General features: G+C 38.1%; 1 protein-coding gene and 3 non-coding genes across 6 annotated transcripts; 2 read left to right on the top strand and 2 right to left on the bottom strand.

The window, feature by feature from the left end:
• Nucleotides 1–13,160: 13,160 nt before the first annotated feature.
• Nucleotides 13,161–13,268, bottom strand: LOC112804246 (small nucleolar RNA R71). Its single transcript, XR_003202862.1, has one exon. It is a non-coding gene; the product is annotated as a small nucleolar RNA R71 (small nucleolar RNA).
• A 9,327-nt stretch (nt 13,269–22,595) lies between these two features.
• LOC112804537 (small nucleolar RNA R71) lies at nt 22,596–22,703 on the bottom strand. Its single transcript, XR_003203149.1, has one exon. It is a non-coding gene; the product is annotated as a small nucleolar RNA R71 (small nucleolar RNA).
• Nucleotides 22,704–34,008: 11,305 nt separating this feature from the next.
• LOC112801602 (uncharacterized) lies at nt 34,009–40,846 on the top strand. Of its 3 annotated transcripts, XM_025844424.3 has the most exons (11): nt 34,009–34,541; nt 34,649–35,067; nt 35,166–35,260; nt 35,413–35,520; nt 35,870–35,952; nt 36,190–36,323; nt 36,618–36,673; nt 37,479–37,571; nt 39,360–39,451; nt 40,163–40,269; nt 40,547–40,846. In XM_025844424.3, exons 2-11 carry the CDS (start codon nt 34,840–34,842, stop codon nt 40,559–40,561), a joined length of 1,011 nt encoding a protein of 336 aa, XP_025700209.1. In that variant the 5' UTR covers nt 34,009–34,541; nt 34,649–34,839; the 3' UTR covers nt 40,562–40,846. The 3 variants fall into 3 exon arrangements, with proteins under 3 accessions (XP_025700209.1, XP_025700210.1, XP_025700211.1); XM_025844425.3 differs by lacking the exon at nt 37,479–37,571; XM_025844426.3 differs by lacking the exons at nt 37,479–37,571; nt 39,360–39,451; nt 40,163–40,269; nt 40,547–40,846 and adding an exon at nt 36,941–37,321.
• Nucleotides 40,847–68,203: 27,357 nt separating this feature from the next.
• LOC112804804 (small nucleolar RNA R71) lies at nt 68,204–68,311 on the top strand. Its single transcript, XR_003203422.1, has one exon. It is a non-coding gene; the product is annotated as a small nucleolar RNA R71 (small nucleolar RNA).
• The last annotated feature ends 3,778 nt before the right edge of the window (nt 68,312–72,089 follow it).

Here is a 72,089-nt window from a genome sequence, read left to right on the forward strand (position 1 = left end):
AAAGTGATATGGATTTGAAGAGAAGAAAGAGAGGATCATTTTAATCGGTTTAGAATTTGGTTCGGTGTTTTGGTAAGTGAAAGAACCGAGCTTGAAAGCTAGTTGTTCATGGAGGTTTTCACCATTTTCTCTCTTTGAGTTTGGTTTGGAGAAGAAGAAATGAGCAGCTGGTGGTGGCAATTAGTGAGGGGGCGTGGCTTAAGGTGCTTAGACACCTAAGCTACTGCCAAAAATATCTCAGAAAGGATAATTACTAAAGCTAAATATATTAGAACATAAATGACAACACATTTAGAGATGAACATATGAGCTACTAGTATAAATGACACTAGTAACATAATAATCATGAGAATAAAAAATATATGATGAAGCATTAGCATAGCTACATTGATCATAAAGTGCCGGCTTTAACCTGCTGGCAAGATATGAAAATTCGGAAGTCCTATCCTAGTTACTCCTATAAGAATGGAAATTAATCCCACTTAGTTAACCTTTGCATAAGCAAGGGAAAGTCAAGTGAACCAATTGGTTGGATTTCCCAAGTTCTAGCCAAATCCTAAGGAAAGACCAGAGTTAGTGGAATTCAAGTTAATTAGCCGACATAACAATCAATCATGAATAGTTGATAACTCAAGAGCTTTCAGTTAATCAATTAAAGCCAATAATATAAAAAAAGCTAAATAAGAATCTTAGATCTGAAATACCTCAAATAACATATATTCAAAGCAATAAAATCTAACATGGACAATATTCATAAGCCAATTGGGCAACATAAATCAAATACAAATAAAAGCATTAAAGTATCCCAAAGTAGAAGAGAAGTCAAAATAAAGGAATATTGAACCTGATGTGAAAATGAGATAAATCTCTAATTTCTAAAAATCCTAATCCTAATCCTAAATCCTAAGAGAGAGGAGAGAGCCTCTCTCTCTAAAAATTACATCTAAAACTTAAAATTGTGAATTATGAATGCATAATTATGAATGGATGCATTCCCCCACTTTATAGCCTCTAATCTGTATTCTCTGGGCCGAAAACTGGGTCAGAAACAGCCCAGAAATCACAGATTGTGAAATCTGGTCCGTACAGGTCGCGGCAAAGTGACGCGGAGGCGTTATCCACGCGTCAGCGTGGATTGAAGTTTCGCAGATGCGATGCGTCCACGTGAAGCGTATGTTCGCGTCACCTATCTATACGGCCACTATAGCGAATTATATATCAAATCGAAGCCCTGGACATTAGCTTTCCAACGCGAGTGGAACCGCATCAATTGGACCTCTGTAGCTCAAGTTATGACCATTTGAGTGCGAAGAGGTCAGGCTGGACAGCTTAGCAGTTTCTTCAACTTCTTGTATTCCTTCCACTTTTGCATGCTTCATTTTCATCCTCTAAGCCATTCCTGTCCTGTAATTCCTGAAATCACTTAACACACATATCAAGGCATCTAATGGTAATAAGAGAGGATTAAATAAAAGGAAATAAAAGTCAAGGAAGCATGTTTTCAATCAAAGCACATAATTAGGAAGGCAAATACAAAACCATGCAAATAGTATGAATAAATGGGTAAAGAATAGATAAAAACCACTCAATTGAGCACAAGATAAACCATAAAATAGTGGTTTATCAACCTCTCCACACTTAAACATTAGCATGTCCTCATGCTAAGCTCAAGAGAACTAAAAGAGTGAAGGAGAATGGTAGAATGTATGAAATGCAACCTATCTATATGAATGCAACTAATGCAAAAATGATTCTACCTACTTGGTGAAAAGTAAATAAATCTTTCGAGAACGAGTATGAACTGGATTTCACTAATTCAAATTACAAAATACAATACAAATAACTTGCAAGAAGAAGATAGCTCATGAAAGCAGGGAACATAGAATTGAGCATTGAACCCTTACTGGTAGTGTATATGCACTCTAATTTCTCAAGTGTCTTGGGTCAATCACTCTAATCTTCTCTAATCATGTTTTCTAAACTTTGTTCTTCAGCTAACCAATCAACAAATGTTTAGTATACCAATGCAAACATCATGAGGTCTTTTCAAGGTTGTAATGGGGCCAAGGCAAGGGTGAGGATATATGTATGGCTAAGTGAGCTATAAATTGAATCATTGAATAGCCTAAACTCTCACATAAACACACACACACACTCTATATAACTCTAAATTCCTGCCTAACTACCCATTATTCCCACTTTTGTATCACATACTCATGTACCAAACTTTTGATATTTCTTTACTTTTATCACATGTGCATTGATCTTTCTATTAAAGCTTAATATTGGGGTAATTTTGTCCCCTTATTTATTGATATATATATATATATATATATATATATATATATATATATATATATATATATATATATATATTCATGCATTTTTATGTTGGTGTTGAAAATTTATTTGGTCATTGTGGATTGTTGCAAAATTGTTTGGCAATTATATTTTTATTTTCTTCACCTGCACCAATAGATTCTAAGCCCGGTTATTATATTATTAAGAGTAAATACCCTTTTTGGCCCCTGTTCTTCTTGAAAATTGACAAATCGCCTCGCAACGTTTAAAAAATGACACATCGGCCCCTGTCTATTTCTTCCGTGAGACACATCGACCCTTCCGTTAGAGAAATCGGCCCCATCTATTTCTTCCGTTAGACACATCAACCCGTGTCTATTGGCCACAAAAGGGTCGATGTGTCTAATGGAAGAAATGGATAGGGGCCGATTTGTCATTTTTTAAATGTTAGGGGGCGGCTTGTCAATTTTCAAAAAGGACAAGAGCAGGAAAAGGTATTTACTCTATTATTAAACTTAGGGTAAAGTATATTTTTTGTCCCTGAAGTTTACTAAAAATTTCAAAAATACCCCTAAGTTTTAATTTGTTTCAATTTTATCCTTAATGTTTTCAATTTGCATCAATTTTATTCTTATCTTCAAATTTTTTGGTCAAACTATGGTCAACATTATTTTTTTCCGATAACACCCTCCAAACCCTCTTCTCTTTCATCATTATCCCCAAACTCACTCAGGAATAGCCCCATCCCTCACTCCCTCTCCGACGGTCTCCTCCGTCGTCGTGTAGTCTACCTCCAGAACAACTCCCTCTCCAGCCACCTTTCTCCGCCGCTCCTCAATCTCACCAACCTCTAGGGACTCAACCTCGCCAACCTGCAGCTACTCAACCTCGCTCACAACCTCCTCTTCTCCAGCGACATTTTCCGGCAACATTTCAATGAACTTCTCCAAATTTTAACACCAGCTCATCAACTTGTCCTATAATGACTTTTTTAGTGGGATTTCGGTCACCATCGTAGCTCTAAAGAAGATCGAGCATTTCTGGCTTAACTCCAACAATTTCCATGGGACCTTATCTTCAACACTTGTAAACTGAAAGATACAAAATTTCCAATGAGAAGAGAAGGTTGTTGATTCCCAACATGATTCCAACAAAGATAGATAAAGGTAAAATCTTTTTTTTTGAAATCTTTGAGAGCATGTTTGAAGATATGGTACCCACAAAGAGGAGAAAATAATTGAGAATCAGAAAGGACATGTACCTCTTGTTTGTTATGGAGTTTTGATCTATTGTTGCATGGAGCTGGTTGTTGATGTTGATGTTGCCAATTTTTTATTTTGCTTCTTCTTCTTCTTAAATGTTGATGGATTTGATTTCAAGTGCTTCATAGTTCTTGTTGGTTGGAGCCATGGTTAGGGATCGGTGGTGGAATGATGGGTCTTGTAATGGAGTTTTCTTCATGGAAGAGAGAAAGAGGATTTGATATACATCACTTGCGGTGGCCGGAATTGGGGCGCAAATGGCGGCGGGAGTGTTGGGTAGTTGTTGTTCTTGATGATGGTGAAAGAGAATAGGGTTTGGGGGGTGTTATTGGAAAAAATAATGTTGACCATAGTTTGACAAAAAAATTTGAAGATAAGGATAAAATTGATGCAAATCGAAAACATTAAGGATAAAATTGAAACAAATTAAAACTTAGGGATATTTTTGAAACTTTTAATAAACTTCAGGGACAAAAAATATACTTTACCCTTAAACTTATCCTCTATTTTAACTAGAGCAGGTCAAATAATAATATAATAATACTAAAGCAGGTAAAATAATAATAATATAATAATATTATATTATCATTTCTTTTCTCTTGAGATTCGAGTCCAGCTCGTTAAACTGAGTCTAACCACAGAATTTAGAATTTTGAAATTCCTAGCTGAAGTGGCTCAAAAGTTAGGTTTTTCACGATTAAGTCGATGAGTTTAGCTCATTAGAGGTGCGTGCTTGTTGATGATGCAGTGTTGATGCAGATTGAGTTGTTTGATGATGCAGTGAAGGTGCTTGGAGGTGCATGCTTCATTGAACTTATGAAAAAATTCTGTTTCTTTAAAAAAAAGTCCTGTTTTTCTGAGAACTAGGCCGTTACACTCCACCTCCTAGTTTCAATGACAATAGCAGTGATGAGAGTGTGGCTAAAAGGGAGAAGGATAAGAAAAAGAAACATAAGATTGTGTCACCGATAAGTGCATATCATATACATTTTTTCATTGCATTTTCTTAGCTTCTTATTTATATTTTATTAAGTTTTTGTATGTTTTAGTGCAAAATTCACCTTTTGGATGCTACTTTGAGTTTTTGTATTTTTTTTCTATGATTTTAGGGGATTTTTAGGCGAAATTGGCAAAATTGGCAAAGTCTTGTTCAGACACAAAGAAAGGATAGCAGATGCTGTCAATTCCTGACCTTCGTGCATTCTAATGAGCATATCTTGAGCTACAGAGGTCCAATTGACGCGCTCTCAATGACATTAGAACGCTAACTTCTAGAACTTTCCATCAATACATAATAATCTATACTTTTTTTCCAAAATGACTGTCCAAAATGGGCATTGAACGTCCACATCTGGAGTTTAATGCCCAAGAGGGATCAACCTCCCAAGCTGAACGCCTAAAACTGGCGTTCAATGCCAGCCAGGGAATAAAATCCAGTGAATTCACCCCCTCTTCAGCATTCAACCCCCAGATTCCAAGTTGAACGCCAGGCATTAGCCCAAACATGCACCAATTGGGCCCAAAAGTGGATTTTTGCACACCTTAGCTTATCTTATCTTATCCTTGTAACTTTTAAATTTAAATTAACATCTTTTAGGTTTAGTCTTAGAGGATTTTACTATAAATAAGGGACTTTCTTCTTCCTGAGGATCTTGCCTCTCAGGAGAGGAGAAGCATAGGCACATTACTTTACACCTTCTTCTCTGTTTTCTTTGTAAAGCATGAGTAACTAAGCATCTTGGTTAAGGTTAGGAGCTCTGCTTATTCCCATAGATTAATAATATTACATTTTCTATTTTAACATATGTTTGATTCCATTCTATGATGTATTATCGTTCTTCATCTAAATGAATCTGGGGTCGAACGAAAGTATGACCCCTTGTTCTACATGAGTTCTTACGAGTCCTGACCCGGATAGTATTGAGCTAAAGCTTGAGAATACATCACCACAACCAACAATTTATCTGGGCTAATTGAGGATATGTGACATATATTCCAGTTAGTTATGGGTGATAAGGTTTCTGTGGCGCTAAGGCTAGAATATTGAGCATCATTCTCCAATCCGAAAGATCTGACCTTGTCTGTGGCACTTTAAGTAGGATCAATGGAGTATGGATTGCGTGAGCTTCATCTTCATTCATATTGAATGACCATTGACAATGGCATTTGATATGGATTAGAGGAGATTAACTTGCTGAGAGGACAAGAGTTAATCACTTACAGTTTTGCCAAAGAATGAATAATTCATTGTTGAAGTAGTCAGTAAGAAGTATTAATTTGAAAAGATAAAGCATCTGCAAAGCCTTAACTGATTTCTCATTATTATTTTTACATTAATTCCTTACTACTTTCATTATTATTTTATTTTATACGCATACAACAACAACCTCAATCTTTTTATTCGCCCGACTAAGATCTGCAGGATAACCACTGCTTGCTCAATCCAATAATCCTTGTGGGATCGACCCTCACTCACCTGAGGTATTACTTGGACGACCTGGTGCACCTGCCGGTGAAGTTGTGCGAGTTCAATTTCGCGCAGCAAGTTTTTGGCGCTATTGCCAGGGATTGTTCGAGACTAACAAACTATCGGTTATCTTGCTGCTTAGTTAAGGTACTTTTTACTATTTTTTCTTTCAATTGTGTTTCTTGTTAAAATTTTCGAACCATCCTTATTTATTTTCTTAAAATTTTTCAAAAAATTAATCTTAGTCATCTTTTTCACTTTTTCGAATTTTGTGTCAAAATTTTAAGTTTGGTGTTTCTTAGTGGTTTTGGTCAATTGTTTTCTTACTCCTGATTTTCGAAAATTGTTCTTGTTTGCTTTCTTAAACTTTTTCAATCTTTTTTTACCTTTTCTTTCTTTCCTTGTGTTCGAATTTTTTTTTCTGTGTTTTCTCTTGGTTGATTTGAAATTTTTAAAGTTTGGTGTCTTTCAGTGTTTCTCTCTATCTTTTTTTGAAATTAGTGTCATTTGATTTCAAAATTTTTAAGTTTGGTGTTATCTTTTTATTTCCTTTTGAATTTTAAATTTTTTTTCTAACCCTTCCTTTGGATTTTCAAAATTTTTGAATCTTTTTTCTATGGTTTTAAAATTTTATGTTTGGTGTCCGTTAGTTATCTTTTTGTTTAATTTAATTTATTTGTTTATCTTTTTATCTTTTATCTTTATCTTATCTTCTTCCTTATTTTCCAAATTTTGTTAACTTATTTTTATTTTAAAATTCAAAAATTTAAAAGTTTAGTATTTTGTTAGTGTCTCTTTCTTTCAAAATTTAAATTTCAAAATCTTATCTTGACTATTTCTTCTCTAATTTTCGAAAATTTTCTTTTTAATTTCAAATCTTGTTAGTTAATTGGTTGCTTTATCTTCTTTAGTTTTAAAAGTTTGGTGTCCCGTTAGTGATTTTCTTTTCGGTTTAATTAATTCTCCTTTGTAATTTTCAAATCTTTTTCTTTCTTGATTTTCAAATCGTTATCTTATTTATCTTTTCTTTGATTTTCAAAATTTATTTTAAATATTCTTTTATTTAATGTCAAATTTTAAGTTTGGTGTTTCCATAGTTTCTTTCTTTCTTTTTGAATTTCAAAAATTTTTAAACCTTTTTCTTTCTAATTTTTTTTCAAAATTTCTAGTTGACTTTTTTTAATTAGTATTCTAATTTCTTATTTATTTTCAAAATTAAAAAAAAGTTTATTTCCTTTTGGATATCTCACCGAGAACTCTCTAGATTTTCACATAGAGACTCCCTATTTTCTTTGTCTCTTGTTTGCGGAGGAACATTAAAATTACTATGGATCGGAATGAGGGTGCTCAACCTAGAAGATTCTGGGGTCATATACAGCTCCCTCCCCCGACTTCTATGGAAGGAGCATTAGTATACCCCCTATTGGAATAGATAATTTTGAGCTCAACCCAAAATTGATCACATTAGAGAAGAAAAACTGTCAATTTCATGGACACCCCAGGAAGACCCCACCAAATTTATCTCTGACTTCTTGCAAATCTGTGACACTGTATAGACTATGGAGTGGATCCTTACGTCTACAGGCTACTGCTCTTTCCGTTTGCTGTGAGGGATCAGGCCAAAGACTGGTTGGATGATCAACCTAAGGAGAGCCTGAACACCTGGAGTAAGGTAGCGAATAAGTTCCTGAACAGATATTTTCCCCCAAAAGGTTGACTAAACTACGAAAGGATATTCAAACCCTTAAACAAGAGGGGGGCGAGTCTCTCTACGATGCTTGGGGGAGAAACAAGTTAATGCTCAGAAAATGTCCTGTTGAGATGTTCACCCACTGGGTCAAGCTGGATATCTTCTATGATAGACTCCTAGATATATCCCAAATGTCCCTAGATCATTATGCAGGCGGCTCCTTACCCATGATGAAAACACCTGAAGAAGCTCAGGAGCTCATTGAAACAGTGGCTAGCAATCAACACTTGTACACAGTAGTGAGGACTAAGGCAAGACGGGAGCCTAAGGAGGAATCTGCCACAGATATAATCCTAGCTTAAAATAAAGCAATGGTTTAGCAGCTGGACCTTCTGCCAAGACAGTTACAATGCATACAAGAATTCACAATGAGACAACACAGCATGGTAGAGAAGAACCAAGCCTCCCTCAAGAGCTTGAAAACTGAAATGAGCCAGACAAATTAGAGAATGTCCAAGCAGATAACTGAGGAATACCTAGCCATTAAACTGAGGAGTGGTAAAACCTTAGCCTATCAACCTTCAAGTAGTGCAACGCTAGAAGGAGAAGAGACAGTGCCTCAAAAAACAGATCCTGAAGTTAAATGCCTATGGGGGGAAGAGCTGAAGTTGAACACCCAAGAGGGAGCAGAGCTGAAGTTGAATGCCCGGGAGGGGGCAGAGCTGAAGTTGAATGCCTTGGAGGGGACAGAGTTGAAGTTGAACACCCAAGAGAGGGCAGAGGGGAAGTTGAACGCCTGAAAGAGAGTAGAATGAACATTGAACACCCAGAGAGGGGGACAATAGATATTAATTCAAAAGATGTTCCCCCTAGGCACTCTGACAACCCCTTTTCAGTCACTCTGGACACTCATCCTACATTACCCAAGGCCCCAGAGTACAGAGCCAAGTTGCTATACCCTCAGAAACTTCAGAGAGCTCCTAACACTCTTCCTAGAGACACAGAGATGAATCCAAGAGAAAAGTGTAAGGCCCTCATCAGGAACAAGGAGGTTGAGCCTAAGGTGGTATACACTGTTGAGGAACTAAATGAAAAAAAGGCTCAAGAAGAGGCTGGAAGTACAATATTTCACGCTCTTCTAATGGGAATAAAGTCTGTAGTACCACACCCTCAGAAGCGCCAAAAGGAGACCAAGGACAAGCACTATTTATAATCTTTGGAAAGCTCTAAGAAGTTGCAAATCAATTTTCCTTTTGTTGAGGTTTCTGAGCAATGACCTCTCTCTGCTGCACTCATGAAGAGCTTACCCCTTAAAAAAGAAGAAAAGTTAGAAGTGCAAGAGGAAGAAAAAGAGGTCCCTGTACCAAATGAAACCCCAATGACAAGGGAGGAAAATAACTATGGGAACTACCACTCCAATAAAATAGGGAATGGCTTATAGGGTAAGTTCCTTGAACAACCAATTCAAGAAGTTTTTATGAAGGGTACACTCTACTGATCACACAACACCCAAGTCCAGAATTCATGGTGGTGAAGATAATCAAGGAAAGAACTAAAAAAGCGATTGTGACCAAGGAGCAAAAGATGATATCCATGAAAAAGAGAAGGTCAGTGATGAGCGGATAATTTATATGCTTTTTGGCATTGTTTTTACATAGTTTTTAGTATGAATTAGTTATTTTTTAGTATATCTTTATTAGTTTTTAAGCAAAATTCACATTTCTGGACTTTACTATGAGTTTTTGTATTTTTCTATGATTTCATGTATTTTCTGGCTGAAATTGTGGGATCTGAGCAAAAATCTGATTCAAAGGCTGACAAAGGTCTACTGATGCTGTTGGATTCTGACCTCCCTGCACTCAAAATGGAATATTTGGAGCTGCAGAAGTCCAAATGGTGCGCTCTTAACTGCGTTGGAAAGTAGACATCCAGGACGTTTTAGAAATAAATAATAATTCATATTTTGCCCGAGTTTAGACGACGCAAACTGGCGTTTAACGCCAGCTTTCTGTCCTATTCTGGCGTTAAATGCCAGAAACAAGTTGCAAAGCAAAGTTAAATGCCAGAAACAAGTTACAAACTAGCGTTTAACTCTAAGGAAGACCTCTACATGTGAAAGCTTCAATTCTCAGCCCAAGCACACACCAAGTGGGCCCGGAAGTGGATTTCTGCATCATTTACTTGTTTTTGTAACCCTAGTAACTAGTTTAGTATAAATAGAACTTTTTACTAGTGTATTAGATATCTTTGGATTATCTTTTGATCCTTTGATCACGTTTTGGAGGCTGGCCTCTCGGCCATGCCTGGACCTTCATCACTTATGTATTTTCAAACGGTGGAGTTTCTACACACCATAGATTAAGGTGTGGAGCTCTGCAGTTCCTCGAGTATTAATGCAAAGTACTACTGTTTTCTATTCAATTCATGCTTATTCTTATTATAAGATGTCCATTCGCACACAAGAACATGATGAATGTGATGATTATGACACTCATCACCATTCTCACTTATGAATGCGTGATTGACAACCACTTCCGTTCTACATGAAATCAAGCTTGAATGTATATCTCTTAGGTTTCTAATCAACGATTCACATCGACTCCCCTCTGACAATGGGGCATCTGAATCCGAGATCAGAGTCTTCGTGGTATAAGCTAGAATCAATTGGCAGCATTCTGGAGATCCGGAAAGTCTAAACCTTGTCTGTGGTATTCCAAGTAGGATATGGGATGGGATGACTATGACGAGCTTCAAAGCGTGGTGACAGACGCAAAAGGATAGTAAATCCTATTCCTACACAATCGAGAACCACAGCTGATTAGCCATACGATATCTGTGCATGGTATTTTTCATCCGAGACGAGAAATTCGACAGTTGATTAGCCGTACAGAAACCGTAGAGGACCATTTTCACTGAGAGGATGGGAAGTAGCCATTGAAAACGGTGACACCCAGCATACAGCTTGCCATAGAAAGAAGTATGAAGGATCGGATGAAAGCAGTAGGAAAGCAGAGATTCAAAAGGGATAAAGCATCTCCATACGCTTATCTAAAATTCCCACCAATGAATTGCATTAGTATCCCTATCTTTATTTTATGTTTTATTTATCTTTTAATTATTAAAACTCCATAACTATTTGAACTCGCCTGACTGAGATTTACAAGGTGACCATAGCTTGCTTCAAGCCGACAATCTTCGTGGGATCGACCCTTACTCACGTAAGGTTTATTACTTGGACGACCTGGTGCACTTACTGGTTAGTTGTGCGAAATTGTGAAAATGAGTTGAGATTACAATTGTGTGTACCAAGTTGTTGGCACCATTGAGATCACAATTTCGTGCACCAAGTTTTTGGCGCCATTGCCGGGGATTGTTCGAGTTTGGACAACTGACGGTTCATCTTGTTGCTCAGATTAGGTAATTTTCTTTTCGTTTCAACCTTTATTTTATTTTCAAAAAGTTTTCAAAAATCTTTCAAAATTTTTCTTCTTTTTTGTTTTTCCAAAATAATTTCTGAAAAATCCAAAAAAAATTATAAAATCATAAAAACAAAAATATTGTGTTTTTTGTTTGAGTCTAGTGTCAATTGCTTGTTTTTAAAATTTGTGTATTTTTCGAAAAATTCATGCATTGCATTCTTTATGATCTTCAAGTTGTTCTTGACAAGTCTTCTTGTTTGATCTTCATATTTTCTTGTTTTGTGTCTTTTTGCTATTTTTCATATGCATCTTTGAATTCATAGTGTCTAAACATGAAATATCTCTAAGTTTGATGTCTTGCATGTTTTTCTTTTCTTGAAAATTTTTCAAAAATAAGTATTGATGTTCATCTTGATTTTCAAAGTGTTCTTGGTGTTCATCTTGACATTCGTAATGTTCTTGTATGCATCATTTGTTTTAATCCAAAATTTTTATGTGTTGAGTCATTTTGTGTTTTTCTCTCTCCTTATCAAAAATTCAAAATCAAAAAATATCTTTCCCTTATTTTATTCATAAATTTCAAAATCTTTGGGTTGACTTAGTCAAAATTTTTTAAAATTAGTTATTTCTTGTTAGTCAAGTCAAGATTTCAATTTTAAAAATCTTATCTTTTCAAAACTTTTTCAAAAATCAAATCTTTTTCATTTTTTTATTATTTTCGAAAATTTTTGAAAATTGATTTTCAAAATCTTTTTCTTATTTTTATTTCATAATTTTCGAAAACTTTACTAACAATTAATGTGATTGATTCAAAAATTTGAAGTATGTTACTTTCTTGTTAAGAAAAGATCAATCTTTAAATTCTAGAATCATATCTTTTGGTTTCTTGTTAGTCAAGTAATCAATGTTAATTTTAAAAATCAAATCTTTTTAATTTCCTTTTCAAATCTTTTTTCAAAATAAATTTCAAATCATTTCTTTTTCAAAATGAATTTCAAAAATCTTTTCTAACTTCCTATCTTTTCAAAATTTATTTTCAAATCTTTTTCAACTAACTAATTGATTTTTTTGTTTGTTTTACTATTTCTTATCTTTTTCAAAACCACCTAACTACTTTTCTCTCTCTAATTTTCGAAAATTCCTCACCCTTTTTCAAATTTTTTTAATTAACTAATTGTTTTACTTTTAATTTTATTTCTTCTCCTAATTTTCGAAACTAACATCATAAATAAAATAAAAATAAAAATATTTCTCATCTCTCTTCTTTTAATATTCAGATTCTCTCTCTCTCATCTCCTTCTATTTATTTATTCATTTACTAACACTTCTATTCATCTTAAAATTTGAACCCTCTCTTCCTCTTTGTGTTTGAAGTTTTCTCTTCTCCTTATCCTATTCTTTTCTTCTTCTACTCACATAAAGGAATCTCTATACTGTGACATAGAGGATTCCTCTTCCTTTTCTGTCCTCTTCTTTTTCATATGAGCAGGAGCAAGGACAAGGACATTCTTGTTGAAGCAGATCCTGGACCTGAAAGGACTCTGAAGAAGAAGCTAAGAAAAGCTAAAGCACAACAATCTAGAGAAAACCTTACAGAGAATCTCGAAAAAGAAGGAGACATGGCCGAACCTAATAACGATGGTGGAGGTGCAAGGAAGATGCTTGGTGACTTTACTGCACCAAATTCCAACTTACGTGGAAGAAGCATCTCAATCCCTGCCATTGGAGCAAACAATTTTGAGCTAAAGCCTCAATTAGTTTCTCTGATGCAACAGAATTGCAAGTTTCATGGACTTCCATCAAAAGATCCTTTTCAGTTCTTAACTGAATTCTTGCAGATCTGTGATACTTTTAAGACCAATGGGGTTGATCCCGAGGTCTACATGCTTATGCTTTTCCCTTTTGCTGTAAGAGACAGAGCTAGAACATGGTTGGACTCTCAACCTAGAGATAGCCTGAACTCTTGGGATAAGCTGGTCACGGCTTTCTTAGCCAAGTTCTTTCCTCCTCAAAAGCTTAGCAAGCTTAGAGTGGATGTTCAAACCTTCAGACAGAAAGAAGGTGAATCCCTCTATGAAGCTTAGGAGAGATACAAGCAACTGACCAAAAAGTGTCCTTCTGACATGCTTTCAGAATGGACCATCCTGGATATATTCTATGATGGTCTATCTGAATTGTCTAAGATGTCATTGGACCATTCTACAAGTGAATCTATTCACCTGAAGAAAATGCCTATAGAAGCTCAGGAATTCATTGACATGGTTGCAAATAACCAGTTCATGTACACTTCTGAAAGGAATCCTGTGAGTAATGGGATGCCTCAGAGGAGGGAGTTCTTGAAATTGATGCTCTGAATGCCATATTGGCTCAGAACAAAATGTTGACTTAGCAAGTCAACATGATTTCTTAGAGTCTGAATGGATTGCAAAATGCATCCAACAGTACTAAAGAGGCATCTTCGGAAGAAGAAGCTTATGATCCTGAGAACCCTGCAATGGCAGAGGTGAATTACATGGGTGAAGCCTATGGAAACACCTATAATCCCTCATGAAGAAATCATCCAAATTTCTCATGGAAGGATCAACAAAAGCCTCAACAAGGCTTTAATAATGGTGGAAAAAACAGGTTAAGCAATAGCAAACCTTTTCCATCATCCTCTCAGCAACAGACAGAGAATTTTGAGCAGAGAACCTCTAGCTTAGCAAACATAGTCTCTGATCTATCTAAGGCCACTCTAAGTTTCATGAATAAAACAAGATCCTCTATTAGAAATTTGGAGGCACAAGTGGGCCACCTGAGTAAAATAGTCACTGAAAATCCTCTTAGTACTCTCCCAAGCAGTACAGAAGAGAATCCAAAAAGAGAGTGCAAGGCCATAACCTTACTTGGTGTAGCCGAATGCACAGAGGAGGAGGAAGACATGAATCCCAGTGAGGAAGACCTCATGGGACATCCTCTGGACAAAAAGGAGTTCTCATTTGAGGAACCTAAGGAATCTAAGGCTCATCTAGAGACCATAGAGATTCTATTGAACCTACTGCTGCCATTCATGAGCTCTGATGACTATTTCTCCTCTGAAGAGGATGAAGATATTACTGAAGAGCAAGTTGCTAAGTACCTTGGAGCAATCATGAAGCTGAATGCCAAGTTATTTGGTAATGAGACTTGGGTGGATGAACCCACCTTGCTCACCAATGAACTGAATGACTTGGTTAGGCAGACATTACTTCAAAAGAAATAGGATCCTGGTAAATTTCTAATTCCCTGTACCATAGGCACCATGACCTTTGAGAAGGCTTTGTGTGACGCGGGGTCAGGCATAAACTTAATGCCACTCTCTATAATAGAGAAACTGGGAATCTTTGAGGTACAGGCTGCCAAATTCTCATTAGAAATGACAGACAAATCCATGAAAAAGGCTTATGGACAGGTAGAGGATGTGCTAGTGAAGGTTGAAGGCCTTTACATCCCTGTTGATTTCATAATCCTAGACACTGGAAAGGATGAGGATGAATCCATCATCTTTGGAAGACCCTTCCGAGCCACAGCAAAAGCTGTGATTGATGTGGACAGAGGAGAGTTGATCCTTCAATTGAATGAGGACTACCTTGTGTTTAAAACTCAGGGATCTCCCTCTATAACCATGGAGAGGAAGCAAGAAAAGCTTCTCTCAATGCAGAGTCAAACAAAGCCCCCACAGTCAAACTCTAAGTTTGGTGTTGGGAGGCCACAACCAAACTCTAAGTTTGATGTTGAACCCCCACATTAAAACTCTAAGTTTGGTGTTGGAAGGTCCCAACAATGCTCTGAATATCTGTGAAGCTCCATGAGAGCTCACTGTCAAGCTATTGATATTAAAGAATGGCTTATTGGGAGGCAACCCAATTTCATTTATCTATGTTATTTTCTTTTTTTTTAGGTTGATGATCATGTGGAGTCACAAAAATAACTACAAAAACCAAAGGAAAAAAAATCAAAAACAGCATTAAAAATAGCACACCCTGGAGGAGCAACCTATTGGCGTTTAAACGCTAGTAAGGGTAGCAGAATTGGCATTTAACGCCCAATCTGGCACCATTATGGGCGTTAAACGCCAGAAACAAGCACCAGACTGGCGTTAAACGCCAGAAATAGGCTACAATCTGGCGTTAAACGCCAGAAAAAGGTTGCAGCCTGGCGTTTAACGCCAGAAAAGGAATAAAAGCTGGCGTTTAACACCAGAAACAAGCAGCAATCTGGCATTAAACGCCAGGATTGCACAGTAAGGGCATTTTTGCATGCCTAAAAGGAGCAGGGATGAAATCTTGACCTCTCTAGATCTGTGGACCCCACAGGATCCCCACCTACCCTCCCACAACACTCTTCCCCAAATACCCCTCACTAATCAACTCATTCACTCTTCCCCATCACCTCTTCACCAATCACCTCCATATCTTTTCCCCAAAAACCCCACCTACCTCACTTTCAAATTCAAACACTTTTCCCTCCCAAACCCAACCCTAATGACCGAAACCCAACCCTCCTCTCACCCCTATAAAAATCCCTCACTACTCCTTCATATTCACATAACACAAACATATTTCCCCCTCTTAGCTGAACCACCTATAACCCTCCATCTCCTCCATTTTTCTTCTTCTTCCCCTTCTTTCTTTCTTCTTTTGCTTGAGGACGAGCAAACCTTTTAAGTTTGGTGTGGTAAAAGCATTGCTTTTTGTTTTTTCATAACCATTTATGGCACCTAAGGCCGGAGAAACCTCTAGAAAGAGGAAAGGGAAGACAAAAGCTTCCACCTCTGAGTCATGGGAGACTGAGAGATTCATCTCAAAGGTCCATCAAGACCACTTCTATGAAGTTGTGGCCAAGAAGAAGGTGATCCCTGAGGTCTCTTTCATGCTCAAGAAAAATGAGTATCTGGAGATCCGACATGAGATCCAAAGAAGAGGTTGGAAAGTTTTCACCAAACCCATTCAACAAGTCAGAATCTTAATGGTTCAAGAGTTCTATGCCAATGCATGGATCACTAGAAACCATGATCAAAGTATGAACGCGAATCCAAAGAATTGGCTTACAATGGTTCGAGGAAAATACTTAGATTTCAGTCCGAAAAATGTAAGGTTGGTGTTCCATTTGCCAATGATGCAAGAAAATGCACGTCCTTACACTAGAAGGGTTAACTTTGATCAAAGGTTGGACCAAGTCCTCATGGACATATGTATGGAAGGAGCTCAATGGAAAAGAGACTCAAGAGGCAATTTGGTTCAATTGAGAAGACCGGACCTTAAGCCTGTGGCTAGAGGATGGTTAGAGTTCATCTAACGCTCCATCATTCCTACTAGCAACCGATCTAAAGTGACTGTGGATCGGGCCATCATGATCCATAGTATCATGATTGGGGAGGAAGTGGAAGTTCATGAGATCATACCTCTAGAACTCTACAAGGTGGCTGACAAGTCATCCACCTTGGCAAGGATAGCCTTTCCTCATCTCATTTGTCATCTATGCAATTTAGCTGGGATTGACATAGAAGGAGACATCCTCATTGAAGAGGACAAGTCCATCACTAAGAAAAGGATGGAGCAAACAAGAGAGCCCATTCACGGACCTCAACAAGAGCATGAGGAAGATCCTCATCAAAAAATTCCTGAGATGCCTCAAGGGATGTAATTTCTTCCACATAACTATTGGGAGCAACTCAACACCTCTTTGGAAGGCTTGAGTTACAACATGGACCAACTAAGGGTGGAGCACCAAGAGCACTCCATCATTCTCCATGAGATTAGAGAAGATCAAAGAACTATGAAGGAGGAGCAACAAAGGCAAGGAAGAGACATAGAGGAGCATAGGCGTTCCATTGGTTCTTCAAGAGGAAGACGCCACCATCACTAAGGTGGACTCATTCCTTAATCTCCTTATCTATTTATTTTCTATTTTCAGATTTTGAGCTTCATGTTTGTCTATGTTTGTATCTTCATTACATGATCATTAGTGTCTAGTGTCTATGTCTTAAAGCTATGAATAATTCCATGAACCCTTCACCTCTCTTAAATGAAAAATGTTCTTAATTACAAAAGAACAAGAAGTACTTGGATTTTAATTTTTATCTTGAAATTAGTTTAATTATTTTGGTGTGGTGGCAATACTTTTTATTTTCTGAATGAATGCTTGAACAGTGCATATTTTTTATAGTGAAGTTTATGAATGTTAAAATTGTTGGCTCTTGAAAGAATGATGAACAAAGAGAAATGCTACTGATAATCTGAAAAATCATGAAATTGATTCTTGAAGCAAGAAAAAGTAGTGAAAAAAAAGAAAAAAATGGCAAAAAAAAGAGAAAGAAAGAAAAAGAAAAAGCAAGCAGAAAAAGCCAATAGCCCTTTAAACCAAAAGGCAAGGGTAAAAAGGATCCAAGACTTTGAGAATTAATGGATAGGAGGGCCCAAGGAAGCAAAATATAGGCCTAAGCGGCTAAATCAAGCTGTCTCTAACCATGTGCTTGTGTCATGAAGGTCCAAGTGAAAAACTTGAGACTGAGTGGTTAAAGTCGTAATCCAAAGCAAATGAATGTGCTTAAGAACTCTGGACACCTCTAATTGGGGACTTTAGCAAAGCTGAGTCACAATCTGAAAAGGTTCACCCAGTTATGTGTCTATGGCATTTATGTATCCGGTGGTAATACTAGAAAACAAAGTGCTTAGGGCCACGACCAAGACTCATAAAGTAGCTGTGTTCAAGAATCAACATACTTAACTAGGAGAATCAATAACACTATCTAAAATTCTGAGTTCCTATAGATGCCAATCATTCTGAGTTTCAAAGGATAAAGTGAGATGCCAAAACTGTTCAGAAGCAAAAGGCTACTAGCCCCGCTCATCTAATTGTGACTAAGTTTCATTGATATTGTGAGATTCATTGTATATTCTCTTCTTTTTATCCTATTTTTTTCAGTTTCTTGGGGACAAGCAAAAATTTAAGTTTGGTGTTGTGATGAGCAGATAATTTATATGCTTTTTGGCATTATTTTTACATAGTTTTTAGTATGAATTAGTTATTTTTTAGTATATTTTTATTAGTTTTGAAGCAAAATTCACATTTTTAGACTTTACTATGAGTTTGTGTGTTTTTTTGTGATTTCAGGTATTTTCTGGCTGAAATTGAGGGACCTGAGCAAAAATCTGATTCAGAAGCTGACAAAGGACTGCTGATGCTGTTGGATTCTGACCTCCCTGCACTCGAAATAAAATTTTTGGAGCTATGGAAGTCCAAATGGTGCGCTCTCAACTGCGTTAGAAAGTAGACATCCAGGGCTTTCCAGAAATATATAATAGTCCATACTTTGCTCGAGTTTAGACGATGCAAAATGGCGTTTAACGCCAGCTTTCTGCCTTATTCTGGCGTTAAACGCCAGAAACAAGTTGCAAAGCAGAGTTAAACGCCAGAAACAAGTTACAAACTAGCGTTTGATGAGCGGATAATTTGTATGCTTTTTGGCATTGTTTTTAGTATGTTTTTGGTATGATATAGTTAGTTTTTAGTATATTTTTGTTAGTTTTTAGTTAAAATTCACTTTTCTGGACTTTACTATGAGTTTGTGTGTTTTTCTATGATTTCAGGTATTTTCTGGCTGAAATTTAGGGACCTGAGCAAAAATCTGATTCAGAGACTGAAAAGGACTGCAGATGCTGTTGGATTCTGACCTCCCTGCATTCGAAGTGGATTTTCTAGAGCTACAGAAGCCCAATTGGCGCGCTCTCAATGGCGTTGGAAAGTAGACATCCTGGGCTTTCCAGCAATATATGATAGTCCATACTTTTCCCAAGATTTGATGGCCCAAACCGGCGTTCAAAGTCACCCTCAGAAATCCCAGCGTTAAACGCTGGAACTGGCACCCAAATGGGAGTTAAACGCCCAAACTGGCACTAAAGCTGGCGTTTAACTCCAAGAAGAGTTTCTGCACGAAAATGCTTCATTGCTCAGCCCAAGCACACACCAAGTGGGCCCGGAAGTGGATTTTTATGTCATTTACTCATTTCTGTACACCTTAGGCTACTAGTTTTCTATAAGTAGGACCTTTGACTATTGTATTGAGAGTCTTTTCGATCTTTAGATCTTTTGATCATGTTTTTATGATTGAACCCTCTTTGGGAGGCTGGCCATTCGGCCATGCCTAGACCTTATGCTTATGTATTTTCAACGGTGGAGTTTCTACACACCATAGATTAAGGTGTGGAGCTCTGCTGTACCTCGAGTATTAATGCAATTACTATTGTTCTTCCATTCAATTCCGCTTGTTCTTGTTCTAAGATATCACTTGTTCTTCAACTTGATGAATGTGATGATCCGTGACACTCATCATCATTCTCACCCATGAACAAGGTGACTGACAACCACTCTTGTTCTACAAGCGATCAAGGCTCTAGTGAATATCTCTTGGATTCCTGATTGCACGATGCATGGTTGATCGCCTGACAACCGAGTGCTCGTCTGACAAACGAGCCAACCATTCCGTGAGATCAGAGTCTTCGTGGTATAGGCGAGAACTGATGGCAGCATTCAAGAGAATCCGGAAGGTCTAACCTTGTCTGTGGTATTCTGAGTAGGATTCAATGACTGAATGACTGTGACGTGCTTCAAACTCCTAGCAGGCGGGGCGTTAGTGACAGACGCAAAAGAATCAATGGATTCTATTCCGGCCTGACCGAGAACCGACAGCTGAATTTCGCTATGCTGTGACAGAGCATATGCAATCGCTTTCACTGAGAGGATGGGAGGTAGCCATTGACAACGGTGAAACCCTACACAAGCTTGCCATGGAAAGGAATGAGAAGGATTGGATGAAGACAGTAGGAAAGCAGAGAGACGGAAGGGAAGGCATCTTCATGCGCTTATCTGAAGTTCCTACCAATGAATTACATAAGTATCTCTATCTTTACCTTTGTGTTATTTTTGTTCATCACCATTACCATTTGAGTTTGCCTGACTAAGATTTATAAGATGACCATAGCTTGCTTCAATACTAACAATCTCCGTGGGATCGACCCTTACTCGCGTAAGGTTTATTACTTGGACGACCCAGTGCACTTGCTGGTTAGTTGTGCGAAGTTGTGTAATGCCATGGTATTGAGCTACCAAGTTTTTGGAGTTCATGACCGGGGATTATGAGAGTTGTGAAAAAGTATTGTTCACAATTTCGCGCACCAAGTTTTTGGCGCCGTTGCCGGGGATTGTTCAAGTTTTGAGCAAGCTTTTGGTAACATCAGTGCCAAGATCCGGCAACAACACCAAGTTTTTGGCGTTATTGCTAGGGATTGTTCAAGTTTGGACAACTGACGGTTCATCTTATTGCTTAGATTAGGTATTTATTTTTTTCGAAATTCTTGAAGATGAATTCTAGAGTTTCATGATGATTTGTTGAAATCTGGCTGGCTGAGAAGCCATGTCTAATTTCATTGGACCGAGGTTTCAACTTATCATCACAAGAGCTTGTTGATTTTTATCAAATCTTGCTTTTGGAGCAATGATCTGCTAAGGCTTGGCTGGCCTTTGGCCATGTCTAGTGTTTTGGACCGAAGCTTTCTTTGAAAGCTTGGCTGGCTGTGAAGCCATGTCTAGTTCCTGGACCGGAGTCTTATACTAGCATTGCACTGATTCCTGGAATTCTCATTAAGAATTTTGATACCTTTTTCCACTTAATTTTCGAAAAACACAAAAAAATTTACAAAATCATAAAATCCAAAAATTTCTTGTTTGAGTCTAGTGTCTCATCTTAAGTTTGGTGTCAATTGCATGCATTCATTCATGTATCTTGGTGATCTTCAAGATGTTCTTGATGATTTACTTGCTCTAATCTTTGAATTCTATTGACTTGAGTGTCTTGTGTGTCTCATTTGCATTTTCATTTTGTTAATGTCAGTAGTATACAAACTGCTAAGTTTGGTGTCTTGCATGCATTGTTATTTGATTCTTGTTGCATTTTGATTTTTCCTTATTATTAAAAATCCAAAAATATTTTTAATTTGTGTCTTTTCAAGTCAATAATACAGAGAATTGAAGATTCAGAACATACAGCAGAGGAATTACACAGAAAAAGCTGGGCGTTCAAAACACCCAGTGAAGAAGGACAGACTGGCGTTTAAACGCCAGCCAGGGTACCTGATTGGGCGTTTAACGCCCAAAAAGGTAGTGTTTTGGGCGTTAAACGCCAGAATGTGCACCATTCTGGGCGTTTAACGCCAGGATGGCTAAAGGGGGAAGATTTTGTTTTCAAATCAAATTTTTTTTAGTTTTCAGAATCTTTTCAAAATCAAATCTTTTTCAAATCAATTTTCCAATCAAATCTTTTTCAAAATCAATTTCTTTCTATTTTTAAAGATACTTACTATCAATTAATGATTTGATTCAACATTTCAAGTATGTTACCTTTTCTGTTGAGAAAGGTTTAATGTTTGAATCATATCTTTTCTTGTTAGTCAAGTTTTTAATTTTCAAATCAAATCTTTTTAAAATGTTTTTCAAATCATATCTTCTCAATCACATTTTTTTTAAATCAATCATATCTTCTTAACCACATCTTTTTCAAAATAGTTTTCAATCAAATCTTTTTGATTTCTAATTTCAAAATCTTTTTCAAAAATCACTTGATTTCTTTTCCATTTTCATTTTCGAAAATTAAGTAATGTTTTTCAAAAATGTTTTCAAAATTTTTCACTTAATCTTTGAAAATTACTTCCCTCCTTCTCACATCCTTCTATTTAGGGACTAACACTATTCCTTAATGCAAAATTTGAACTCCATCTCCTTTGATAAGTTCGAATTTTCTACTTCTGTCTTCTACCTTTCTTTTCCTCTGACACCTAAAGGAATCTCTATACTGTGACATAGAGGATTCCACATCTTCTTGTTCCATTCTCTTTCTTATGAGCAGGAGCAGAGACAAAGGCATTCTTGTTGAAGCTGATCCTGAACCTGAAAGGACCTTGAAACGAAAGCTAAGAGAAGCCAAAGCACAACTCTCTTTAGAGGACCTGACCGAATTCTTCAAAGAAGAAGAACTCATGGCAGCCGAAAACAACAACAATGCCAACAATGCAAGGAAGGTGCTGGGTGACTTTACTGCACCTACTCCCGACTTCTATGGGAGAAGCATCTCTATCCCTGCCATTGGAGCAAACAACTTTGAGCTTAAGCCTCAATTAGTTTCTCTAATGCAACAGAATTGCAAGTTCCATGGACTTCCATTGGAAGATCCTCATCAGTTTTTAGCTGAATTCTTGCAAATCTGTGACAATGTTAAGACTAATGGGGTTGACCCTGAGGTCTACAGACTTATGCTATTCCCTTTTGCTGTAAGAGACAGAGCTAGAACATGGTTGGACTCTCAACCTAAAGAAAGCCTGGACTCTTGGGAAAAGCTAGTCAATGCCTTCTTGGCAAAGTTCTTTCCACCTCAAAAATTGAGTAAGCTTAGAGTGGAAGTCCAAACCTTCAGACAGAAGGAAGGAGAATCCCTCTATGAAGCTTGGGAAAGATACAAACAATTAATCAGAAAGTGTCCTTCTGACATGCTTTCTGAATGGAGCATCATAGGTATTTTCTATGATGGTCTCTCTGAACTGTCCAAGATGTCTTTGGATAGCTCTGCTGGAGGCTCTCTTCATTTGAAGAAGACGCCTGCAGAAGCTCAAGAACTGATTGAAATGGTTGCAAATAACCAATTCATGTACACTTCTGAAAGAAATCCTGTGAACAATGGGACTAGTCAGAAGAAAGGAGTTCTTGAGATTGACACTCTGAATGCCATATTGGCTCAGAACAAAATATTGACTCAACAAGTCAATATGATTTCTCAAAGTCTGTCTGGAATGCAAAATGCACCAAGCAGTACTAAGGAAGCTTCATCTGAGGAAGAAGCTTATGATCCTGAGAACCCTTCAATAGAAGAGGTGAATTACATGGGAGAACCCTATGGAAACACCTATAATCCTTCATGGAGGAATCATCCAAATCTTTCATGGAAGGATCAACAGAGACCTCAACAAGGTTTCAATAACAATAATGGTGGAAGAAACAGGTTTAGCAATAGCAAGCCCTTTCCATCATCTTCTCAGCAACAGACAGAGAGCTCTAAGCCGAATACCTCTGACTTAGCTACCATGGTCTCTGATCTGATCAAAATCACTCAAAGTTTCATGACTGAAACAAGGTCCTCTATCAGAAATTTGGAAGGACAAGTAGGTCAGCTGAGCAAGAAAATTACTGAACTCCCTCCAAGTACTCTTCCAAGCAATACTGAAGAAAATCCAAAAGGAGAGTGCAAGGCCATCAACATGGCCGAATTCTGGGAGGAAGAAGAGGCAGTGAACGCCACTGAGGAAGACCTCACTGGACGTCCACTGGCCTCTAGTGAGTTCCCCAATGAGGAACCATGGGAATCTGAGGCTCAAAATGAGACCATAGAGATTCCATTGGACTTACTTCTGCCATTCATGAGCTCTGATGAGTATTCTTCCTCTGAAGAGGATGAGTATGTCACTGAAGAGCACGTTGCTAAATACCTTGGAGCAATCATGAAGCTAAATGACAAGTTATTTGGAAATGAGACTTGGGAGGATGAACCTCCTTTGCTCACCAAGGAACTGGATGACTTGTCTAGGCAGAAACTGCCTCAAAGGAGACAGGATCCTGGGAAGTTTTCAATACCTTGTACCATAGGCACCATGACCTTCAAGAAGGCCTTGTGTGACTTAGGGTCAAGTGTAAACCTCATGCCTCTCTCTGTAATGGAGAAGTTAGGGATCTCTGAGGTGCAAGCTGCAAAAATCTCACTGGAGATGGCAGACAATTCAAGAAAACAAGCCCATGGACTTGTAGAGGATGTTCTGGTTAAAGTTGAAGATCATTACATCCCTACTGATTTCATAGTCCTAGAGACTGGGAAGTGCATGGATGAATCCATCATCCTTGGCAGACCATTCCTAGCCACAGCAAAGGCTGTGATTGATGTTGATAGAGGAGAGTTGATCATTCAAGTGAATGAAGAATCCTTGGTGTTTAAGGCCCAAGGGTATCCCTCTGTCATCATGGAGAGGAAGCATGAAGAGCTTCTCTCAAAACAGAGCCAAACAGAGCCCCCACAGTCAAACTCTAAGTTTGGTGTTGGGAGGCCACAACCAAACTCTAAGTTTGGTGTTGAACCCCCACATTCAAACTCTAAGTTTGGTGTTGGGAGGTTCCAACACGGGTCTGAGTATCTGTGAGGCTCCATGAGAGTCCTCTGTCAAGCTAATGACAATAAAGAAGCGCTTGTTGGGAGGCAACCCAATGTTTTATAATTAACTATTTTCTTTTGTTATTTTATGTCTTTTGTAGGTTGATGATCATAAGAAGTCACAAAATCCATGAAAAAAGCAAAAACAGAATGAAAAACAGGAAGAAAAATAGCACACCCTGGAGGACGCACCCACTGGCGTTTAAACGCCAGTGAGGTTAGCTGGCGGGCGTTTAACGCCCAGTCTGGCACCATTCTGGGCGTTTAACGCCAGAAAGGGGCACCAGACTGGCGTTAAACGCCAGAAAGGGGCAAGATGCTGGCGTTAAACGCCAGAAATGGGCACCAGCCCGGCGTTTAACGCCAGAAATGGCACAAAACGTGATTTTGCATGCCATTTGGTGCAGGGATGACTTTTCCTTGACACCTCAGGATCTGTGGACCCCACAGGATCCCCACCTACCCTACCACTCTCTCTCTTCTTCACCAATCACCTCAACACCTCTTCCCCAAAAACCCCTCACCTATCAAATCCCATCTTTCTCTTCACCACTCACATCTATCCTTCATAAAACCCCACCTACCTCACCATTCAAATTCAAACCACTTTTCCACCCAAACCCACCCTCAAATGGCCGAACATCTCTCTCCCCCTCTCCTATATAAACCCTCATTCACTCCTTCATTTTCACACACCTTAAACACTACTTCTTCTCCTTTTTGGCCGAACACAAAGCCCTCTCCATCTCCTTCATTTCTTCTTCTTCTACTCTCTTCTTTCTTCTTTTGCTCGAGGACGAGCAAACATTTTAAGTTTGGTGTGGTAAAAGCATTGCTTTTTGTTTTTCCATAACCATTTATGGCATCCAAGGCCGGAGAAACCTCTAGAAAGAGGAAAGGGAAGGCAAAGGCTTCCACCTCCGAGTCATGGGAGATGGAAAGATTCATCTCAAGGGTGCATTAAGACCATTTCTATGAAGTTGTGGCCTTGAAGAAGGTGATCCCCGAGGTCCCTTTTTCACTCAAAAAGGGTGAATATCCGGAGATCCGACATGAGATCCGAAGAAGAGGTTGGGAAGTTCTTATCAACCCCATTCAACAAGTCGGAATCTTGATGGTTCAAGAGTTCTATGCCAATGCATGGATCACCAAGAACCATGACCAAAGTGTGAACCCGAATCCAAAGAATTATCTTACTATGGTTCGGGGGAAATACTTGGATTTTAGTCTGGAAAGTGTGAGGGTGGCGTTCAACTTGCCTATGATGCAAGGAGATGAACATCCCTACACTAGAAGGGTCAACTTTGATCAAAGGTTGGACCAAGTCCTCACAGTCATATGTGAAGAGGGCGCCCAATGGAAGAGAGATTCAAGAGGAAAGCCGGTTCAATTAAGAAGGCATGACCTCAAGCCCGTGGCTAGAGGATGGTTAGAGTTCATACAACGCTCAATCATTCCCACTAGCAACCGGTCCGAAGTTACCATAGACCGGGCTATCATGATCCATAGCATCATGATTGGAGAAGAAATAGAGGTTCATGAGGTTATAGCCCAAGAACTCTATAAGGTGGCGGACAAGTCCTCTACCTTGGCAAGGTTAGCCTTTCCTCATCTCATTTGTCACCTCTGTTATTCAGTGGGAGTTGACATAGATGGAGACACCCCCATTGATGAGGACAAGCCCATCACTAAGAAGAGGATGGAGCACACAAGAGATCCCACTCATCATGAGATCCCTGAGATTCCTCAAGGGATGCACTTTCCTCCACAAAACTATTGGGAGCAATTAAACACCTCCCTAGGAGAGTTGAGTTCCAACATGGGACAACTAAGGGTGGAGCATCAAGAACACTCCATCATCCTCCATGAAATTAGAGAAGATCAAAGAATCATGAGGGAGGAACAACAAAGACAAGGAAGAGACATTGAGGAGCTCAAGCACTCCATAGGATCTTCAAGAGCAAGAAAGAGCCGCCATCACTAAGGTGGACCCGTTCTTTGATTTCCTTGTTCTTTATTCTTCTGTTTTTCGAATTGTATGCTTATGTTTATCCATGTTTGTGTCTTGTGATCATTAGTGTCTTAGTGTCTATGCCTTAAAGTTATGAATGTCCTATGAATCCATCACCTATCTTAAATAAAAAAAAACGTGCTTAATTGAAAAAGGAAGGAATTGCATGAATTTTGAATTTTATAACAGTTTAATTATTTTGATGTGGTGGCAATATTTTTGTTCTCTGAATGTATGCTTAAACAGTGCATATGTATCTTGAATTTGTAGTTCATGAATGTTGGCTCTTGAAAGAATGATGAAAAAGGAGACATGTTACTGAGGATCTGAAAAATCATTACAATGATTCTTGAAGCAAGAAAAAAGCATTTCTATCCAAAAAAAAAATATCAAAAAAAAATATCAAAAAAACGAAAAAATAGAGAAATAAGAGTTGTGATCCAAGGCAAATAAGAGTGTGCTTAAGAACCCTGGACACCTCTAATTGGGGACTTTAGCAAAGCTGAGTCACAATCTGAAAAGGTTCACCCAATTATGTGTCTGTGGCATGTATGTATCCGGTGGTAATACTGGAAGACAGAGTGCTTTGGGCCACAGCCAAGACTCAATAAGTAGCTTTGTTCAAGAATCATCATACTTTACTAGGAGAATCATTAACACTATCTGGATTCTAAGTTCCTAAAGAAGCCAATCATTCTGAGTTTCAAAGGATAGAGTGAGATGCCAAAACTGTTCAGAGGCAAAAAGCTAAAAGCCCCGCTCATCTAATTAATACTGATCTTCATAGATGTTTTTGGAATTCATTGCATATTCTCTTCTTTTTATCTTATTTGATTTTCAGTTGCTTGAGGACAAGCAACAATTTAAGTTTGGTGGTGTGATGAGCGGATAATTTGTATGCTTTTTGGCATTGTTTTTAGTATGTTTTTGGTATGATATAGTTAGTTTTTAGTATATTTTTGTTAGTTTTTAGTTAAAATTCACTTTTCTGGACTTTACTATGAGTTTGTGTGTTTTTCTGTGATTTCAGGTATTTTCTGGCTGAAATTGAGGGACCTGAGCAAAAATCTGATTCAGAGACTGAAAAGGACTGCAGATGCTGTTGGATTCTGACCTCCCTGCATTCGAAGTGGATTTTCTGGAGCTACAGAAGCCCAATTGGCGCGCTCTCAACGGCGTTGGAAAGTAGACATCCTGGGCTTTCCAGCAATATATGATAGTCCATACTTTGCCCAAGATTTGATGGCCCAAACCGGCGTTCAAAGTCACCCTCAGAAATCCCAGCGTTAAACGCTGGAACTGGCACCCAAATGGGAGTTAAACGCCCAAACTGGCACTAAAGCTGGCGTTTAACTCCAAGAAGAGTCTCTGCACGAAAATGCTTCATTGCTCAGCCCAAGCACACACCAAGTGGGCCCGGAAGTGGATTTTTATGTCATTTACTCATTTCTGTACACCTTAGGCTACTAGTTTTCTATAAGTAGGACCTTTGACTATTGTATTGAGAGTCTTTTCGATCTTTAGATCTTTTGATCATGTTTTTATGATTGAACCCTCTTTGGGAGGCTGGCCATTCGGCCATGCCTAGACCTTATGCTTATGTATTTTCAACGGTGGAGTTTCTACACACCATAGATTAAGGTGTGGAGCTCTGCTGTACCTCGAGTATTAATGCAATTACTATTGTTCTTCCATTCAATTCCGCTTGTTCTTGTTCTAAGATATCACTTGTTCTTCAACTTGATGAATGTGATGATCCGTGACACTCATCATCATTCTCACCCATGAACAAGGTGACTGACAACCACTCTTGTTCTACAAGCGATCAAGGCTCTAGTGAATATCTCTTGGATTCCTAATTGCACGATGCATGGTTGATCGCCTGACAACCGAGTGCTCGTCTGACAAACGAGCCAACCATTCCGTGAGATCAGAGTCTTCGTGGTATAGGCGAGAACTGATGGCAGCATTCAAGAGAATCCGGAAGGTCTAACCTTGTCTGTGGTATTCTGAGTAGGATTCAATGACTGAATGACTGTGACGTGCTTCAAACTCCTAGCAGGCGGGGCGTTAGTGACAGACGCAAAAGAATCAATGGATTCTATTCCGGCCTGACCGAGAACCGACAGCTGAATTTCGCTATGCTGTGACAGAGCATATGCAATCGCTTTCACTGAGAGGATGGGAGGTAGCCATTGACAACGGTGAAACCCTACACAAGCTTGCCATGGAAAGGAATGAGAAGGATTGGATGAAGACAGTAGGAAAGCAGAGAGACGGAAGGGAAGGCATCTTCATGCGCTTATCTGAAGTTCCTTCCAATGAATTACATAAGTATCTCTATCTTTACCTTTGTGTTATTTTCGTTCATCACCATTACCATTTGAGTTTGCCTGACTAAGATTTATAAGATGACCATAGCTTGCTTCAATACTAACAATCTCCGTGGGATCGACCCTTACTCGCGTAAGGTTTATTACTTGGACGACCCAGTGCACTTGCTGGTTAGTTGTGCGAAGTTGTGTAATGCCATGGTATTGAGCTACCAAGTTTTTGGAGTTCATGACCGGGGATTATGAGAGTTGTGAAAAAGTATTGTTCACAATTTTGCGCACCAGCATTTAACTCCAAGAAAGACCTCTACACTTGAAAGCTTCAATGCTCAGACCAAGCACACACCAAGTTGGCCCGTAAGTGGATTTCTGCATCATTTACTTGTTTCTGTAACCATAGTAACTAGTTTAGTATAAATAGAACTTTTTACTAGTGTATTAGATATCTTTGGATTATCTTTTGATCCTTTGATCACCTTTTGGCAGCTGGTCTCTCGGCCATGCCTGGACCTTCATCACTTATGTATTTTCAACGGTGGAGTTTCTACACACCATAGATTAAGGTGTGGAGCTCTGCTGTTCCTCAAGTATTAATGCAAAGTACTACTGTGTTCTATTCAATTCATGCTTATTCTTATTTTAAGATGTCTATTCGTACACAAGAACATGATGAATGTGATGATTATGTGACACTCATCACCATTCTCACTTATGAACGCGTGATTGACAACTACTTCCGTTCTACATGAAAACAAGCTTGAATGTATATCTCTTGGGTTTCTAATCAACGATTCACATCGACTCCCCTCTGACAATGGGGCATCTGAATCCGAGATCAGAGTCTTCGTGGTATAAGTTAGAATCAATTGGCAGCATTCTGGAGATCCAGAAAGTCTAAACCTTATCTGTGGTATTTCGAGTAGGATCTGGGATGGGATGACTGTACGAGCTTCAAACTCGCGATTGTAGGACGTGGTGACAGACGCAAAAAGGATAGTAAATCCTATTCCTACATGATCGAGAACCAACAGCTGATTAGCCATATGATATCTGTGCATGTTATTTTTCATTCGAGACGAGAAATCCGACAGTTAATTAGCCGTATAGAAACCGTAGAGGACCATTTTCACTGAGAGGATGGGAAGTAGCCATTGACAACGGTGACACCCAGCATACAGCTTACCATAGAAAGGAGTATGAAGGATTGGATGAAGACAGTAGGAAACCAGAGATTCAAAAGGGATAAAGCATCTTCATACGCTTATCTGAAATTCCCACCAATAAATTGCATAGGTATCCCTATCTTTATTTTATGTTTTATTTATCTTTTAATTATTAAAACTCCATAACCATTTGAACTCGCCTGACTGAGATTTACAAGGTGACCATATCTTGCTTCAAGCCGACAATCTCCGTGGGATCAACCCTTACTCACATAAGGTTTATTACTTGGACGACCCAGTGCACTTGCTGGTTAGTTGGGCGAAGTTGTGAAAAAGAGTTGAGATTACAATTGTGTGTACCAAGTTGTTGGCGCCATTGAGATCACAATTTCGTGCACCAGTCAGTCAGAAGCAATCCAACCCCTACCCTAACAAGCAAGGAGAATCAAGTTGATAGCAATACCAGAAAGCTTGTTAGGGGGAATTCACATCCGAGGGCACTAATCTTCTCCCATAGAGTCATTTCTTTTAACCAACTGGAAGAAGAGGAAGAAAATTCAACAATCAAGTGTCAAGCTAATGACAATAAAGAAGCGCTTGTTGGGAGGTAACCCAAATATAAGTATCCCTTAGTTTAATTATGTTTTAATTTCCATTCTCTTTTAAATTACTTTTAGTAAATTTTTCCTTGTCATTGATTTTCATAGTTTTTCTAGCTTGTCTAATGTTGGTGATCATGCATAGTATTTAGAACAGGGATAGACAAACCCAGAATGGAGAACAAAACACCCTGGAGGGTGTCCCTTACTGGTGTTCAACGCTAGAAAGGAGGAGAGAGCTTGGGTGTTCAACGCCCATAAGGGAAGCAGTCCTGGCGTTCAATGCCAAGAAGGGACCAATTTTTCTTTGCTTGGGGACAAGCAACTTTTTAAGTTTGGTGTTGTAGAGTGAGCTCTGGGATCATATTATCATCAAAGGCACCAAAGGAAGGTGAATCATCTTCATAGAAGATCAGTAGCCACCATAACTGAGGTGGTTAAGTTTCATTATCCCTTCCTTTATCTTATTCTTTGTTTTAGTAGTTTATTTTTGAAATTTTTATAGTTAGAAGATGTCTCATGCATTACCCACTAAAATTAAAAAGAAAATTTTTGAAAAAGAAGTAGTAAAATACATAAAGATCTTGAGTTATATTATGAGTTATTCTGACTACTTTGATGTGGTGGCCTTATCTTTATTTTCTGGATGTATGAATTAACTATGTAGAATTGATATTGAAGTTAAGCATGTTGGCTCTTGAAGAATAATGAATTTAAAGAAGTATTATTGAGTTAAATTTGTGATTTTTTAATGAAAAAGGTGAAGAAACAAACTTATATATGAGGATGAGAGAGAAAATGATTTTGGAAGTGATAGACAGCTGGAAGTGTGAAACAAAATGGTTTTAAATTTGAACTTCCTTAAACTCCCGCCCAATATTCTCCTATATTAGTACGTTACAGAACCTTTTAGTTTTTATTATTTTATTAAATTTTATTGTTTTACCACTTGTCAAACATTTAGCCTATACACTTGTCATTGTATAAGACTCAACACTTGTCAAACAAAGACCATAACTACATTCTTATTATATATTAATAGATAACAAATTTTACATCTTTATCTTATTGAGTGTGCTATGTGAAACTAGGCTAAGCTAAAAAGTATAACAAGAAGTCCAAGAGAGCAACAAAACTGATAAACCCTATTTGTAGGACTTATCTTGTGCTTGATTTAGGGGATTTTATAACCTTTTATCCACATTTATCCATTGAAATAGCATGGTTTTATAACTTCTCCTTTAATTGTGCTTAAGAGTGAAAACATGCTTTTTAGGACTTAAAATAGCTAAATCTAATTCTCCTTGATTCCATTAGATGCCTTGATATGTTTGCTAAGTGATTTCAGATTTAGGAGGCAAGGATTGGACCAAGGGAATGAAGGAAAAGCATGTAGAAATGGAGAACTCATGAAGAAATAAAGGAAACACAAAAGCTGTCAAGCCGACCTCTTCGCACTTAATCGACCATAACTTGAGCTACAGAGGTCCAAATGATGCGGTTCAAGTTGGGTTGGAAAGCTAACATCCGGGGCTTCGAAACAATATAAGATTTGCCATAGTTGCTATACGTATAAGGACGCGTACGTGCACTATACGCGTACGCGCCATTGGTGCACGTGATTCACTTCATGCAAACTCGTGGCTAGCGAATTTACAAGCCTTGTGGGCCCAATCCAACTCATTTCTGATCCTATTTAAGCCAAGGATTGAAGAGGGATGGACATGTTAGTTACCATTAGTCATAGTTTAGTTTTAGAAGTAGTTTCTAGAGAGAGAAACTCTCACTTCTCTCTAGGATTAGGATTAGGATTAAGTTTAGTTCTTAGATCTAGATTTTAATTCATCTTCTTCTACTTCTATCTTCTCAATTCCTTGTTGTTACATTGATTCTTCTTCCATTCCCTTGTTGTAATTTCCTTTATGTTGTTCTTGTGTTTTGTTGTAGATCTACTTTTGTTTCTTCTACTCTCTTTCAATTCAATCAAGGTAATTCATAATAAATGTGTTTCTTTTGATTGTTGTTGTTAATTCCTTTCAATAATTGTTGTTAGATTTCATTCTTGTTGTCAATTTACTATGCTTTTCTTTTGTGCCTTCCAAGTGTTTGAGAAAATGCTTGGTTGGATTCTAGAGTAGAGTTTTATGTTCTTGGCTTGGAAAGGTAACTTAGGAACTCTTGAGTTACTAATATCCAAGTAATTGATGATTGGGATCCATTGACTCTAGTTCTCACTTATTGAATTAGTGGAGAGTTAGGACTTATGGACTAGGATTGATATAGCTCATTTGACTTTCCTTTACTACTAGTTAGAGGATGATTTAATGAGATTAATCCTTGCCAATTCTCATATTGTGGTTAGTGATTAGGATAGAGATCCTTGACCACCAACCCTTGCCAAGACCTTTTTAGGCCTTAGTTTACTTTCTTGCCATTTATCTTTCATGTTTCTTATTAAAACCCCAAAAATAACTCACAACCAATTCCTAGGGAGAACGACCCGATGTTTGAATACTTCGGTTATAAATTTTAGGGGTTTGTTACTTGTGACAAACAATCTTTTGTATGAAAGGATTATTGTTAGTTTAGAAACTATACTTGCAACGATAATTCATTTGTGAAATTCTAAACCGTCAAAAATTCGATCATCAAAAACCTCCAGCAACAACTGAAGAGATCCCATTATCTCAATCTGCTCTCTAACGAGAGGTGTGATACTTATTGTTATTGACCTCCTTTATCTTATTACTGAGAAGCTATTGATCAATTGATTCTGTATACATGTTGGAGATGATAGTAGAAATAAGACAGCTAACACATCTCAATTGAATTCATCTGCATCAGCTAATAAGGTGCCACAATATCCAACCAACCCAGCTCTTCAAAGAAGTAGAGTTTTTAGGCCCCGAACTCCCTAAGCATTACCCCCAATCTGTTCTACCAACTATGGCACTATGTATTCCTCTAGCAAATGCTAAACCATTTGCTCCACATAGTGTGTCATCCGAAACAATAACAGCTGCTAGTGTTGGAATTGCATCAAGAATTTTTAACTTCATCTTTACATCTGGGTTTAAAACTCTTAAAAAGACTGGGTAAATTGTGATAGTTTGTTTTAGTATATTAATAGTATGTTGGTAGTATATTATTAGCATTTGAGAGTTGAGACTCAATTCAAGACCTTTTAATTATATAATTTGGTGTAGCAGCGTCTCACTATCTTTAGGAAAAGTATAAATGGTATTAGATATAAGTTTTGATGTAATATTTTAATATGGTATTTTAGTGTGGCAGCAACTTGCCTTCTTTAGAGAATGTATATGACTACAAGATTATGTTTATGTTAAATGTTCATTTAGTTGTTCTTCAAGTTTCATTAGTTTTTCCTCCGCCATATAATTTTGATTCTGATAGTATCTCCCGTGTTTTCCATCAGAGCAACACCACTAGAATCTTGATAAATAGAAGATACATATTCATCAAGTAATGGATAGAAATTGCATTGAGGTGATGCAGTCTACAATAACAAGTACACATCAATAACATTGAAATAAATATCATTTAACAATAATCACACATCAGTAACATTAAGATAGAAATCATTTAACAAATAATGAACCACATGGTTAACAGTACCTTAAAATTTGGACATCCAAAAATAGCTTGTCTGGATTTTTCTCTGTTCTTGACATGTATAGAATAGCATAAACACCACATTTACATGTAGGAACAACAAATCTTCTTCTGGTGTGATTACTCACAAGCATATCCTTCTTTGCCACTTTAGCTCTGCTCGTCACCTCCATCTCCTTCAACTCCACTCTTGTTCATTTTTTAGGGTTTCGCAGCTTGCAGAACAACAAATAGAAGTTTTCATACCAGTATTCAATCCATTGCGACGCTGTTTTCAATTGAAGAGTTAGGGTTAATTAGATCTTTATCGAATTTCATCTGTGCATCGTATCAGTTTCCATCCAATTCGGAATTAACAGTTCAAGAGATAATGGATATCTCATCCCATTAACAATCTATGTAAGCATTTTTTTTTCGTTAGCCTTTAACATTAAACTTGATGAAAGAATGACATTATCCTAAAATTTATGAGAATAGAAACCGATTTAAGATTTTTAAATTCTCAGAAATGGCGTTGTCCTGGAGGTAAAGGTCAAGATCAGGATCAAGATCGGCTGAGTGTTTACTCTATTTGGATTTTAGACACGAACTTCGTCCAAAGTATTGTTGAGTCCATACTCCCCCCAAAAAACGCTTAGTGTGTTAGCAGTCGAATTCAACTTAAAACCTTGATCAAAGTTGTCGTCAACTCCCCACAATGTTGTCAAAGCTTGCTACCTCTTCTCTAGCTTCGTTCTCGCCGTGTTTCCAATTCAATGCCAAAAACCTCAACCTCTCTCGCACTAAACCCTTATTCTTCAAACACCTTCGAAGAAGAGCAACCGTGTCTATTCCCTTCCATTTTGGTTCTCTGAGTGAAAGAACTCTTCCATCAGTTTGTTTCTCCAATCCTCGAGACGAATCTGAAACCAAGTTACAGGACAAGGTACCAGTTTTGCTACTTTTTCGTTGCTCCATTAAAGTGAGAAGATGAAAGAATAAGGCCATTTTAGTGCTTACTTTTGTATCATTCTCTTAATTTAGGAATCTGGATCGAACAAATGGCCAATTCTCCAGCGATGGCAGGTGCCTTGGCAATGGCAAACACTTGCGTTAACTTCTCTGTCCTGTGGATTAGGGTTTGTTTTGAATACCTACCGTGATTTCATATCAAATGTGTCAAATAATGTAAAATCATGTAGAATCATGTTACTGTTACCGTTGATTTGTGTGTTTATTCAGTTATTTGCTTGGTTTTCGAAGGTTCTAGTGTTAATTCTTTTCCAGCCAGTTTCGTTTTTACAGGTTTGGTTGAGGCAGCAGCAGTAATAAATCTGGGCATTCAGTACGATGAGCTAAGTTTAGATGAGAAATCGGAGATAAGTTTCGCGGAGCAGGGGTATGCAACATCTTTTTTAGACTGTTACCCTTATACTTTTGCAAATTCTTTTGGCAAATTGTGAAGTAGCTTCTACCTTTTTGCTTTTTGTTAGTGATTGTTAAGGATATTGAAGTGATGCAGGCATGTCATGTTTTTATAGCCAGACCACAGGATAATGCTCATAGTAGCCAGTAATGTAACTTATGCGAAAATTTTTATCTTTAACTTTAGGTCTTTGCCTTTTTGACTGTTTTCCTTATTTGGGAAGCACTTAATCATGTAAATCTATCTAAATAACATAATTTTCTTTCCAATGTTAAAGTGAAGGCTGTTCTGATTACGTTATTTTTTTGTATTCATTTGGCAGCCTTATAACTGCTGTTGTACTTGGAATTATTTATCGTATGGCTAACAGTTACCAGCCACTGTCAGAAGACTTCTTCAAATATGGTAATTGATCATTCCAAAAGTTTTCAGAATTTCATAGAATACAAGCAAATAGTTTCAAATGTTTATATGTATGCCAACCATTTAGTCCACTGCAGAATGTGTTGTAGCTTTCTTGCATAATTATTGTTGCAGTGTGTTGTCTCAAACCTCATTCTAGTCAGATTTTGATCTATAGAATCATAGTATCTTGTGTTGTTGCTTATCTCATCTTCATTTAAAGGCGAAACAATATTTCAGATTGGGGAGTACCTTTCGATCTTCAAAAGGGGTGGCTTTTGTGGGCAGGAATCGGACTAGCTGGTGCCCTGACTGCCATGGCGATGACTGGAGCTGTCATGTCCTTCTTTAGTGGCGAAACTCCGGAAATGGAGGTAAATAATCTTGGCTTTCAATGGGAGATGGCCAGTTTCAGCCACTGAAGCAGCATAATTGTTTAAGTACTGTGTACTGACTCCACTTCAATAATTTGTAATATGTTGCCATCTTAGCATGAAGCTTTCCAGCTGACTATAGCCAAATTGGGTTTATTGAATGCCGAATATTAGATGCTCAAAATCTTAGGGGCAAGCTGTTTCCTGTTCAAGATTACCTAATTTGTTCATAGGAGTTAATTAAGCTTGTGTGATTTTGATCTCTGGATCATCTCTGATTTAGCTTCTTTTCAGATTGACTCTCTTGTTACGTTGCTTCCATCAATTGGATCTTTGAATATCACTTTCAGGTACTTTGCAAATTGCAATAGTTATTCCGTATCCTTTTGTGTTCCCCATAAAGATCCCTATTTATGCTTTGGAAATTTTTATGTAGCTGGTTTGGATGAAAGAGGATGATTAGTTTAAGTAGTTGACACCCAACCTAAAGTCTTGCTTAATCTTCACGAACATGAAATGGTTGTTATAATGGATGACTTTGATCCCTGTATACCTTGGTGTTGTACATGCTTGCTAAGCACTTTCAAGAATCAATTTACGATGCATAATTTTTGCAGATATAGTACCTATCCCACTGAATGTAGGTTCTGGAAGGGGCATATAAATTCTAGATTGGAGGTGAAAATTTCAGATTCTATACAATATGCTTTACGTTGTAGAGATGATGATTTTGCATTGGATGGATGGACATATTGAACAAGAACAATATAGGGTTAATAATGAATGTATTAAACAAAAGGCTTGGATATCACCTAAAAGATGGAAGAATCCCGCCTTAAGTTGTTTAGTTACTTGAAGAGAAGAAATTGAATGGGCTGCACGACATAGGTGGACGTAGATAGACTAAGTACTATAGCTAAAATCATTTAAAAAATACCTACATTTTGTTAGCTTGTCTACAGACACTTTTTCTTTTAAATTTCCTTTTTTGAGATACATTTGTTATTTTGTGATGCATTTATAGACATGCTTTTTTTTAGACCACATGGTTGTTTGGACTTTAATTTTATGATGTCTGTAAGTTTTATGGTATGCTCTATATCCGAGTTCCTAGTTTCATGATTAAGTAATTGATTATGGTGATCTTCATTGTAGTACTGCTTGTGTGGTAGGAACAACAGGTGTTCTTGCTCCCCTTCTTGAGGAGACTGTATTTCGAGGCTTTATTATGGCTTCCTTGACTAAGTGGTATTACGCCTCGTTCATGTGCTTTCATTCCCCATTATATATCAAAATTGTTGGAGAAATTTTGAGTTAATACTCAAAATGGTCCCTGAAGTTTGACCTCGGATTCAATTTAGCCCTTTAATTTTCAATTGACCCAAAGTGTAACCGGAAACTTTAAGATGATTCAAGTTGGCCCCTCCGTCCATTTCTGTCACCGAAAAGATGACGTGGCACGATTAAATGATGTCGTTTTGCTGCTTTCGCCTAAACGATGTCGTTTTACTCCTCCCTTTCTTCTTCTTCCTCCTCCTCAATGTCTGAACCTCCCACCACCCCATTGCCACCACCCTTAATCATACCTTCCCAACCCCACCACCCTCACCACCACCACCACCACCACCCCTGCTCCTCACCTCTCCCCACCACCCCCCTCTTCTTTCTCCTCCTCAATTTGATCAGTAAATGCCCCCTTTCCCTCTTCCGTCCTTCCGTTCTTCTCACAGAATCAATGCAATGAAAATTGGGACAACTTGATTCTGTGACCTCAAGCAGCCATTGGCTCTAGCAATAGTTTTCAACCCAGTTCCACCTTAACTCACCGCTGCTTCTACTTGTTGGGGTGGTGGAGTATGCAGGTGAGGATGATGATGATGACGACGATGATGATGGGGTTTTGAGTCTTCACTTGTTGTCGAGTTGCTTGGTTGTGATGAGGATGAGGGTTTCTTGGATGGTCCAGTTTCCTTTGCGGTATTCTTTGGCTAAGGAGGTGGAGGAAGAGGGAGATGGAGAAGGGGATGGTGCGGTGACGATGGAGTGGTGGATGAGGTAGTGGTGAGGATGGTGGGGTTGGGAAGGTATGATTGAGGGTGGTGGCAATGGGGTGGTAGGAGGTTCAGACATTGAGGAGGAGGAAGAAGAGGGGGGAGTAAAACGACGTCGTTTAATCGTGCCACGTTATCTCTCCGGTGACGGAAATGGACGAAGGGGCCAACTTGAGTCACACCTTAAAGTTTCAGGGTACAATTTTGGTCAACTGGAAATTGGAGGGCTAAATTGAGTCGGAGGTCAGCATTTTCAGTATTAACTCGAGAAATTTCATTTTATCTTATAATGAGGAAATCCTTATTTGTTTTTCTTTCATAAGAGTATGATTTCACATCCTTGAAAACGTTTCATTCATCTGTTGTACGTTAAACCAACATTTAAGATCATTTATAATTTCACCTGTATGCTGAAAAGCTGACTACTGCTTCTACTGTATGAGTTTCTTTAGATAGTTCTAAAGGGTTTTCTTATATAGTTCTCTTTCAGTCTCTGCCAACAAAAAATTAAATTGTATCCAATATGGCAATATAGTGTGATAAAACCTTAGAATTGAACTTTAGTACATCCGTGGCAAGTTTATATCCTGTATTTGGCATCTCCATTTGTAGACATAGTTTAATGATAAGCTGATAGTTTTATGTGTAAACTATTACAGCATTGGTTAGAGTTTGTTTTTAGTTCAAACTTCAGGTTCATGGCATTTACAAGTTATTCATCAATCAGTTTTGGGGTTTTTGTAGTATAACTACTAAGGCATTGTTTGCAGCCTAAGTTCAAAGTTTAATTTCGGGACTTATCTCCTCTAATCTGTTCAATATGAAAAACTATCAAATAGTAAATTCATGCTCTGTCAAATTTAAACAATTAAACATGTAGTTGGTCCAAATTGCTTGCTTGGGTTATTTAGAATGTTTTATCTGCTATTGTGTTATTCGTGCTCAGTCTCCTCATAATTGCGGGTTGCTTAATCTCTCTCCGTAGGGTTCCGACGCCGGTAGCAATCATCATTAGTGCTGCTGTATTTGCTCTTGCCCATTTCACTCCTGAAGCTTTTCCACAACTGTTTGTTTTAGGTAGGGTGATAACATGATCTTCAGAATTGGCATTGAAGGATTTTTTCTTAAATAAACAAAATTGATGATGATGATGGTTTAGCTTTTTTAACGATCTTTTTTTAAAAGATCTTTTACAAAAGTAAAAATGATTTTATGTTTGGATATCTCATATAAAGATCTTTTTATCTATCAATTATGTTTGGGGAAAATAAAATAAATGTACTTTTTTGTTTATTTATTATGTGAAAAACATTTTTTTTAAAGAAAAAAGATGTAAATTGTAACTTTTCAAAAAAGATGTTTTTTTTTTCCATTGCTTTTACTTTTAACTATTATAGAAATTTGCCAAACACACTGAAGAATAAAAAAGATTTTTTTTCATTAAAAAAAGATATTTTTTTTTATTGATTTAATAGAACTCAAACAAGAACTAACAGATCTTCCTAAAGTTCGACTTAATTTTCATTAAGTTCTAACAATGTAAAAGTTTGTAATCAAGTTTTCATATTTAAAAATCCTCAAATTATAGGAACATGATTGAAAGTTTTTGTACAACCTAGAGATTTCATCACTAACTCTTAAATTATAAGCACCTGGTTAAAATTTGAATAAAAACTCTAGGAGTTTACAGTGTAGTGGAAAAAGAAGATTGCAACTTATTTGGTTTTGAAATTACCGATATTTGTCAATCTCGTGAAGAAATAACAAATATTTGAGATATATTTATAGGGACATTTATGGGGATTTCATATGCTCAAACTCGCAACCTTCTCGCTCCCATCACTATCCATGCTTTCTGGAACACTGGTGTTGCATTGCTCCTTTCATCACTTCAGGTATATTTATACCGAATCGACTCAATGTAGTATCTGAAGTTCTAAACTATCAATAAGAAAACCTACCGTTTTAGATTTAATAAGATAAAAATTACATTAATGACTGTATAATCTGCAACTAATTTTTTAATTAACTTCTCATCAACGACATAGATATTGCGATTTAGTCTCTACAGTGTGCCTTGCAAGTTATCATTTTGGTTCTTTCTTGCAGTTTGAATATGTTTATGTAAACCTGTTTTTTAACACTCAGCTTTTTCTGTTTTCTTGTAAACAGCTTCAAGGACAATAATATATCGAAGAATTGTTTCAGATTTCTTGATGGGAACATTGTCTGTTCTGCACAAATGTGGCGCATGTACAAATCTATATCTTTGTATAAACTTCTCCCTTTTTCTTGCAAAGTAGAAGTATAAGCTGGGTATTTTGATTATGGCGAATAAAATATGCAATGAGCTTTGAAATTTGAGGTATGTAATAATGCGCGATAAGTTTTCTATTAGACTAATTTTGTATATGAATTTCTATGTAATCTTTATGGTATCACAAGTCAGAACAACCTCAACTACTTAACCTAGCTGCTTCAAGGCTTGTTCCTCAAATTGAATGTCTGACCAGAAACTTACCAAATCACTGTTGCAGCACTAGTCACGTAAGATTTGCTTGAGTTTTAGTAAACGAAATTTAGTGGAGGCACATTATCTTCTCATATGCAAACTTTTTATTGATTGAAATATTTTGAAGACCAAAAAAAAAAAAAAATTCTTGCTTGTTGCTAGTATCATAGTATGAGAAATATAGATAACTTATGTAGAAGTTTAAACTTGGAAGTTGGAAGTCTAGAATTACTACTGAGCAGATTTCTAACAAAAATAAAGGGCAAAACTGTCCCCCCAAAGATTTTAAAATAACATTCAGTACTCCATACGTTTTTTTCCCCAAAGAAAAAGTTAAGACTAGTCAATTCATATAAAATGCATACTTCACGTCCATAGCTCTATATGTATATATATAAAGAGATAAAGAGAGTTTGGGTAATCTGATTTTTTGTTTTGGCCTTCAGGGTAATTTGATTTGAACGTTGGTTTCCTTTACAAATTTTTTGGTCCCTTTTACATTTGTCTCTTACACAACTTTGTAAAATTAATTTCAAAATAGTTATTATAAAAGTCAAACCGATTCCGTCAGGTTATATTACTTATAAACTCTATAATCCATAAGTTATCATCTTTTTTGTGTTTTTTGTGTTATATAAAAAATAAAGGAGGACTCAACAACAACAATAATAAGAGAAAGTCTATGAACTAATTCTATATGCATCGAACTTTTTAAAAAAAAATCATGATTTTAAAATTTTAAAAATTAGTCTTACATTGAAAAAATATGTCTTCTCACCCTTTTCATGTCTCTTCTCTCCCTCTGCACTTTTTTTTCCGTGTCTCTCTCTTCCATATCACTTTTGGAAGTTCTTGTACAATAATTTTAAATTTTTTTTATTATGTTTTGGATGTTTTCCTTTGGTAGGATTTTAATATTCTTTTTACAATGATTTAGATATTTCTTTTCATTTAGCTTTAGATTTTTATTTTATTTTAGATATTTCTTTTTTTTTGGTTTTGGATGTTTCTTTTTTTAAAATAAAAAAAAACATCGAAAAAATCAAAACATAATAATCATCATCTAAAAACTCTGAAAAAACAACATCCAAAATCATAAACAAAATAACATCTAAAACTGCTAAAAACCAAGGTTCTGTCACCGATGGTTATGTATGAAGGAAGACGAACACGACGGAGAGGCTGACCACAACAGAGAGAGGTGCATGGAAGAGTCGCAACAACGTAACACAGGGATGCAAGAACACGGCGGAAGGAAGCGAACGCACAACAGAGAGAAGGCACGTGGTGGAGGAAAGCACAGATACAACTGAAGGAAGCGCATGTAACAACCCAGTTTTCAGCAAAACAAAATTTTTCTGGAAGTTTAGTAAAGCAAACACCTTTACTGCACAAGAGCACCTCTATTGCACAGGCAAGCATCTCAAATGAGCTAGCAGACGACTACTTCAAAGACTCATTTGGACGTTTTACACAATCAATTTTCTTGATAGACTTAGCATGTCCTTGACAATCAATTTGTGAAATTTGCAGCCTATCAACTAATGGGGGAGGCTCAACACTGGTGGCAGAGAGAGTGCCAACTGTTGTGACTTCCGAATGCAGACATTCCTTGGGACGTAATTCAGACGGTCTTCTACAAGAAGTATTTTTCAGAATCGATGAGGGAAGCTAGAGAGTTGGAGTTTATGCAGCTGAAGAAAGGCTCATTGTCTGTATCAGAGTATACAAGCAAGTTTGAAGAACTTTGCAGGTTCTCTAGGGTCTATCAAGGTGCCCTGGAGTCCTATAAGAGTTAAAAAGTGCAAAAAATACCAAGGAGGATTGAAGAAAAATATTATGACTGTTGTGGATCCTTTGGAGACTCGGGTCTTTTCCGACTTAGTGGCCCGAGTAATTAAAGATTGGGGAAAGAAGGTGGCACTAGCAAGGGATACCTAAGGAAAAAACAACAATAGAGGCCGAGGGAAGTAATTTTAGCCTAGAAGTAAAAAATTCAAGAGGGGTGGACATTCACCTCAACATCCTCAAGGCCAAGGAAACTTTAGGAGAAACCACTATGATCAATACTACCAGGCAAAGGGAAGAGGTAAACAAAGCAAAACTTCTCCGGATTTAATTTGTGACTATTGCGGACATTTTCATCCATATGACTCGTGTAAGCTAGCTATAGGTGGATGCTTTACATTTAGATTTCTTGGATACATGTCAAGGGATTGCCCTCGTAGGAGAAATTTGAATGTGGATCAGAACCAACAAGAAGGACGAGTGTTTGCTGTGAACGCCAATGCTGCTAAGTCAGATCCGTTGATGAGAGATAAATGTTTAATTGGTGATAAGGAGTTGATTGCATTGTATGACATGGGAGCTTCAAACTAGGGTTGAGAATTTCGGAATTAGCTTTCGATTTGCATGTGCATACCTTGTACCAAACTGTGGCGACTAGATTGGGTTGTAGACAAATACCTTTCAAGATTGAAGATAGAAACTTTATTCTTGACTTAATTTATTTATCGATGGTTAGGTTGGAGATGATTTTGGGATTTTATTGATTGTCAAAGAACCGCATACTGTTCGAATGCTTTGAGAAATCGATTCGCTTTATGTCGAAAGGAGAAAGAGGAGCAGTAGTAACTGAGGGTTATTACTTGAACTCTGTAATGGTAAACTTAGTGAGGAAGAGTGTCAATGTTATATACTTTTGGCTGCAAATGTGTTAGGTGATGCACAGAAGTTAGATCAAATTCTGGTAGTTAGGGAGTTTTCCAAAGTATTTACTAAAGATATTCCCAAATTTCCACCTAAAAAAATTGAATTTGTGATAGACTTGGTGCTAGGAGTAGGACCAGTGTCAATTGCACTGTACAGAATGGCTCCAATAGTGTTGGTTGAACTAAAGATTCAGTTGGAAGAGACTCTGAACAAAAGATTCATATAACCGAGTGTATCTTCGTGGGGAGCGCCAGTTTTATTGGTGAAAAAAAAAGATGGAGGAATGCGACTTTGCGTGTATTACTCGCAGTTGAACAAAGTAATTGTGAAGAACAAGTACTCGTTGCCTAGGATTGATGACTTAATGGATCAGTTGCAAGGAGATTGAGTGTTTTCAAAGATTGATTTGAGATCTGGTTACCATCAGATAAGGGTAAAGGAGGATGACATTCTAAAAACGACATTTAGAACACGTTATGGTCGCTATGAATACGCGGTGATGTCTTTTGTGTTTTTGAATGTACCCGTTGTGTTTATGAATTACATTAACAGAGCATTTTATCCCTTTTTGGATAAGTTTGTGGTGGTGTTCGTAGATGACATCCTGGTTTATTCGAAGTCAGCGGAGGAGCATGAAGAGCACCTGAAGATTGTGTTGCAAATCTTGAAGGAGCAAAAATTGTATGCGAAATTGTCTAAGTGTGAATTCTGGAAGGAGGAAGTGAAATTTTTAAGTCACATGGTGAGTAAAGGAGTGATAGCAGTGGATCCATCAAAGATTGAGGCGATAATGGAATGGGAAAGACCGACATTAGTGACTGAAGTTAGGAGCTTCTTGGGGTTAGCCAGGTATTACTGATGATTCATCCATGGATTTTTGCAAATCACTTTGCTAATGACTAAGTTAACTAGGAAGGACGCACCTTTTGTGTGGACATCAGAATGTGGGCAAAGTTTTCAAACCTCGTAGGAGAAGTTAACTTCAGCGCCAGTCCTAATTCTACCTTAACCACATGAACCGTTTGAGGTTTACTGCGACTCCTCGTTGTAGGGTTTAGGTTGTGTATTAATGCAACATCGGAATATGGTGACTTATGCTTCGTGTCAGTTAAGACCACATGGGGTGAATTACCTATCATGACTTGGAATTGGCGGTGGTTGTGTTTGCATTGAAGATTTGGAGGCATTACTTGTACGAAGTGAGGTTTAGAATCTTTTTTTTTTATTACAAGAGTCTCAAGTACATCTTTGATCAGAAAGAGATCAATATGCGTCAAAAGAGGTAGATGGAGCTACTGAAGGATTACGACTTTGAACTGAATTATCACCTCAGAAAGGCTAACGTTGTAGCGGATGCCTAGAGCAAGAAGTCTTTGACTGTTGCGTGGATGCGGATTAAAGGGGAGGAGTTGGTGGATAAGTTTGAGGAACTTAAGTTGGATATTGGTGATGTTGATGGAAAAGCCTATTTAAATCAGTTGTGCATTTCAAGTACTTTCAATACAGAAATTCAGAGGGCCCAGTAAGATGAGAAAGAACTTCAGAAGATGTTCCAACCGATTGGTAAAGAAAGACACAGAGAATTCACTAAGGACAGTGAAGGTATATGGAGGTATAAGGGGGGAGTTGTGTGCCAGATATAAAAAGTTTAAGACAAGAATTATTGTCAGAAGCTCATAATGGCGGATTCTCTATTCTTCTAGGAAGTACGAAAATGTGTCACGATTTGAAGAAGATGTTCTAGTGGCCTGGGATGAAGAGTGATGTAGCTACACTTGTGTCTAAGTGTATGACGAGTTAGAAGGTGAAGATAGAGCACCAGAGACCGTCAAGACTGTTACAGCGACTTGAGAATCCTCAGTGGATGTGGGAAGGAGTTGCAATAGACTTTGTAACTGGTTTATCAAGGATTAGGTCAGGATTTGATACGGTTTGGGTGATTGTGGATCACTTAACTAAGTTTGCTCACTTTCTGCCTATCCAAGTGAACTATCCTTTGGAGGAATTGGTGAGGTTGTACATCAAGGAGATTTCGATGCACAGTGTGCCAATGACGATAGTTTCGGACCAAGACCCCAGATTCACGTCAAGGTTTTGGGGAGTTTTCCAAAGAGCTTTTGGTATGAAACTATGTCTCAGCACAGCGTATCATCCACAAACGGACGGACAGTAAAAAAGGACTATTCAGATATTGGAAGATATGCTAAAGGCGTGTGTGTTAGATCAACCGGAAAGTTAGGACCGTTACATGCCATTGGTGGAGTTTGCGTACAACAACAACTTTCATGCGAGCATTGGGATGGCTCCGTATGAGGCATTGTATGGACAGAAGCGCTAGTCTCTACTGTGTTGGTATGAAGCTAGTGAAATAAGTGTGTTCGGACTAGAGTTGGTAACAGAGACCACTGAGAAGATCAAGCAAATTTGAGCTAGAATTCGAACTGCGCAAAGCCGACAGAAGAGTTATGTGGATCAGAGAAAGAAACCGTTGGAATTTAAAGTGGGTGAGAACATATTTCTAAGGGTTACTCCGACAACTGGGATTAGAAGAGCAATCAAGACAAAGAAGTTGAATGCAAGGATTATTGGACCTTTTGAGATTTCGAGACGAGTTGGGTTGGTGGTTTATCAAGTAGCTTTGTGCCACATTTGTCTAACCTACATGACGTGTTCCATGTGTCATATCTTCCAATGCGGCTCATGTGTTAAATCCCGAGTTGGTTGAGTTGAAGGAGAATTTGACTTTTCAAGTCACACTAGTACGGATTGATGACACTAGTGTGAAGAAGTTGCATCTAAAGGAAGTTCAGTTGGTCAAAGTAACTTAGAGAAGAGCTAAAATGGAAGAACACACTTGGGAGTTGGAGTCCGAAATGCAGAAGGATATTCCAGAGTAATTCTTAGGTAATAACTAAATTTTAAGGGCAAAATTTCTAAATTGGTGGGGAGAATGTCAGAACTGGTAGCTGAATTATCACTTAAAATAAAATAAAATAATAAATTAACTGCAATAGGTTCAAGATTTAGAAGTCTTAATTTGTAAAACTAAGGGTGAGATTTGAATTCAGTAGATTTTTCGAGTGGGAAAATGTGATTTTCTGCGGAAAATTGTGTAAAAGCATGTACTGGTAAATTAATCGGCAGTGCCGACTTAAATCTATCCAGTTCTGCATGAGAGTAATAAAAACTGTAGAAAAAATTAAGAAAATATTTAGATTTAAAAATCGGCGCTAATTCTAAAGGTTTGGCCCAAAGTTGGGGCAAACAAGCCAAAAACGCTAACGGTTGGACCGGGCCCAAGTTGGGCCTAAGCCTAACATATAAAAGCACATTAATGAACCCATTTTAGCTCATAACACACACAAAAGGGAAAATGTGCAGCTGAGAATTGAGAGAGTGGAGATGAAGAAGTCACTATTCTTCAACTTCTTTTTTCTCTTGTAACTCGAACTACGGTGTTTTGATTCACGTCCCGTTTGTGGCATGCGAAGCTCTCGCTGAGCCTGTCAATTCTAACCAAGATTTGCTGATAAGATTTCGAGTTTCATAATCTTTTTCTCTGCTCTATGTAAATTTTGAAATTTAGGTTTGTTTTTGAGTGGATTTTTTTGATTTGGTTGTTTACGTGCCAACTATTGGTGAAGAACCATTGGGTTTCATCCCCAATTTCTGTGGTTAAGGTAAGGTTTCTTAAAAACCCTTGTGGCTTGGAATATTGTGAACCCTAGATATTAAATTGGTATATTATGTGTGTGTAGCTTGATATTTGGTGATTATTAGAAGTGGTGTTGGTTGTTGAGACTTTGTGAAAGCTTGTTGGATTCGAGTCTTAGTGTTTGGTGCATATTGGGAGTCGGCCAAAGTATGGTTTCAGTTTTCTCAATGTAATGTATAATATTTCGTGAAGCGTAGGCTAGTGGACCTTAGGATAGGATTGAATTGGTTGTTGATAATTGTTGAATTAATGATGTATGATGATTTTGATGATTGTAATGATTTTGATAAATTACGATGGTGATAGTTAATGTTTGATGATAAATGTTGATGATGATATTGGATATTGAAACTTGTGATTGATGTTTATAGTAAATGGTGGTGAATGGTGAGTTTTGATGATTTATTAAATTGATGGATAAGAATGATTATGGATTTGGATTATAGTGATGATGATTTATGATGATGAAGTTGAAAGGAATTTAAGTAGATTGGTAAGAATTAAGTGGTCTTGATAGTGAATGAATGAGAAATGGATTGAGAGTGTCTACTATGGATACTTAAGCTGTTTTGAATGGTTTTGGTTTGGTTTGGTTTGAAGTTTTGGAAAAACTAGAGAACTTGTCACATTTTGTAAAACTTGATTTTAATGAACTTTGGCGAGACATAAATTGGCCTCTGGACCTTTATTTTTTATGAAATTTCATTTAAATGAAAGCTGGGTTCGAGAGATTTAAGTCATTTGAAAAACGGATGGAAAATGTTTAAAACGAAAAAGTTATGCGCGTTTGAAGTTCGGTATAAAAATCTAATTTCTGCAACTTTACAAAATTTTCTAAGTCTGGGAGTGCATGCATACGTGGAACAATGCATGCGACGTAGATGTTGGTCTCTGCCAAGTGATCTCGCGTACTTGGGTACTGGCGTGTGTACATTGAAGATCAACTTTACACCCTTGCATACGCGACTTGTAACATGCAATGCAGGCATTCTCCTCTGTCTGGAATCTCGCTTACACGAGCAGGGAGCTGCATACGCGGCCACCCAAATTTTTCCTTGTGCATATGCAGTATAAGGGCATGCGTACACATAACTCTTGTTTTGCTGAATATTGATTTTTCTTCATTCTTAAGGGTTCTCTAACTTTCCAAACTTTTTTAACTTCTAGTTAAGACTTTTAACTAGTAATTAGACTTTAAGACTATTAAAGAGGAGTTAGTAATTTAAATTTGTGATTTTCTATTATGAGTTTAGAAGACGGAGACTTAAGTTTTTAAAGTACTGAGGATGGACTGGTTGGGTAATATGACAGAGTACTATATTGATGAGGAATTCGAGGACTTGAGAATTGATGATGGTTATGGTGAGTTTGGAACTCGGAGTTGAATGAAGAATTTGTTGATTACTGAAAGTGATCACTCATAACTATTGTTATACACTATTTTATACTGAGACTATTAAGTCGATATGCGCTTGGCAAGGACGGTGGTTAATCCCACTTGTCGAGGTCACGACACCGGCGTAAGAACAATGGTTAATCTCGCTTACATTGAGATATGAGGTTTGTTGAAAAGTATCTCACTCGCATCCTTTCGGATCACAAGAGTGTGCCGGGCACTATATCCCTGGGGGTTCCCATTCTTATATTCGTGATCAAAAGGCGACATTCCCATGGGAATGTGTCGGATTGGCAGTTGAACCGACGATGTGATATCACAGCCAATAGGACAGGCATTCATCATGTGTATTTTCTATATGTTTACTTGCCTTGCCTACTTGCATTCTTTGCCAAAATATATAACATGCTTACTTGCTTCTTGATTTAGTTGTTATATATGCATATTACCTGTGTATTACTTGTTTGTATATACTTGTGCTTTCTAATGGGAATGAGGGAGTTTCGGTAGGTGGTGGCGATGGGATCGCATGGAGGTTAGGCTGGCGACGGCTGTGGGACAGTGGTGTACTGCTAGTTTAGAAATTCCTAAGATAGATGTCCTATTTAAGGATTTTATTAAATTGTTTTATAAGTTTGAATATAATGCTTGATGTGAAGTTCTAGGATTGCCTTTAGCGTCCTATAACCTTATATCTTATATGCTAGATACTGTTACCATACTGAGAACCTTCGATTCTTATACAATATGTTGTTGTCAAATGCAGGTCGTAACCCACCTCGGTGAGTTATGGGATGGTGACAGAGTGGAGGATCTTTTGCTATCTATTGTATTTTTTTATTTTGTTATGGATATACTTTCACTTGTGTATATTGTATCTTTGATGCCTTAGAGGCTAAATTTGAGAGACAGAATGTATATGCTATTTTGAATCAAACACTCTGTGCTTTCTGTATTAACTAGTCGGCATAAACTCCGCGAACTATGGCTAATGTTATTTTTACTATCATACTTATATATATATATATATATATATATATATATATATATATATCTTGATTACTATTGTATTATGTAATGATCTTGTATCTCTATGCTTTAGTTATCGCATGTGATGATTCACACTTTTGTACCTCTATTTTCCTTGTCTTTGAGCTATAATTATTTATCGAGCTTCTCGTATTACTATTTCCTTCTATATATACTATTATATAATCTTTAGAACTATCATGGCACTTTGTTATCTTCGCTTTACGGTATGAGGTAAGGCTTAGGAGGATAGGGTGTTACACTGTGCGCCAGATAAAGGTGGTGAAATTAGCTCTAGAGGAATATCCCACTCAGGCACAGGCTCTGGCTCAAGCACATACTACTTAACTGGGTCCAGCAGAGGGACAACCTGGTCCTCGGATTGTACAGGATGAGGGTATCCAGATCCATCGGGAAACGGAAAGGGATAGTCTCGTAACATATACAGGCATACTCGAGGCTCGGCGACTACTATGTAAAAACTATGATGCACCGGGTCCTCGTATATGCGTGGGTGATCTAACTCATAGAATAGGATCCATGTCTCCATCTGAAGGGGACGGAAAGGGGGTAAGAACTAGGAAGTCTTTAGTAGGGTCGGAGTAGTTAGTTAAGTCCATTTCAATACTATACCCAATCAACAGCAACAACCAATAAACACAAGAAAGCATAATAACTAAAGAATATAGAAAATCAAGCACAACACATACACAATCGCAGAAAACAAAGTTCATAAGAAATATGCACAAGCAATTATAATGCATGTCTATTCTTAGTGCAGGTAATGAATTTATCTGTCGATTTCTACCCCCTACCAACACTACCTGGTACTAGTCCCGGATAAGGCTTTCCCGTTGGCATTAACCTCTGTAAGTGACCTCCCCTTACAGGTGTGGCTCTTCCTAGTCATTGAATGCCAAACATAACCTCTATAAGCAACCTTGCCTTACAAGTGTAGCTCTCCCTAGCTGTTATAAGTCATGATAAACCTCTGTAAGGACAACACCTTACATGTGTGACCATCACCACAGACTAGTCGTTCTATCCCTGAAAAGCAAGTTTCTCAAATGTTCTGGAATGAAAACGCTTAATGTAATACAGGAAGAATGATTAAACCGAGCACTAGCAACCCCTGCGGTGGTTCCGGCGACACCCACGCCATATCCAATGACCAAAACGGCGGCGGAGCAGCTCCAACAGCCACAGGCAGCTCAATGGCAACCTCTTATAAAATTCTCATTATTTTTCTTTTACTGATGAGTGGATATTTTATACGCTTTTTGACATCATTTTCATATAGTTTTTAGAGTGTTTTATTTAGTTTTTATTAATTTTTTATAGGTTTTAGTGTTAAAATCACACTTTTAGATTCTACTATGAGATTTTGTATTTTTGTACAATTTCAGGTATTTTCTTGTTGAAATTGAAGAGCTGGAGTAGAAGTCTGATTCAGAGACAGAGAAAGCACTACAGATGCTGTCTAGATCTGATCTGCCTGCATTTGGAAGAACTTTTCTGGGGCTATAGAAGTCCAAATAGAGCACTCTCAATGGCTATGGAAAGCTGACTTTCTGAGCTTTCCAAGAATATATAATAGTTTATACTTTGCTTTGGATTAAAAGGCTCAAAACTGGCATCCAAAGCCTGCTTCCTGCCTCCTTCCAGGTGTCCAGCGCCCAAAGAGCAGAGCCCAGCGTCCAAAGGCCCAGAGAGGACCCCCTAGCTAGTGTTCCACACCCAAGGAGTCTCATAGCATGTGGATCTCATCAAAGCTCAGCCCAAACACTCACCAAGTGGGCCCTAGAAGTGGATTTTAGCACTAAATAGACTGTTTTACCCTTATTAGTCATTTGTTTAGTATTTAAGGGATTAGATTCATGTAATTCACAAACTGTTTCACACTCTTCGATTTAGAAGAGCATCATACCCATTTTTTCCATTATTTTTACTTCAGTATGAGTTTCTAAACATCCTAGGTTGAGGGGAGGAGCCCTGCTGAGTCCTATGAATTAATAAGAGTATTATTGTTTCTTCTTCGATCCGTGTTTGATCTATCTCTAAGATGTATATCCCGATCTTCATCGTGGTAAATAGGATGATCTAACCAATTAGCTCTGTTCATCACATTAAGACGAACGTGCCTGACAAGCACCCGCGTCTACTTGGGTTCGTGTGAGTACTTGGAAGAAAAGCATGAGCCAATAACTTTGTTTATACTTCTGTCAGACGGTTAATCCACGACTTCGTTGGAGACTTCTCGAGACACTAGTTCAGCCAATTTCTGTGGAGGTTAGGGTCTCTATGGTATAGGCTAGAATCCAAAGAAGCAGCTTTCTCTGATCCGAAAGATTCGACCTTGTCTGTGGTGTTTTGAGTAGGATCGCCAAGAGAATGGACTACTATGTGCTTCACCCTTCGTCAGATTGAGTAACCACGGCCAATGGCCACGGCCGTGTTCATTCTGTAGCAGAGGAGATCAATGACCACGGGCAATGGCTTTGATCACTTACAACCTGCCATAGAAGAAGATCATGCACAAGCAAAGAAGACAGTAGTACCAGAGTTAACTGAGAAAGACAAAGCAACTCAAACTCTCAAGTCTCAACTCTATTCCCAACATATAATTCCTAAAAGCAAACTTCTTAATCCAACAACTTCTAATTCCGCCTGACTAAGACCTGCAAGACAACCATAGCTTGCTTCAAGCCACAAACCTCGTGGGATCGACCCTGACTCGCTCAGGTATTACTTGGACGACCCAGAACACTTGCTAGTACTGCTGCTGTACGAAATAGTGTGGGTTTTGTGTACACTCACACCAAATTTTTGGCACCGTTGCCGGGGATTGTTGAGTTTGGGCAAACTGCCGGATTGTCTTGCTCTCTAGATCAGGTAATTTTTATTTTTCTTAAGTCCATGATTTTGATTTTCTTCTTCTTCTTAATTTTCAAAAAAATTTTAAAAAACCTTTTCAAAAATATTTTTCTTTTCTTTGTTCAATTTATGTTCTTGTTGAGTCTTTGATTTTTGGCAAGAGTATAACTTTGATTAAAGTGTTTTATTTTTATTTTCTTCTTCCTTAAATTTTTGAAAATTTCAAAAGTTTTTTTCAAAAATATTTTTCTTTTCTTTGTTTAATTTTTGTTCTTGTTGAAATCTTCGTCCTTTTGAGTTTTCTTTTCAAAATTTTTTTTAAATAGTTTCTTTGTTTAATTCTTGTTTCAATTTTTTAGTTTAGTGTTTTCTTATTTATTTTCTTTGGATTTTTGAAAATTTTGTTTTGGTTTTCTAAAAGTTTTAAGTTTGGTGTTCTTCATATGTTCTTGAGTTCTTTGAGTCTTTAAATTTTGTTCTGTGATCTTGTGAGTCTTCAAAGTGTTCTTGAGTCTTACATGTGTTTTGATCTTAAAATTTTAAGTTTGGTGTCCATTGGTGTTTCTCTCCAAAATTTTTAAGTTCTTTTTTCAATTTTTGATCTTTTTTGTGTTTTTCTCTTTCATCATAAAATAAAAAAAATAAAAAATATCTTTTCTAACTAATTTCAACTATAATTTTTTAAAAGTAACAATAAAAATTTAGATTTCAATTTTAAAATTTTATCTTATCATATCTTAGTTGTCAACTTTTCAAAAATCAAATTTTTTCAAAAAATAAAAATAAAAATCATGCTGGTGCACGAAATTGTGATAATCAATGGCGCCATCAACATGGTACGCTCAATTGCAATCTCAACTATTTATCACAACTTCGCACAACTAACCAGCAAGTGTACTGGGTCGTCCAAGTAATAAACCTTACGCGAGTAAGGGTCGATCCCACGGAGATTGTTGGTATGAAGCAAGCTATGGTCACCTTGTAAATCTTAGTCAGGCAAACTCAAATGGTTATGGATGATGTATGAATAAAACATAAAGATAAAGATAGAGATACTTATGTAATTCATTGGTGAGAATTTCAGATAAGCGTATGGAGATGCTTTGTCCCTTCCGTCTTTCTGCTTTCCTACTGTCTTCATCCAATCCTTCTTACTCCTTTCCATGGCAAGCTGTATGTAGGGTTTCACCGTTGTCAGTGGCTACCTCCCATCCTCTCAGTGAAAATGTTCAACGCACCCTGTCACGGCACGACTATTCAGCTGTCGGTTCTCGATCATATCGGAATAGAATCTAGTGATTCTTTTGCGTCTGTCACTAACGCCCCACAATCGCGAGTTTGAAGCTCGTCACAGTCATTCAATCATTGAATCCTACTCAGAATACCACAGACAAGGTTTAGACCTTCCGGATTCTCTTGAATGCCGCCATCAATTCTAGCTTATACCACGAAGATTCCGATCAAGGGATCCAAGAGATAAACATTCAAGCCTTGTTTGCTTGTAGAACAGAAGTGGTTGTCAGGCACTCGTTCATAAGTGAGAATGATGATGAGCGTCACATAATCAGCACATTCATCATGTTCTTGGGTGCAAATGAATATCTTAGAACAAGAATAAGATGAATTGAATAGAAGAACAATAGTAATTGCATTAATACTCGAGGTACAGCAGAGCTCCACACCTTAATCTATGGTGTGTAGAAACTCCACCGTTGAAAATACATAAGTGATAGTCGTGATCATTGGCTTCGGCCCCAGAGAGGGAACCAGAAGAACCAAGATCTGATCTAAGATCTAAAGTGATCAAAAGATAAAAATACAATAGTAAAAGGTCCTATTTGTAGAGAACTAGTAGCCTAGGGTTTACAGAGATGAGTAAATGACATAAAAATCCACTTCCGGGCCCACTTGGTGTGTGCTTAGGCTGAGCATTAAAGCATTTTCGTGTAGAGACTTTTCTTGGAGTTAAACGCCAGCTTTTGTGCCAGTTTGGGCGTTTAACTCCCATTCTTGTGCTAGTTCCGGCGTTTAATGCCGGGCAGTCTTGAGCTGATTTGGGACGCCGGTTTAGGCCATCAAATCTCGGGAAAAGTATGGACTATTATATATTGCTGGAAAGCCCAGGATGTCTACTTTCCAACGCCGTTGAGAGCGCGCTAATTGAACTTCTGTAGCTCCAGAAAATCCACTTTGAGTGCAGGGAGGTCAGAATCCAACAGCATCTGCAGTCCTTTTCAGCCTCTGAATCAGATTTTTGCTCAGGTCCCTCAATTTCAGCCAGAAAATAGCTGAAATCACAGAAAAACACACAAACTCATAGTAAAGTCCATAAAAGTGAATTTTAACTAAAAACTAATAAAAATATACTAAAAACTAACTAAAACATACTAAAAACATACTAAAAATAATGCCAAAAAGCGTATAAATTATCCGCTCATCACAACACCAAACTTAAATTGTTGCTTGTCCCCAAGCAACTGAAAATCAAATAAGATAAAAAGAAGAGAATATGCAATGAACTCCAAAAACATCTATGAAGATCAGTATTAATTAGATGAGCGGGGCTTTAGTTTCTTTGCCTCTAAATAGTTTTGGCATCTCACTCTATCCTTTGAAATTCAGAATGATTGGCTTCTATAGGAACTCAGAATCCAGATAGTGTTATTGATTCTCCTAGTTAAGTATGATGTTTCTTGAACACAGCTACTTTATGAGTCTTGGCCGTGGCCCAAAGCACTCTGTCTTCCAGTATTACCACCGGATACATACATGCCACAGACACATAACTGGGTGAACCTTTTCAGATTGTGACTCAGCTTTGCTAGAGTCCCCAATTAGAGGTGTCCAGGGTTCTTAAGCACACTCTTTTTGCCTTGGATCACATCTTTATTTCTTTTTTTTTCTTTTCTCTCTTTCTTTTGTTTTTCGTTTTTCTCTCTCATTTTCATTTTTTTTGTATTCAGTGCTTTTTCTTTCTTCAAGAATCATTTTTATGATTTTTCAAATCCTCAGTAACATGTCTCCTTTTTCATCATTCTTTCAGGAGCCAACATTCATGAACAACAAATTCAAAAGATTTATGCACTGTTTAAGCATACATTCAGAAACCAAAATATTGCCACCGCATCAAAATAAGTCTGTTATAAAATTTAAAATTCATTTAATTCTTCTCTTTTTCAATTAAGAACATTTTTCATTCAAGAAAGGTGATGGATTCATAGGACATTTATAACTTTAAGGCATAGACACTAAGACACTAATGATCAAAAGACACAAACATAGATAAACATAAGCATGATTTTTTGAAAAACAGAAAAATAAAGAACAAGGAGATTAAAGAACGGGTCCACCTTAGTGATGGCGGCTTGTTCTTCCTCTTGAAGATCTTATGGAGTGCTTGAGCTCCTCATGTCTCTTCCTTGCCTTTGTTGCTCCTCTCTCATGATTCTTTGATCTTCTCTAATTTCATGGAGGAGGATGGAATATTCTTGGTGCTCCACCCTTAGTTGTCCCATGTTGGAACTCAATTCTCCTAAGGAGGTATTGATTTGCTCCCAATAGTTTTGTGGAGGAAAGTGCATCCCTTGAGGCATCTCAGGGATTTCATGATGAGAGGGATCTCTTGTTTGCTCCATCCTTTTCTTAGTGATGGGCTTGTCCTCATCAATGGGGATGTCTCCCTCTATGTCAATTCCAACTGAATAACAGAGATGACAAATGAGATGAGGAAAGGCTAACCTTGCCAAGGTAGAGGACTTGTCTGCCACCTTATAAAGTTCTTGGGCTATAACCTCATGAACTTCTATTTCTTCTCTAATCATGATGCTATTAATCATGATGGCCCTGTCTATAGTAACTTCGGACCTGTTGCTAGTGGGAATGATTGAGCATTGGATAAACTCCAACCATCCCCTATCTACGGACTTGAGGTCATGCCTTCTCAATTAAACTGGCTTTCCTCTTGAATCTCTCTTCCATTGGGCTCCCTCTTCACAAATGACTGTGAGGACTTGGTCCAACCTTTGATCAAAGTTGACCCTTCTAGTGTATGGGTGTTCATCTCCTTGCATCATGGGCAAGTTGAATGCCAACCTTACAATTTCCGGACTAAAATCCAAGTATTTCCCCCGAACCATTGTAAGCCAATTCTTTGGGTCCGGGTTCACACTTTGATCATGGTTCTTGGTGATCCATGTATTGGCATAAAACTCTTGAACCATTAAGATTCTGACTTGTTGAATAGGGTTGGTAAGAACTTCCCAACCTCTTCTTCGAATCTCATGTCGGATCTCCGGATATTCACTCTTTTTGAGTTTAAAAGGGACCTCGGGGATCACCTTCTTCAAGGCCACAACTTCATAGAAGTGGTCTTGATGCACCCTTGAGATGAATCTCTCCATCTCCCATGACTCGGAGGTGGAAGCTTTTGCCTTCCCTTTCCTCTTTCTAGAGGTTTCTCTGGCCTTGAATACCATAAATGGTTATGGAAAAACAAAAAGCAATGCTTTTACCACACCAAACTTAAAAGATTTGCTCGTCCTCGAGCAAAAGAAGAAAGAAGAGAGTAGAAGAAGAAGAAATAAATGAGATGGAGATGGCTTTGTGGTTCGGCCAAAGGGGGAGAAGTAGTGTTTAGATTGTGTGAAAATGAAGGAGTGAAGATGGGTTTATATAGGGGTGGAGAGAGGGGTAGGATTCGGTTATGGGAGTGTGGGTTTGGGAGGGAAAGTGGTTTGAATTTGAATGGCGAGGTAGGTGGAGTTTTATGAAGGATGGATGTGAGTGGTGAAGAGAAAGACGGGATTTGATAGGTGAAGGGTTTTTGGGGAAGAGGTGTTGAGGTGATTGGTGAATGGGTAAAGAAGAGAGAGAGTGGTGGGGTAGGTGGGGATCCTGTGGGGTCCACAGATCCTGAGGTGTCAAGGAAAAGTCATCCCTGCACCAAGTGGCAAGCAAAAATGCTCTCTGTGCCAATTCTGGCATTAAACGCCGGGCTGGTGCCCATTTCTGGCGTTTAACGCCAACTTCTTGCCCTTTCCTGGCGTTTAACGCCAGTCTGGTGCCCCTTTCTGACGTTAAACGCCCAGAATGGTGCCAGACTGGGCGTTAAACGCCCATTTGCTAGCTTCACTGGCATTTAAACGCCAGCAAGTTCTCCTCTAAGGTGTGCTGTTTTTCTTTCTATTTTTTATTCTGTTTTTGCTTTTTCAACTGATTTTGTGACTTCTCATGATCATCAACCTACAGAAAACATAAAATAACAAAGTAAAATAGATAAAATAGAACATTGGGTTGCCTCCCAACAAGCGCTTCATTAATGTCAGTTGCTTGATAGTGGGCTCTCATGGAGCCTCACATATGCTCAGAGCAATGTTGGAACCTCCCAACACCAAACTTAGAGTTTGATTGTGGGGGTTCAACACCAAATTTAGAAGTTGGTTGTGGCCTCCCAACACCAAACTTAGAGTTTGACTGTGGGGCTCTGTTTGGCTCTGTTTTGAGAGAAGCTCTTCATGCTTCCTCTCCATGGTTACAGAAGGATATCCTTGAGCCTTAAATACAAGGGATTCTTCATTCACTTGAATGATCAATTCTCCTCTGTCAACATCAATCACAGCCTTTGCTGTGGCTAGGAAAGGTCTGCCAAGGATGATGGATTCATCCATGCACTTCCCAGTCTCTAGGACTATGAAATCAGCAGGGATGTAATGGTTTTCAACTTTTACCAGAACATCCTCTACAAGTCCATAAGCTTGTTTTCTTGAATTGTCTGCCATCTCTAGTGAGATTTTTGCAGCTTGCACCTTAAAGATCCCTAGCTTCTCCATTACAGAGAGAGGCATGAGGTTTACACTTGACCCTAGGTCACACAAGGCCTTTTTGAAGGTCATGGTGCCTATGGCACAAGGTATTGAGAACTTCCCAGGATAGTGTCTCTTTTGAGGTAGTTTCTGCCTAGACAAGTCATCCAATTCTTTGGTGAGCAAAGGGGGTTCATCCTCCTAAGTCTCATTACCAAATAACTTGTCATTTAGCTTCATGATTGCTCCAAGGTATTTAGCAACTTGCTCTTCAGTGACATACTCATCTTCTTCAGAGGAAGAATACTCATCAGAGCTCATGAATGGCAGAAGTAAATCCAATGGAATCTCTATGGTCTTAGTAGGAGCCTCAGATTCCCATGGTTCCTCATTAGGGAACTCATTGGAGGCCAGTGGATGTCTATTGAGGTCTTCCTCAGTGGCGTTCACTGCCTCTCCCCCCTTTCCAAATTCGGCCATGTTGATGGCCTTGCACTCTCCTTTTGGATTTTCTTCTGTATTGCTTGGAAGAGTACTAGGAGAGAGTTCAGTAATTTTCTTGCTCAGCTGACCCACTTGTGCCTCCAAATTTCTAATGGAGGACCTTGTTTCAGTCATGAAACTTTGAGTGGTTTTGATTAGATCAGAGACCATGGTTGCTAAGTCAGAGTGGTTCTGCTTAGAATTCTCTGTCTGTTGCTGAGAAGATGATGGAAAAGGCTTGCCATTGCTAAAACTGTTTCTTCCACCATTATTATTGTTGATCCTTCCATGAAAGATTTGGTTGATTTCTCCATGAAGGATTATAGGTGTTTCCATAGGGTTCTCCCATGTAATTCACCTCTTCCATTGAAGGGTTCTCAGGATCATAAGCTTCTTCTTCAGATGAAGCGTCCTTAGTACTGCCTGGTGTAGCTTGCATTCCAGACAGACTTTGAGAAATCAAATTGACTTGCTGAGTCAATATCTTGTTCTGAGCCAATATGGCATTCAGAGTATCAATCTCAAGAACTCCTTTCTTCTGATTTCTCCCATTGTTCACAGGATTCCTTTCAGAAGTGTACATGAATTGGTTATTTGCATCCATTTCAATTAGTTCTTGAGCTTCTGTAGGCGTCTTCTTCAGATGAAGAGATCCTCCAGCAGAGCTATCCAATGACATCTTGGACAGTTCAGACAGACCATCATAGAAAATACCTATGATGCTCCATTCAGAAAGCATGTCAGAGGGACACTTTCTGATTAATTATTTGTATCTTTCCCAAGCTTTATAGAGGGATTCACCTTCCTTTTGTCTGAAGGTTTGGACTTCCACTCTAAGCTTACTCAATTTTTGAGGTGGAAAGAACTTTGCCAAGAAGGCATTGACTAGCTTTTCCCAAGAGTTCAGGCTTTCTTTAGGTTGTGAGTCCAACCATATCCTAGCTCTGTCTCTTACAGCAAAAGGGAATAGCATAAGTCTGTAGACCTCAGGGTCAACCCCATTGGTCTTGACAGTGTCACAGATTTGCAAGAATTCAGCTAAAAACTGATGAGGATCTTCCAATGGAAGTCCATGAAACTTGCAATTCTGTTGCATTAGAGAAACTAATTGAGGCTTAAACTCAAAGTTGTTTGCTCCAATGGCAGGGATAGAGATGCTTCTCCCATAGAAGTCGGAGTAGGTGCAGTAAAGTCACCCAGCATCTTCCTTGCATTGTTGGCATTGTTGTTGTTTTCGGCTGCCATGGGTTCTTCTTCTTTGAAGATTTCTGTTAGGTCCTCTACAGAGAGTTGTGCCTTAGCTTCTCTTAGTTTTTGCTTCAAGGTCCTTTCAGGTTCAGGGTCAGCCTCAACAAGAATGCTTTTGTCTTTGCTCCTGCTCATATGAAAGAGAAGACAACAAGAAAATATGGAATCCTCTATGTCACAGTATAGAGATTCCTTGAGGTGTCAAAGGAAAAGAAAAATGGAATGAAGATGTAGAAAATTCGAACTTATCAAGAAAGATGAAGCTCGAATTGTGCATTAAGGATGAGTGTTAGTCCATAAATAGAAGGATGTGAAAAGAGGGGAAGAAATTTTTGAAAATAAATTAAAAGGATTTTAAAAACATTTTGAAAAATACTAATTGATTTTCGAAAACTAAGAGTGGAAAAGAAATCAAGTGATTTTTGAAAAAGATTTTGAAATTAGAAATCAAAAAGATATGATTGAAAACTATTTTGAAAAAGATGTGATTAAAATATATGATTTGAAAAGTTATGGTTTTAAAAAGATGTGATTGAGAAGATATGATTTGAAAAATAATTTAAAAAGATTTGATTTTGAAAAATTAATGACTTGGCTAACAAGAAAAGATATGAGTCAAACATTAAACCCTTCTCAACAGAAAAGGCAACATACTTGAGTTGTTGAATCAAATCATTAATTGTTAGCAAGTATTTTCAAAAATGGAAAGAAATTGATTTTGAAAAAGATTTGATTGAAAAGATTTGATTTGAAAAAGATTTGATTTTGAAAAATGTTGAAAACATGAAAAAAATTTGAATTGAAAACAGAATCTTCCCTCTTGTGCCATCCGGGCGTTAAACGCCCAAAATGGTGCACATTCTGGCGTTTAACGCCCAAAGCACTACCCTTTTGGGCGTTAAACGCCAAGCCAGGCACCCTGGCTGGCGTTTAAATGCCAGTTTGCCTTCCTCGCTGGGCGTTTTGAACGCCCAGCTTTTTCTGTGTAATTCCTCTGCTGTATATTCTGAATCTTCAATTCTCTGTATTATTGACTTGAAAAGACACAAATTAAAAATATTTTTGGATTTTTAATAAGGAGTAATAATTAAAATGCAACTAAAATCAAATAAACAATGCATGCAGGACACCAAACTTAGAAGTTTGTATACTACTGACACTAACAAGTTGAGAATGCATATGACAAACAACAAAAATACTCAAGACAAGAGAATTAAAGATCAGAGTAAGTAAATCATCAAGAACATCTTGAAGATCACTTAAGACATATGAATGAATGCAAGAAGAACAAAAACATGCAATTGACGCCAAACTTAAAATGAGACTCTAGACTCAACAAGAAACATAAAATGTTTTTGGTTTTTATGATTTTGTAAATTTTTTTTTGATTTCTCGAAAATTATGTGGGAAAGAAAATAAAGAGATTCAAAATTTTTAATAAGAATTCCAGGAATCATGCAATGTTAGTCTAAAGCTCCGGTCCAGGAATTAGACATGGCTTCACAGCCAGCCAAGCTTTCAAAGAAAGCTCTGGTCCAAAACACTAGACATGGCCAATGGCCAGCCAAGCCTCAGCAGATCATTGCTCTCAACAGCAAAATTGATAGAAATCAACAAGCTCTTGTGATTATAAGTTGAAACCTCGGTCCAATAAGATTAGACATGGCTTCACAGCCAGCCAGATTTCAACAGATCATCATGAAACTCTAGAATTCATTCTTAAAAACTCTGAAGAAAAATACCTAATCTAAACAACAAGATGAGCCGTCAGTTGTCCAAACTCAAACAATCCCCGGCAACGGCGCCAAAAACTTGGTGCACAAAATTGTGATCATCAATGGCGCCATCAACATGGTACGCTCAATTGCAATCTCAACTATTTATCACAACTTCGCACAACTAACCAGCAAGTGTACTGGGTCGTCCAAGTAATAAACCTTACGCGAGTAAGGGTCGATCCCACGGAGATTGTTGGTATGAAGCAAGCTATGGTCACCTTGTAAATCTTCGTCAGGCAAACTCAAATGGTTATGGATGATGTATGAATAAAACATAAAGATAAAGATAGAGATACTTATGTAATTCATTGGTGAGAATTTTAGATAAGCATATGGAGATGCTTTGTCCCTTCCGTCTTTCTGCTTTCCTACTGTCTTCATCCAATCCTTCTTACTCCTTTCCATGGCAAGCTGTATGTAGGGTTTCACCGTTGTCAGTGGCTACCTCCCATCCTCTCAGTGAAAATGTTCAACGCACCCTGTCACGGCACGGCTATTCAGCTGTCGGTTCTCGATCATGTCGGAATAGAATCCAGTGATTCTTTTGCGTCTGTCACTAACGCCCCACAATCGCGAGTTTGAAGCTCGTCACAGTTATTCAATCATTGAATCCTACTCAGAATACCACAGACAAGGTTTAGACCTTCCGGATTCTCTTGAATGCCACCATCAATTCTAGCTTATACCACAAAGATTCTGATCAAGGGATCCAAGAGATAAACATTCAAGCCTTGTTTGCTTGTAGAACAGAAGTGGTTGTTAGGCACTCGTTCATAAGTGCGAATGATGATGAGCATCACATAATCATCACATTCATCATGTTCTTGGGTGCAAATGAATATCTTAGAACAAGAATAAGCTGAATTGAATAGAAGAACAATAGTAATTGCATTAATACTCGAGGTACAGCAGAGCTCCACACCTTAATCTATGGTGTGTAGAAACTCCACCGTTGAAAATACATAAGTGATAGTCGTGATCATTGGCTTCGGCCCCAGAGAGGGAATCAGAAGAACCAAGATCTGATCTAAGATCTAAAGTGATCAAAAGATAAAAATACAATAGTAAAAGGTCCTATTTGTAGAGAACTAGTAGCCTAGGGTTTACAGAGATGAGTAAATGACATAAAAATCCACTTCCGGACCCACTTGGTGTGTGCTTGGGCTGAGCATTGAAGCATTTTCGTGTAGAGACTTTTCTTGGAGTTAAACGCCAGCTTTTGTGCCAGTTTGGGCGTTTAACTCCCATTCTTGTGCCAGTTCCGGCGTTTAGCGCCGGGCAGTTTTGAGCTGATTTGGGATGCCGGTTTGGGCCATTAAATCTCGGGAAAAGTATAGACTATTATATATTGCTGGAAAGCCCAGGATGTCTACTTTCCAACGCCATTGAGAGCGCGCCAATTGGACTTCTGTAGCTCCAGAAAACCACTTTGAGTGCAGGGAGGTCAGAATCCAACAGCATCTGCAGTCCTTTTCAGCCTCTGAATCAGATTTTTGCTCAGGTCCCTCAATTTCAGCCAGAAAATACCTGAAATCACAGAAAAACACACAAACTCATAGTAAAGTCCATAAAAGTGAATTTTAACTAAAAACTAATAAAAATATACTAAAAACTAACTAAAACATACTAAAAACATACTAAAAACAATGCCAAAATGCGTATAAATTATCCGCTCATCACAACACCAAACTTAAATTGTTGCTTGTCCCCAAGCAACTGAAAATCAAATAAGATAAAAAGAAGAGAATATGCAATGAACTCCAAAAACATCTATGAAGATCAGTATTAATTAGATGAGCGGGGCTTTAGTTTTTTTGCCTCTGAATAGTTTTGGCATCTCACTCTATCCTTTGAAATTCAGAATGATTGGCTTCTATAGGAACTCAGAATCCAGATAGTGTTATTGATTCTCCTAGTTAAGTATGATGTTTCTTGAACACAGCTACTTTATGAGTCTTGGCCGTGGCCCAAAGCACTCTGTCTTCCAGTATTACCACCGGATACATACATACCACAGACACATAACTGGGTGAACCTTTTCAGATTGTGACTCAGCTTTGCTAGAGTCCCCAATTAGAGGTGTCCAGGGTTCTTAAGCACACTCTTTTTGCCTTGGATCACAACTTTATTTCTTTTTTTCTTTTCTCTTTTTCTTTTGTTTTTTGTTTTTCTCTCTCATTTTCATTTTTTTTTGTATTCAATGCGTTTTCTTGCTTCAAGAATCATTTTTATGATTTTTCAGATCCTCAGTAACATGTCTCCTTTTTCATCATTCTTTCAAGAGCCAACATTCATGAACAACAAATTCAAAAGATTTATGCACTGTTTAAGCATACATTCAGAAACCAAAATATTGCCACCACATCAAAATAATTAGTCTGTTATAAAATTTAAATTCATGCAATTCTTCTCTTTTTCAATTAAGAACATTTTTCATTCAAGAAAGGTGATGGATTCATAGGACATTCATAACTTTAAGGCATAGACACTAAGACACTAATGATCAAAAGACACAAACATAGATAAACATAAGCATGATTTTTTGAAAAACAGAAAAATAAAGAACAAGGAGATTAAAGAACGGGTCCACCTTAGTGATGGCGGCTTGTTCTTCCTCTTGAAGATCTTATGGAGTGCTTGAGCTCCTCATGTCTCTTCCTTGCCTTTGTTGCTCCTCTCTCATGATTCTTTGATCTTCTCTAATTCCATGGAGGAGGATGGAATGTTCTTGGTGCTCCACCCTTAGTTGTCCATGTTGGAACTCAATTCTCCTAGGGAGGTATTGATTTGCTCCCAATAGTTTTGTGGAGGAAAGTGCATCCCTTGAGGCATCTCAGGGATTTCATGATGAGAGGGATCTCTTGTTTGCTCCATCCTTTTCTTAGTGATGGGCTTGTCCTTATCAATGGGGATGTCTCCCTCTATGTCAATTCCAACTGAATAACAGAGATGACAAATGAGATGAGGAAAGGCTAACCTTGCCAAGGTAGAGGACTTGTCTGCCACCTTATAAAGTTCTTGGGCTATAACCTCATGAACTTCTATTTCTTCTCCAATCATGATGCTATTAATCATGATGGCCCGGTCTATAGTAACTTCGGACCGGTTGCTAGTGGGAATGATTGAGCGTTGGATAAACTCCAACCATCCCCTAGCTACGGGCTTGAGGTCATGCCTTCTCAATTGAACTGGCTTTCCTCTTGAATCTCTCTTCCATTGGGCTCCCTCTTCACAAATGACTGTGAGGACTTGGTCCAACCTTTGATCAAAGTTGACCCTTCTAGTGTATGGGTGTTCATCTCCTTGCATCATGGGCAAGTTGAATGCTAACCTTACATTTTCCAGACTAAAATCCAAGTATTTCCCCCGAACCATTGTAAGCCAATTCTTTGGGTCCGGGTTCACACTTTGATCATGGTTCTTGGTGATCCATGCATTGGCATAGAACTCTTGAACCATTAAGATTCCGACTTGTTGAATGGGGTTGGTAAGAACTTCCCAACCTCTTCTTCGAATCTCTTGTCGGATCTCCGGATATTCACTCTTTTTGAGTTTAAAAGGGACCTCGGGGATCACCTTCTTCAAGGCCACAACTTCATAGAAGTGGTCTTGATGCACCCTTGAGATGAATCTCTCCATCTCTCATGACTCGGAGGTGGAAGCTTTTGCCTTCCCTTTCCTCTTTCTAGAGGTTTCTCTGGCCTTGAATGCCATAAATGGTTATGGAAAAACAAAAAAACAATGCTTTTACCACACCAAACTTAAAAGATTTGCTCGTCCTCGAGCAAAAGAAGAAATAAGAGAGTAGTAGAAGAAGAAATAGAGGAGATGGAGATGGCTTTGTGGTTCGGCCAAAGGGGGAGAAGTAGTATTTAGGTTGTGTGAAAATGAAGGAGTGAAGATGGGTTTATATAGGGGTGGAGAGAGGGGTAGGGTTCGGTTATGGGAGTGTGGGTTTGGGAGGGAAAGTGGTTTGAATTTGAAAGGTGAGGTAGCTAGAGTTTTATGAAGGATGGATGTGACAGGTGAAGAGAAAGATGGGATTTGATAGGTGAAGGGTTTTTGGGGAAGAGGTGTTGAGGTGATTGGTGAATGGGTAAAGAAGAGAGAGAGTGGTGGGGTAGGTGGGGATCCTGTGGGGTCCACAGATCCTGAGGTGTCAAGGAAAAGTCATCCCTGCACCAAGTGGCAAGCAAAAATGCTCTCTATGCCAATTCTGGCGTTAAACACCGGGCTGGTGCCCATTTCTGGCGTTTAACGCCAACTTCTTGCCCTTTCCTGGCGTTTAACGCCAGTCTGGTGCCCCTTTCTGGCGTTAAACGCCCAGAATGGTGCCAGACTGGGCGTTAAACGCCCATTTGCTAGCTTCACTGGCATTTAAACGCGAGCAAGTTCTCCTCTAAGGTGTGCTGTTTTTCTTTCTATTTTTCATTCTGTTTTTGCTTTTTCAACTGATTTTGTGACTTCTCATGATCATGAACCTACAGAAAACATAAAATAACAAAGGAAAATAGATAAAATAGAACATTGGGTTGCCTCCCAACAAGTGCTTCTTTAATGTCAGTAGCTTGACAGTGGGCTCTCATGGAGCCTCACATATGCTCAGAGCAATGTTGGAACCTCCCAACACCAAACTTAAAGTTTGATTGTGGGGGTTCAACACCAAATTTAGAAGTTGGTTGTGGCCTCCCAACACCAAACCTAGAGTTTGACTGTGGGGGCTCTGTTTGGCTCTGTTTTGAGAGAAGCTCTTCATGCTTCCTCTCCATGGTTACAGAGGGATATCCTTAAGCCTTAAACACAAGGGATTCTTCATTCACTTGAATGATCAATTCTCCTCTGTCAACATCAATCACAGCCTTTGCTGTGGCTAGGAAAGGTATGCCAAAGATGATGGATTCATCCATGCACTTCCCAGTCTCTAGGACTATGAAATCAACAGGGATGTAATGGTCTTCAACTTTTACCAGAACATCCTCTACAAGTCCATAAGCTTGTTTTCTTGAATTGTCTTCCATCTCTAGTGAGATTTTTGCAGCTTGCACCTCAAAGATCCCTAGCTTCTCCATTACAGAGAGAGGCATGAGGTTTACACTTGACCCTAGGTCACACAAGGCCTTCTTGAAGGTCATGGTGCCTATGGCACAAGGTATTGAGAACTTCCCAGGATCTTGTCTCTTTTGAGGTAGTTTCTGCCAAGACAAGTCATCCAATTCTTTGGTGAGCAAAGGGGGTTCATCCTCCCAAGTCTCATTACCAAATAACTTGTCATTTAGCTTCATGATTGCTCCAAGGTATTTAGCAACTTGCTCTTCAGTGACATACTCATCCTCTTCAGAGGAAGAATACTCATCAGAGCTCATGAATGGCAGAAGTAAATTCAATGGAATCTCTATGGTCTCAGTGGGAGCCTTAGATTCCCATGGTTCCTCATTAGGGAACTCATTGGAGGCCAGTGGACGTCCATTGAGGTCTTCCTCAGTGGCGTTCACTGCCTCTCCCTCCTCTCCAAATTCGGCCATGTTGATGGCCTTGCACTCTCCTTTTGGATTTTCTTCTGTATTGCTTGGAAGAGTACTAGGAGGGAGTTCAGTAATTTTCTTGCTCAGCTGACCCACTTGTGCCTCCAAATTTCTAATGGAGGACCTTGTTTCAGTCATGAAACTTTGAGTGGTTTTGATTAGATCAGAGACCATGGTTGCTAAGTCAGAGTGGTTCTGTTTAGAATTCTCTGTCTGTTGCTGAGAAGATGATGGAAAAGGCTTGCTATTGCTAAACCTGTTTCTTCCACCATTATTATTGTTGAAACCTTGTTGAGGTCTCTGTTGATCCTTGCATGAAAGATTTGGATGATTTCTCCATGAAGGATTATAGGTGTTTCCATAGGGTTCTCCCATGTAATTCACCTCTTCCATTGAAGGGTTCTCAGGATCATAAGCTTCTTCTTCAGATGAAGCGTCCTTAGTACTGCCTGGTGTAGCTTGCATTCCAGACAGACTTTGAGAAATCAAATTGACTTGCTGAGTCAATATCTTGTTCTGAGCCAATATGGCATTCAGAGTATCAATCTCAAGAACTCCTTTCTTCTGATTTCTCCCATTGTTCACAGGATTCCTTTCAGAAGTGTACATGAATTGGTTATTTGCATCCATTTCAATTAGTTCTTGAGCTTCTGTAGGCGTCTTCTTCAGATGAAGAGATCCTCCAGCAGAGCTATCCAATGACATCTTGGACAGTTCAGACAGACCATCATAGAAAATACCTATGATGCTCCATTCAGAAAGCTTGTCAGAGGGACACTTTCTGATTAATTATTTGTATCTTTCCCAAGCTTCATAGAGGGATTCACCTTCCTTTTGTCTGAAGGTTTAGACTTCCACTCTAAGCTTACTCAATTTTTGAGGTGGAAAGAACTTTGCCAAGAAGGCATTGACTAGCTTTTCCTAAGAGTTTAGGCTTTCTTTAGGTTGTGAGTCCAACCATATCCTAGCTATGTCTCTTACAGCAAAAGGGAATAGCATAAGTCTGTAGACCTCAGGGTCAACCCCATTGGTCTTGACAGTGTCACAGATTTGCAAGAATTCAGCTAAAAACTGATGAGGATCTTCCAATGGAAGTCCATGAAACTTGCAATTCTGTTGCATTAGAGAAACTAATTGAGGCTTAAACTCAAAGTTTTTTGCTCCAATGGCAGGGATAGAGATGCTTCTCCCATAGAAGTCGGGAGTAGGTGCAGTAAAGTCACCCAGCATCTTCCTTGCATTGTTGGCATTGTTGTTGTTTTCGGCTGCCATGGGTTCTTCTTCTTTGAAGATTTCTGTTAGGTCCTCTACAGAGAGTTGTGCCTTAGCTTCTCTTAGTTTTTGCTTCACGGTCCTTTCAGGTTCAGGGTCAGCCTCAACAAGAATGCTTTTGTCTTTGCTCCTGCTCATATGAAAGAGAAGACAACAAGAAAATATGGAATCCTCTATGTCACAGTATAGAGATTCCTTGAGGTGTCAGAGGAAAAGAAAAATGGAATGAAGATGTAGAAAATTCGAACTTATCAAGAAAGATGATGTTCGAATTGTGCATTAAGGATGAGTGTTAGTCCATAAATAGAAGGATGTGAAAAGAGGGGAAGAAATTTTTGAAAATAAATTAAAAGGATTTTAAAAACATTTTGAAAAATACTAATTGATTTTCGAAAACTAAGAGTGGAAAAGAAATCAAGTGATTTTTGAAAAAGATTTTGAAATTAGAAATCAAAAAGATATGATTGAAAACTATTTTGAAAAAGATGTGATTAAAATATATGATTTGAAAAGTTATGGTTTTAAAAAGATGTGATTGAGAAGATATGATTTGAAAAACAATTTAAAAAGATTTGATTTTGAAAAATTAATGACTTGGCTAACAAGAAAAGATATGAGTCAAACATTAAACCCTTCTCAACAGAAAAGGCAACATACTTGAGTTGTTGAATCAAATCATTAATTGTTAGCAAGTATTTTTGAAAATGGAAAGAAATTGATTTTGAAAAAGATTTGATTGAAAAGATTTGATTTGAAAAAGATTTGATTTTGAAAAATGTTGAAAACATGAAAAAAATTTGAATTGAAAACAGAATCTTCCCTCTTGTGCCATCCTGGCGTTAAACGCCCAGAATGGTGCACATTCTGGCGTTTAACACCCAAAGCACTACCCTTTTGCCTGGCTGGCGTTTAAACGCCAGTTTGCCTTCCTCACTGGGCATTTTGAACGCCCAGCTTTTTCTGTGTAATTCCTCTGCTATATGTTCTGAATCTTCAATTCTCTGTATTATTGACTTGAAAAGACACAAATTAAAAATATTTTTGGATTTTTAATAATGAGGAATAAATAAAATGCAACTAAAATCAAATAAACAATGTATGCAGGACACCAAACTTAGAAGTTTGTATACTACTGACACTAACAAGTTGAGAATGCATATGACAAACAATAAAAATACTCAAGACAAGAGAATTAAAGATCAGAGTAAGTAAATCATCAAGAACATCTTGAAGATCACTTAAGACACATGAATGAATGCAAGAAGAACAAAAACATGCAATTGACACCAAACTTAAAATGAGACTCTAGACTCAACAAGGAACATAAAATATTTTTGGTTTTTATGATTTTGTAAAAAAAAATTTTTGATTTCTCGAAAATTATGTGGAAAAGAAAATAAAGAGATTCAAAATTTTTAATAAGAATTCCAGGAATCATGCAATGTTAGTCTAAAGCTCCGGTCCAGGAATTAGACATGGCTTCACAGCCAGCCAAGCTTTCAAAGAAAGCTCCGGTCCAAAACACTAGACATGGCCAATGGCTAGCCAAGCCTCAGCAGATCATTGCTCTCAACAGCAAAATTGATAGAAATCAACAAGCTCTTGTGATGATAAGTTGAAACCTCGGTCCAATAAGATTAGACATGCCTTCACAGCCAACCAGATTTCAACAGATCATCATGAAACTCTAGAATTCATTCTTAAAAACTCTGAAGAAAAATACCTAATCTAAACAACAAGATGAGTCGTCAGTTGTCCAAACTCAAACAATCCCCGGCAACGGCGCCAAAAACTTGGTGCACGAAATTGTGATCATCAATGGCGCCATCAACATGGTACGCTCAATTACAATCTCAACTGTTTATCACAACTTCGCACAACTAACCAGCAAGTGTATTGGGTCGTCCAAGTAATGGTCGATCCCACGGAGATTGTTGGTATGAAGCAAGCTATGGTCACCTTGTAAATCTTAGTCAGACAAACTCAAATGGTTATGGATGATGTATGAATAAAACATAAAGATAAAGATAGAGATATTATGTAATTGATTGGTGAGAATTTCAGATAAGCGTATGGAGATGCTTTGTCCCTTCCGTCTTTCTGCTTTCCTACTGTCTTCATCCAATCCTTCTTACTCCTTTCCATGGCAAGCTGTATGTAGGATTTCACCGTTGTCAGTGGCTACCTCCCATCCTCTCAGTGAAAATGTTCAACGCACCCTGTCACGGCACGACTATTCAGCTGTCGATTATCGATCATGTCGGAATAGAATCCAGTGATTCTTTTGTGTCTGTCACTAACGCCCCTCAATCGCGAGTTTGAAGCTCGTCACAGTCATTCAATCATTGAATCCTACTCAGAATACCACAGACAAGGTTTAGACCTTCCGGATTCTCTTGAATGCCGCCATCAATTCTAGCTTATACCACGAAGATTCCGATCAAGGGATCCAAGAGATAAACATTCAAGCCTTGTTTGCTTGTAGAACAGAAGTGGTTGTCAGGCACTCGTTCATAAGTGAGAATGATGATGAGCGTCACATAATCATCACATTCATCATGTTCTTGGGTGCAAATGAATATCTTAGAACAAGAATAAGCTGAATTGAATAGAAGAACAATAGTAATTGCATTAATACTCGAGGTACAGCAGAGCTCCATACCTTAATCTATGGTGTGTAGAAACTCCACCGTTGAAAATACATAAGTGATAGTCGTGATCATTGGCTTCGGCCCCAGAGAGGGAACCAGAAGAACCAAGATCTGATCTAAGATCTAAAGTGATCAAAAGATAAAAATACAATAGTAAAAGGTCCTATTTGTAGAGAACTAGTAGCCTAGGGTTTACAGAGATGAGTAAATGACATAAAAATCCACTTCCGGGCCCACTTGGTGTGTGCTTGGGCTGAGCATTGAAGCGTTTTCGTGTAGAGACTTTTCTTGGAGCTAAACGCCAGCTTTTGTGCCAGTTTGGGCGTTTAACTCCCATTCTTGTGCCAGTTCCGGCGTTTAACGCCGGGCAGTTTTGAGCTGATTTGGGACGCCGATTTGGGCCATCAAATCTCGGGAAAAGTATGGACTATTATATATTGCTGGAAAGCCCAGGATGTCTACTTTCCAACGCCGTTAAAAGCGTGCCAATGGGACTTCTGTAGCTCCAGAAAAAATCCACTTTGAGTGCAGGGAGGTCAGAATCCAACAGCATCTGCAGTCCTTTTCAGCCTCTGAATCAGATTTTTGCTCAGGTCCCTCAATTTCAGCCAGAAAATACCTGAAATCACAGAAAAACATACAAACTCATAGTAAAGTCCATAAAAGTGAATTTTAACTAAAAACTAATAAAAATATACTAAAAACTAACTAAAACATACTAA

This window comes from Arachis hypogaea, chromosome 5 (assembly GCF_003086295.3).
Source record: "Arachis hypogaea cultivar Tifrunner chromosome 5, arahy.Tifrunner.gnm2.J5K5, whole genome shotgun sequence".
Lineage (NCBI taxonomy): Eukaryota > Viridiplantae > Streptophyta > Magnoliopsida > Fabales > Fabaceae > Arachis > Arachis hypogaea.

Coding starts and splice junctions, on each gene's coding strand:
- LOC112801602 (XM_025844424.3), top strand. CDS start 34,840: ATGTTGTCAAAGCTTGCTACCTCTTCTCTAGCTTCGTTCTCGCCGTGT. Junction 35,521..35,869: donor ATAAGTTTCGCGGAGCAGGG/GTATGCAACATC, acceptor TTCATTTGGCAG/CCTTATAACTGCTGTTGTAC. Junction 35,953..36,189: donor AGAAGACTTCTTCAAATATG/GTAATTGATCAT, acceptor ACAATATTTCAG/ATTGGGGAGTACCTTTCGAT.